This window comes from Pan paniscus, chromosome 20 (assembly GCF_029289425.2).
Source record: "Pan paniscus chromosome 20, NHGRI_mPanPan1-v2.0_pri, whole genome shotgun sequence".
Taxonomy (NCBI): Eukaryota; Metazoa; Chordata; class Mammalia; order Primates; family Hominidae; genus Pan; species Pan paniscus.
The window spans coordinates 52,164,625-52,234,296 of NC_073269.2; the positions used below are offsets into that span (position 1 = coordinate 52,164,625).

General features: G+C 47.5%; 3 protein-coding genes, 2 long non-coding RNA genes and 1 other non-coding gene across 11 annotated transcripts in view; 4 read left to right on the forward strand and 2 right to left on the reverse strand.

The window, feature by feature from the left end:
- The first annotated feature begins 1,105 nt into the window (after nt 1–1,105).
- CCDC61 (coiled-coil domain containing 61) lies at nt 1,106–24,305 on the forward strand. Of its 6 annotated transcripts, none has more exons than XM_034945588.1 (14): nt 1,106–1,155; nt 8,667–8,825; nt 9,078–9,160; nt 12,219–12,376; nt 13,796–13,957; nt 20,710–20,920; nt 21,007–21,089; nt 21,713–21,888; nt 21,983–22,058; nt 22,359–22,498; nt 22,680–22,758; nt 22,936–22,993; nt 23,767–23,839; nt 23,979–24,305. In XM_034945588.1, the coding sequence occupies exons 2-14, from the start codon at nt 8,678–8,680 to the stop codon at nt 24,074–24,076; spliced, it is 1,545 nt and encodes a 514-aa protein (XP_034801479.1). In that variant the 5' UTR covers nt 1,106–1,155; nt 8,667–8,677; the 3' UTR covers nt 24,077–24,305. The 6 variants fall into 6 exon arrangements, with proteins under 6 accessions (XP_034801479.1, XP_034801481.1, XP_034801480.1 ...); XM_034945590.3 differs by having other exon boundaries at nt 1,126–1,155; nt 8,642–8,825; XM_034945589.3 differs by lacking the exon at nt 1,106–1,155 and adding an exon at nt 1,480–2,052.
- Nucleotides 24,306–24,649: 344 nt separating this feature from the next.
- On the forward strand, nt 24,650–24,711 carry MIR769 (microRNA mir-769). The gene has a single exon (NR_163112.1). It is a non-coding gene; the product is annotated as a microRNA mir-769 (primary transcript).
- A 215-nt stretch (nt 24,712–24,926) lies between these two features.
- On the reverse strand, nt 24,927–28,761 carry PGLYRP1 (peptidoglycan recognition protein 1). The gene is made up of 3 exons (XM_003817500.6): nt 28,443–28,761; nt 25,215–25,336; nt 24,927–25,108 (listed from the first exon to the last, which is right to left on the reverse strand). The coding sequence occupies exons 1-3, from the start codon at nt 28,727–28,729 to the stop codon at nt 24,927–24,929; spliced, it is 591 nt and encodes a 196-aa protein (XP_003817548.1). The 5' UTR covers nt 28,730–28,761.
- On the forward strand, nt 28,702–35,816 carry LOC134729633 (uncharacterized). Its single transcript, XR_010110899.1, has 3 exons — nt 28,702–33,766; nt 33,870–33,981; nt 35,073–35,816. It is a non-coding gene; the product is annotated as an uncharacterized LOC134729633 (long non-coding RNA).
- A 7,554-nt stretch (nt 35,817–43,370) lies between these two features.
- On the reverse strand, nt 43,371–45,499 carry IGFL4 (IGF like family member 4). The gene is made up of 5 exons (XM_063599699.1): nt 45,471–45,499; nt 45,188–45,246; nt 44,654–44,884; nt 44,293–44,552; nt 43,371–44,072 (listed from the first exon to the last, which is right to left on the reverse strand). The coding sequence occupies exons 1-5, from the start codon at nt 45,497–45,499 to the stop codon at nt 44,028–44,030; spliced, it is 624 nt and encodes a 207-aa protein (XP_063455769.1). The 3' UTR covers nt 43,371–44,027.
- An 18,926-nt stretch (nt 45,500–64,425) lies between these two features.
- Nucleotides 64,426–69,672, forward strand: part of LOC134729634 (uncharacterized) — a 20,035-nt gene continuing 14,788 nt past the window's right edge. The window contains exon 1 of the long non-coding RNA XR_010110900.1: nt 64,426–69,672. This exon is cut by the window's right edge and continues 10,530 nt beyond it. This is a non-coding gene — a long non-coding RNA (uncharacterized LOC134729634).

Genomic DNA, 69,672 nt, shown 5'->3' on the forward strand with positions numbered 1-69,672 from the left:
TCGGCCTCCCAAAGTGCTGGGATTACAGGTGTGAGCCACCGCGCCTGGCCAGAAGTTTTTCTAGATTTCCAAAAGACTTCAATAACATCACCAATACTGATTTGTGAAGCTGAAACTTGTTCTAAATTATAATGAATTTTTTAAAAGTTCCATCAACCACGCTACAGGAAAGATAACTTACTTTTCTCTTTGTAGACAAGGATATTGTGAAACATGCAGCTGAAAAAGTAGGAAACATCACAGAGGTGTGTCAGGCAGAAAATTAATAAAAACATTACGTTATCCTTTGGGATTTTGCAATGTTTGTGGTATTTGGCTCTTTTAAATATGTAATTTGTTATTATTTCATATTCTAAGTAAACTTTCATGTCATACAGTGTTTTTTGTTTTCTTTAAACTTTATTTTCCTTTCTTAAAGAGGTCCCTCCTCCCCCATCCCCGCGCTCAATTCCTTTAGCTGGATCCTTCCAGTTCATGACTGATCGGTTTAAAATATGGGTCGTTCAAAAGCCGTGTGAACCCGGGCTAGTGGCTATACCTCTCTGAGACTGTTTTCTTAGTGGTAAAATGGAAATCATAATAACTTTGCAGGGCTGTTATAAAGTTTAAATAAGCCAAGTCCTGCAAAATGCTTAGTGCAGGTTTGGAATGCACCAAGCGATGACAAATCTCAACCTGTCTTTATGCTGAGACCACTCCCCAGTTTCCGGAGCCGCGGCCACTATCTCCCCATGCGCATGCACACCCGGCTCTCCCTTCCAGGCCCTCCCCACCACGTGGGCGCGGCCTACCCTCCCGCAGGGGGTAATAGGTGGAGTCAAGGGGCTACTTCCGGGATTCTTTCCCTTCCACTCTGGGGAACAACCTTTTTGTATGACTGGCAGCATTATTAGCCAGTAGTGATTAGAGAAGAGCCCGACGTTAGGTGCCTCCCCCAACCCATTTGGGACAGCCTCTTCCGAGTTAGCCAATTGGAAGTTTTGGAGGGCGGGTTCTCCTCTGGGGGAGGGACAGAGTGATGGGCGTCTCTTTTGGCTAATGGAAACTCGGCTGCTGGTAAGCTGTGACCAATCAGAAGCGAGAACGCCGGATCCTGGGGCGGGGCTGGAGCTTCGTCAGTTGAACCGCTCGCGAGGAGGGTTGCTAGTGGAGAAGGTGAGAGGCCGCGGGAGTGGCGGTTGCGCGGGCCGTGGTGGAGGTCTTAGGTGGAGGGGAAGGGGCTTCTCTCGGGGGAGAGTGGGCTGCGGTGGGCAGCTGACCTGGCCTGGTAGGAATCGGGAGGGAGGGTGCCCTTTAACAAGGGTAGGCGCTTGATTGAGGGGTTGTGAGGCTGAGCGCAGCATGTGAGTTGGGGGTGATCTGTATATCGCAGGAGGGTCTTCAATGGGGAAAGTTGTAAAGCAGGAGACAGCAGATGGTAAAATATAGAGATGTCCTTGGAATGCAGCGTGGCGATTTAGTAGGAGGTTTTAAGGCAGAGGGTTATTACAGCGCACTATGCTTTACAAGCTTTGATTTGGGTGAAAGTCGTGGGAAGAAGCAATATTGAGGAAGGGAGGGAAGGAGACCTCCAGGGATGAGCATGTGCTTTAAAGAGATGTGAAGCCCTATTATGCCTGTGGCGTTTGCTATGTGCTGTGCACCTGCCAAGTGTTTTAGGTGAATTAACTCTTAAACTTACTCTACTGATGGTTAAGAATGTGGGCTCTGGCGTCGGGTTGAATCCCGAATTTGAATCCTGGCTCTGCCACTGATCATTACTGTGGCTTTGGGCGAGTTGTTTAACCCTTCTGTGCCTCAGCTTCATCATCAGTAGAATGACATCATCTCTGTCTATACCATTGGCTAGCTTCACCCTCTTTATCTAATGAGAACTCCCACGTGTGTATTTCCAGCCTGGATCTCTGCCCTGAACTCCAGACTCATATCGTGGCCGACTCTTCTCTCTTTGGAAGTTCATCTGACATTCAGACATAAACTTGTCCCAAACCAATCTTGCGATTTCTTCCTTTCAACCTCCAAACCCAGTTGATGGGACATTCATCCTGCCAGGTACTAAGATCAAGAAGCTTGGAGTGTTCTTTTTTTTTTTTTTTTTTTGAGACAGAGTTTCGCTCTTGTAGCCCAGGCTGGGGTGCAATGGCGCGATCTCGGCTCACTGAAACCTCTGCTTCCCAGATTCAAGGGAATTACAGGCGCCCGCCACCACACCCAGCTAATTGTTTGTATTTTTAGTAGAGAAGGGGTTTCACTATGTTGGCCAGGTTGGTCTTGAACTCGTGACCTCAGGTGATCCACCCGCCTCAGCCTCCCAAAGTGTTGGGATTACAGGCTTGAGCCACCGTGCCCGGCTAGCTTGGAGTCTTCTTCACTTCTCCCTTTTGTCTTACTTATATATGGTCTAGCAGATCGCATTAGCTCTGTCTTCAAAACACATCCAGAATCCAACCACGCCTCACCAGCTCCTTTGCTACCACTCTGGCCTCAGTTTGTCTCCTGCTCTTACCTGGTTTGTTGCAGTGGCCTTCCAGGTGGGCTCTCTGCCTCTCACTGTTAGGGGGATACTAGTAGAACAGAAGTCAGGTCAGGTTGCTCCTCCTTTTAAACCCTCTCCTGGCTCCCACGTTACACTGCAAAAGTCTTCACCATATCCACGAGGCCCCAACCTATTGGGTTCCTCCTCCTCCCTCCCCTCAACTCCCATCACTTCTCTCAGTCCCCTGGCTCACTCTGCTGCAGCCACCCTGGCCTCCTCGCTGTCCTTTGAACATAGCGAACACATTGCCATCTCAGGGCCTTAGTACTCGCTGTCCCTGAACGCACTGCCACCTCAGGGCCTTTGTACTCGCTGTCCTGTCCTTCTGGATCAGGTCTTTTCAGGTGTCTGTGTGGCTTCTTCCACACCTCTTTCAGGTCTCCACTCAGATGTCAGTTTCACAACCAGGCACTTGCTAAAATACTACTCAAGCTAAAATAACTCCTGTCACTGTGTGGCCCCTCACTTGGCTTTATTTTTCTTCATAACACCACTACCTGATATAGATTATTATTATTTTTTTTTTTGAGATGGACTCTTGCGGGTCACCCAGGCTGGAGTGTAGTGGCGCGATCTCGGCTCACGGTAGCCTCCACCTCCTGAGTTCAAGTGATTCTCCTGCCTCAGCCTCCCAACTAGCTGGGATTACAGGTGTATGCCAGCATGCCCAGCTAATTTTTACATTTTTAGTAGAGACGGGGTTTTGCCGTGTTGGCCAGGGTGGTCTCAAACTCCTGACCTCAAGTGATCCACCCACCTCAGCCTCCCAAAGTGCTGGGATTACAGGCGTGAGCCACTGCGCTGGGCCTATTATTATTTTTTGAGATAGAGTCTTGCTCTGTCACCCAGGCTGGAGTGCAGTGGCATCATTTCTGCTCACTACAACCTACGCCTCCCAAGTTCAAGTGATTCTCCTGTTTCAGCCTCCCAAGTAGCTGGAACTACAGGCATATGCCACCACGCCTGGCTAATATTTGTAATTTTAGTAGAGATGGGGTTTCACCATCTTGGCCAGGCTGGTTTCGAACTCCTGACCTCAAGTGATCTGCCCACCTCAGCCTCCCAAAGTGCTGGGATTACAGGCGTGAGTCACTGTGCCCGGTCCTCACATCAATTATTGTTGGTTTATATCCACTGGGCTTCTTGGACCTCCCCACTAGAGTGTTTGACTCCATGTGAATATGGAACCCAGCACCTAGAAGAGCACATGGTGTTTAAAAAGTGTTGCTTCTCCTATACTGTCCTCATCACCCTTTGGGGTCTCCCTGTGGTATGGGGCAGGGTTGCTGAACTAGGAGGGTCATGTGTGGGGTGGTAGGGTCAGAGGTGGGGGAATAAACTGGGCAGATTGTGGCGCCCAAGGGCAGAAGGAACCTTTAGTGTCTGAAGGAACTTGGAGGAAATGCAGATTTCTGGGCCCACCCCCAGAGTTTCTGCTTGTGTATAGTTGGGACCCGACCTAGGAAGCTGCATTTTCATAAGCACTTGTGGTAAGGATTATGTTCCTTGGCCATCACTGTGAGAAACACTGTTAGGCTGGTTCAGAGTTCGCTGGGGCCACTGTGGTGATTGAGACAGCTCCTGACCCAGCCTGGGAGTCAGGGAGGGCTTCCTGCAGGAGAGGGGATTGGAGCTGAGACCTGGAGGATGACAGGGAATGAGCCGAGGGGAGAAAACCTTGGCTGTATCCCCAGTGTCTAGAACCCCATTCCCTGGCATCTCCCGTTAAATTCACAAGCAGTCCCTGAAGATACAAGATTGATTAAAATGGCTCTGCCCTCACGGGCTCCTGGTCTGTCAAATAATCAACAGATCACACAGATGGTAACAGGGAGTGCCAGCCACTGTTTGAAGCACCTTATATACATTAAATAATTTAGTTCAACAACAACCCTATAAGGTAGGAGCTCTTATTATCCCGCTTTACTGATGGGGGAAGGCCCAGAGAGGGCAAGTACTTTGCCCAAGGACACACCAAGGAGAAAGGCAGCTGGAATCTGAACCCAGAAGTACCCAGCCTGCAGCATGTGCCATGCTTAAGGTGTGAGGCCGCATTTGGGTTAGTTCTGGGAGGAAACAGGAGGTGGTCAGGGAAGGTCAGCTGGGTAAGGGGAAGGAAGACGAATGTTTCTGTCTTTCATGGTGGGATCCTAGAAAAGCCTCAGTTTCATCCTCTGTATAATGGGGATGGTTATAATACCCACCAGAGAGCAGAATTTAGGGTGAGTCATTCATTGGGTTAATAAGTGCGCATGTTCCTTATCTAAGGCAAAAGTTTGCCTTTGAGAGACAGTGGGAGAGGGAGTCGATGCCCCAGGGGGAACTGGGGTGCCGCAGTGTGCACTGTAGAGATTTCATTGCTTGGTTTCCCAGAGGGCTTCTCTGTCTCTACAGTCTGTGGGGACAATGTGGAAGGCTTTGGTCTGTATTCTGGGGCAGTGAAGTGGGGGTTCTATCCAGCCTCAATTCACCCACGTGGTGGGGAGGTGAGGTCAGAATGGGATCGGGAAGGGGGTCATCCAGGCCAGGCCACGCGTGTGAATGTGGGGCGGAGGGCTGCTGCAGGAGAGAGCCCAGCTAGGGTATGGCTGGGCTGGAATATGTGTTGGCGGTGGTGGGGAGCTGCAGAGTGTGGGGAAACAGCCATCAGGTGCGGGCTGCCAAGGGCAGTGATTTGCCCGTGTCTGGTATGGGAGGTAGTGATGTAGATTTGTCTTTGGTGAGCCCAGCGTGGAGAGTTTTCAGCTCCGGCCCTGGGGTAAGAGCTGTGAAATCTGTGAGCTATCTGGGGAGAGCCATTTGGAAGGTGGAGCCAGGGGTGGTGACGTAACGCTGGAAAGGAAAGGGGTCATCCTAGTGAATGATGAGAGGGAGAGAGCTGGGGGCTGAAACACTGGGTGTAAGTGTGCCAGCGCCATGATGTCATGAGGCCCGAGAACTGGGTCAGGTGTGTGGGCCAGGACGGGGCCTGGAGGGCAGCCGCACAGTGCTCGCAGGGATGGGGTGGTGACGTCATGGGTTGGTGAGGGCGGGGCCTCGAAGGCACCGCTGGGATGCGTGAGGTCAGGAAGGAGGCAGAGGCTGAGAAGAGGAACTGGGAGAGGCTCAGGACTGGAATGAAGTCAGCCACCAGGATGAGCCACTGGTCATTCCGAAGCAAGGATGGAGGATGCAGGTAGAGGGACAGGGTCAGCGGCGGGAGGGGAGAGGGGGCTCAGGGTCCGGGGAATCCTAGAAGTGGCGGTGGTGGTGGGGTCAGTGGGGAGGAGGGGTTGTTCAGAGAGGGCTCTCTAAAGGGAAGAGAGGTGGAAAATATGTGTGCGGGTGGAGTGGGGGTTGGGGGTGGGGTTACAAGCAATTTGGGAGGGAACAGAATCCAGGTGAAATATGGGAGTGATGGAATACAGGCTGAAAGTGGGATGTGTGGAGCAGAACCTTGAGCAAATATGCGGGAAGAATGCAGGTGGAAAAACGGGGTGCATTGAAGTTGAATATGCGGGAGCCCTAGGAGACCGTGGGTGGCTGGTGTAGGGAGGAGAGTGCGGCTGCCTCCCTGCCCCCAAATCTGGGAGAGCAGGATGGAATGAAGGGGCTTTGGACGGGAGAGAGGGGGCTGGTTTCCGGGGAATGTAGCATGAGGGTTGGGCTGGAATATGTGGAGTGGGAGGTTCTGCAGAGAGGAGGGGAAGGGGAGTCCAGAATTCCGTGGCCATCTGGGGGACAAGTGACGGGCAGCTGGGGTCAGGGAGGCCGTGTGGAGCTGGCACGGGTGTGGGATTTATTCCATCAGCAGTTACTGAGCACTTAGGACATGCCTAGAGGAGGGGAAGGGGCCGGGCAGCGGGTGAAGTTTGTGGAGGTGAGAGAGGTGTAAGTGTGCAAGGGGAATTGAGTTTAGGCAGAGTATTCGGTGGCTCAGTGTCTGGGATCAGGGCGGGGTGGGGACTAAGGACAAGGCAATGGGATGCCGAAAGGGGCCGCTCTTCGCGGGGTGGGTATGGGGGGTTTCTGCCGAGCAGTGGGGAAAGGGGAGTTGGCGGCGGGGATGCGGTGTGGCGGGCCCCCTTCCTCTGTGCGGTCTCCTCCCGGGAGTTGGGGACCACGAGTGGGGGCGGTGATGCTGTGCGGCTCCTCAGGTGTTCAGTTCCGTGGGTGCCTCCTACGCCTTGGTAACCCCGACGGTGTCGCCGCTGATAGGTTCTGGGAGCCGGAGGGGGTGGGGTTGATGGGCGGGGTTTAGAACACCCAGTGGGGCGGGGCCAGTGCTGCCACGCACTGCATTGGGGTCAGGGGATGTGGGATATGCGGCAATTTGTTTGCAGCGAGATCGAGATTATTATTATTTATTTATTTGTTTTTTCTGAGACAAAATCTTGCTCTGTTACCCAGGCTGGAGTGCAATGGCATGATCTTGGCTCACAGCAACCTCTGCCTCCCGGGTTCAAGCCATTCTCCTGTCTCAGCCTCCCGAGTAGCTGGGATTACAGGCACCTGCCACCACGCCCAGCTAATTTTTGTATTTTTAGTAGAGACGAGGTTTCACCATGTTGGCGAGGCCGGTCTCGAGCTGACCTCAAATGATCCACCCTCCTCGGCCTCCCAAAGTGCCGGGATTACAGGCGTGAGCCAACGCACACGGCCGAGATCGAGATTATTAACCTGGACTTATGAACCATCAGAGAATGAAAGCACAATTGCCAGAGTGTGAATTTTCCAGGGGAAGGGGGTCCCCGAATTCATCAGCCCTTCCAAAGCACTCTTCTCCCAAATGAAGTTAAGAGCTGTGATCTAGAGAGAGGTGTCTGTCAGGATGTCTAGGGCCTATGCCATTGCCCTTGGGCCTCTGAGAAAAGAGATCTGTGGATGGGCCTGGGGGGTGGTAATTTGGGAGCCCCTGAAATGAACTTGCAAAAGGTTGTGGGACTATTCATTTATCTGCAGAAGGCTCAGAAATTTCATTAGATTCTCAAAGGCTCAAGGACTCTAAAAAGGTTAAAAATCCCTTACCTGGAGTTTCAAGGATCATCTTTTTTGCCTCACAATATTGTATTTTCTGATACTAGATTTTATTTTATTTTTTGAGATGGAGTCTCCCCCTGTCGCCAGGCTGGAGTGCAGTGGCACCATCTCGGCTCACTGCAACCTCTGCCTCCTGGCTTCAAGTGATTCTCCTGCCTCAGCCTCCAGAGTAGCTGGGATTACAGGCACGGGGCACCACACCTGGCTAATTTTTTTGTATTTTTAGTAGAGATGGGGTTTCACCATTGTTGGCCAGGCTGGTCTGGAACTCCTGACCTCATGATCCACCTGCCTCGCCTCCCAAAGTGCTGGGATTACAGGCATGAGCCACCGCACCTGGCCTGCTCTGACCCCCTTTTAAAAGCTCGGCTCATCCTACTCCAATACCCCCGTCCCTCTTTCCAGCTTGACTTTTCTCCACAAATGTTTGCTGAATGAATGAATGAATAATAATAAATACATAATGAGTATAAGACTTAATAAATTAATACTAATATTAATCATGATTCTTTTTTTGGCCATCATGTATTTCTTTTCTTTCTTTTTTTTTTTTTTAACTGAGTCAGGGTCTCACTCTGTCACCCAGACTGGAGTGCAGTGGCAAGATCACAGCTCACTGCAAGCTCTGCCTCCAGCCTCCCGAGTAGCTGGGACCACAGGCATGCACCACCACACCTGGCAATTTTTTTGTATTTTTAGTAGAGGTGGGGTTTCACCACATTGCCCAGGCTGGTCTTGAACTCTTGAGCTCAAGCGATCCTCCTGCCTCAGCCTCCCAAAGTGCTGGGATAACAGTTGTCAGCCACTGCGCCCGGCTTGGCAATCATGAGTTTCTAGTATCCAGCACATATTGGACACAGCAGCCTCCAGGTCACAGTACCAAGTACTTTTATACATATTGCCCAATGTAATCCTCACAACAAGTCCACGAGGTTGGTGCCATTATTATACCCATTTTCCAGGTGAGGAAACTAAGGCACAGAGAGGTGAATTCGCTTTCCCAGGATGCCACAGCTGGTAAATGATGGAGCCAGGATATGAGGCCTGGCCTTCCAACTCATGAGCCTGGGCTCTGAGCTTCTCTAGGTTTCTCTCTCATCTCCTTCTCCAGCAACCTTGGCCATGGACCAGCCGGCTGGCCTGCAGGTGGACTACGTCTTCCGGGGTGTGGAGCATGCCGTGCGGGTGATGGTTTCTGGGCAGGTGCTGGAGCTGGAGGTGGAGGACCGGATGACGGCTGACCAGTGGCGGGGCGAGTTCGATGCTGGCTGTGAGTGTGCCTGCCTGGGGTGGGCTCACCTTTCCTCTCCTGGGATCAGCTTCTCCCAGAATATCAGGCCACCCTGAATCCTGCCCACCTGCCTCTTCTTTGTCACCAGAAACTCTCCAGTGTGGGGAGGGGTGTAGGTCTTGTTGCTCAAGCCAGAGACACTGGAGTCGGGTAGAATTGCAGAGCTTAGGTGCATTGCCCTGGGGCTGGGCAAGCGGTCAGACCTCAGGAGAGACTTTTCTCCCCACCCAGTCATTGAAGATTTGACTCACAAGACAGGGAACTTCAAACAGTTCAACATCTTCTGTCATATGCTGGAGTCAGCCCTCACTCAGGTAGGGCCCGGGTTGGCGGGTCGGGGTGGGAGGGGGGTTCTGTCTTCCAGGTGCCAGGGGGGTTGATGCCCATCTGATGTATGTAAGACCCTCTACCTTCTCTTTCATTGTGGGAAGAGGGCGATCATTTTCTTCTTTTGCCAAGTGTAAATGCTTCATTTTGAACTTAATGATAGTTATTCTCATGTAGAAAATTTAGGTCACAGAGAAATATAAAGAAGAAAGTAAAAATCACTCCAGCCCTAATACTCGCTTCTGTTAATATTTTGGTGAAAATCACTCCAGTCCTTTCTCCATGTCTCTGTTTGTTTCCAAATACGTGTGTGTGTGTGTGTGTGTGTGTGTGTGTGTGTATGTGTGTGTATGCATTTGCAGATCTGTAATAATATATAGTTTATATAATTTCCAAGGTATTCTGCAACCTGCTTTTTTTGGTTTGTTTGTTTATTTTTTTTTTGAGATGGAGTCTCGCTCTGTTGCCCAGGCTGGAGTGCAGTGGCGCCATCTCAGCTCACTGCAACCTCCGCCTCCCAGGTTCAAGTGATTCTCCTGCCTCAGCCTCCTGAGTAGCTGGGATTACAGGCGCACGCCACCATGCCCGGCTAATTTTTTGTATTTTTAGTAGAGACGGGGTTTCATCATGTTGACTAGGCTGGTGTGGAGCTCCGGACATCAGGTGATCCACCCGCCTCTGCCTCCCAGAGTGCTGGGATTACAGGCGTGAACCACTGCACCCAGCCTGCAACTTGCTTTTAAAGGATTCAGCAATATCTCATAAAAATGTAGTCACATCAGTGAATATAGCCATTCATTCATTTCATTTGCTGAGCATTGACAGTGTGTCAGTCATTGTGGGGGACACGGGGGATACAGCAGTGAACAACAGACAAAACCCCTGTCCTCATGAGGCTGACATTTTGGAGAGACAGACAAATGAAAAAATACATAATGTCAGGTATTTAAAAGTTTTTGTTTGTTTGTTTGAGATGGAATCTCACTCTGTCTCCCAGGCTGGAGTGCAGTGGCGTGATCTCAACTCACTGCAATCTCTGCCTCCTGGGTTCAAGCAATTCTCCTGCCTCAGCCTCCCGAGTAGCTGGGACTACAGGCGTGTGCCGCCACACCCGGCTAATTTTTGTATTTTTAGTAGAGATGGGGTTTCACTGTATTGGCCAGGCTAGTCTTGAATACCTGATCTCAAGTAATCCTCCTGCCTTGGCTTCCCAAAGTGTTGCAATTACAAGCGTGAGCCACCGTGCCCAGCCTAAAAGTAATAATCAGCGGGAAGAAGCAGGTTAGAACTTAGAGTGACAGGGATGGGTGGTATGTAGATATCTTTTTTTTTTTTTTTTTTTTTTTTGAGACAAGAGTTTTGCTCAGTTGCCCAGGCTTAGTGGCACAGTCTCAGCTCACTGCAACCTCCGCGTCTCAGGTTCAAGTGATTCTCATGCCTCAGCCTCCCAAGTAGCTGGGACTACAGGCCTGCCCACCATGCCCAGCTAATTTTTGTATTTATTTATTTATTTTTTTTGAGACACTATCTGTGTAGCCCAGGCTGGAGTGCAGTGGCATGATATTGGCTCACTGCAACCTCTGCCTCCCGATTTCAAGCAATTCTCCTATTTCAGCCTCCTGAGTAGCTGGAATTACAGGCATGCGCCATCATGCCCGGCTAATTTTGTATTTTTAGTAGAGACGGGGTTTTGCCATCTTGGCCAGGCTGGTCTTGAATTCCTGGCCTCAAGTGATCCACCTGCCTCGGCCTCCCAAAGTGCTGGGATTACAGGTGTGAGCCACCGCGCCTGGCCTGGACAAGCGATAGTTTCTTAAAGGTTAGTTGCAATGTGGAATCTGCATCCTCCTCAGTGAACTTTTTGTATTGTTACATTAAATTCCACTGACTTATCTTGCATTTTGTATGGATATTTTTTTACCTGTGGATGATCTTGTAACATCATGCATTGGTCATTTGGAAAATATTGGTTCACTAAGTTGTGCAGATTTTCCAAATGTTGACACATTTCCTTATATAATATCCAGAAGTCACATTTGTTAATATCCTCACCGATTTCCCCAGGAAAGTCTGTGAACACCGAGAAGCTATCAGACACCCAGTGGAAGATACAAGTTTTCCAAAATTCTAATTTCAAGTGCAAAGCTTGAATTTTGTTATTGGCAAGACATCCTGTTAGCTGTTTTTCTTGAAGTGACAGGCTCACTTTGTTCGTTTTTGAGAAAATGTCTGCCAGATAGCCCGAGTCTAAATAACCATAGTTTTGTCTGTCAGTCGTTTTTTTTTTTTCAAGTAAAAATAGTGTTCCATGAAAAGTGGCTAATTTAGCTCAAAACTCAGATACAGAAGTGCTTTTTCCCGAGACCATCGTCATACTTTGGCGTGCACAGAAGTACTTGATGTGTACTTCCCATTTTCTTGCTCAACATAATAAAGAGATGTGTGCTCTAGGGGCTGAATTCAATAAAATTAATAATTTTTACTGCTTCGTCAAGAACATTCCGATGTTTCATTTCCTGTGTTTTATGGTTGATTTGCTTATTTACTTGTTTGTTTATTTCTCTTCCCCAGCCCCCCACTGAGACTGGGGAGATACAATAACCTCCAGTACCATTCGGTGCCAGGGGCTTGATTTCTCCTAAGGCACCAGCAGTTTTTCCCACCATTGCTTTTGTACCATTCGCGCACATGTCAACACAGTGAAAAAGACAAATGACGTCTTTGTATTATTATGAAAGTAGCTTTGACCTCAGTGGCGATCCCTGAAAGGGTCTCGGGGACCCCCCAGGGATCTGGAGACAGCACTCGGAGAGTCACAGGTCTAAGCTGTTCTCTCTGGTTGAGCACTTAGGTTCTTTCTGGTTTCTTCCTTCGATGAAGTCCTTGTGTCTGCCCTAGGACAGGGCCATGTTGATCGCCAGCCTTCGCGTAGGAAAGCCTAGCCCGCCTAGAGAACGGGAAGGGCTGTGGCCCAGGTGTGTGCTAGGTGCCCTCCGTGTGGCAGTGGCGGGTGCTGTGGCAGCTCCTCCTCTCCTCTCCTGACAGAGTAGTGAGTCAGTCACCCTGGACCTGCTGACCTACACAGACCTGGAGTCCCTGAGGAACCACAAGATGGGGGGCCGCCCAGGCTCCTTGGCCCCCAGGTCGGCCCAGCTCAACTCCAAGCGCTACCTGATCCTCATCTACTCCGTGGAGTTTGACAGGTGGGGAGAAGGGTCTGGCTCCAGGGCCAGGCTGGTGGGCGGGGTGGGAGAGGATGTGGGTAGGCCTTAGGAACCCCTGGCACCCAGGCAAGGTGACATTGGTTAAGCCTTGCCTTGGGAATCTTCCCTGTTGGGGTTTGTATCATTTAGTATTGTGTTTGGCTACAAGTAGCAGAATAACCATCACCAGTGCCCTAAACAAACAATACATCAAACAAATAATACGTCACGTAACAAGATGTCTAGGTAGGTGTCTGCCACCTGTTTAACAGTTCCACTAGGGACTCAAGCTCTTTCTTTTTTATTTTTTTCCCTTTACTGTCGTTAATGTGTTGGCTTTTTTTTTTTGAGATGGAGTCTCACTGTCTCATCCAGGCTGGAGTGCAGTGGTGTGATCTTGGCTCACCACAACCTCTCCCTCCCAGGTTCAAGCAATTCTTGTGCCTCAGCCTCCAGAGTAGCTGGGACTACAGGCACCCACGACCACGCCTGGCTAATTTTTGTATTTTTAGTACAGACGGGGTTTTGTCATGTTGCCCAGGCTGGTCTTGAACTCCTGGCCTCAAGTGATCCTCCTGCCTCAGCCTCAAAAGTGCTGGGATTACAGGCATGAGCCACCACGCCCGGCTTGGCCTTTTGACTTCATCTTTATCTCTTCATGGCCACAAAATAGCTGCTGGATCCTCCAGACATTGCATCTATATCAAGGCAGGAAGAAGAGGGACAGGGCTGAGTTTGTTAATTGCCTTTGCTGTTTTTATCGGGGAAAAAAAAGTGTTCCCAGAAGACTCCCAACAGATTTCCTGTAATATGTGGCCAGAGGTGGTCACATGCAAGGGATGCTGGGAAAATGAATATCTGGCTTTCTAGCCTTTATAGGGGGAGGCAGCAAGAGAGTTGGGAATGGCAGTTGTGTAGCTAGGTGACCGTGTCTGTCCCATGTGTTAGTAGCCACTGGATTTCTCAGTGGGAAGTTACCAATCCTCTGTGAATAGCATCTCATGGGGCCGTTAATCACAATGGCTCACCTTTCCCCAGCCAAGCCAGGGTCACCCAGGCCAGGCCAACCAGAATCCCCCGCTGTGGCATCTGAATTAGGATTGTGTTTGGCTGCAAGTAACATGATACCAGCATTCCCTTCATCAGCAGTGTGTGACAAGGAAGTTCCCCCAGACTACACCAGGGCTGCCAATCCCAGTGGTCTCCAAATTGTTATATAAGAGGCTTTCACAGGTGGTGACTGGAACAAGGGGTCCGGGGACAGGGAGTGTGTGCTTGAGGGTGTGCTCATAAGCCTCTAGGACAGTGCAGTTTTTGGAATCGTGTGTTTTCGTACTCTGTGGCTCTCAGAGGCTGGTGTTTACCCTCAGGTGCATTCTTGGCCTCTGAGATGCCACAGTTTTAATCCTCCCTCCTCAGGATTCACTACCCGCTGCCCCTCCCGTACCAGGGCAAGCCAGACCCCGTGGTTCTGCAGGGCATCATCCGGTCACTGAAGGAGGAACTGGGCCGCCTGCAAGGGCTGGATGGCCAGAACACTCGGGACACCCGGGAGAATGAGATCTGGCACCTGCGGGAGCAGTGAGTCTTGGAGGGGTGGGCAGCTGGGGTGGGTGGGGGCCCTCCCATCATGCACTGCGGGGCCCATGCTCGGTCCTGTGGGGAGGATGACTGTCCTTTGCCCACCACGTATTTATTCTTTTTTTTTTGAGACAGAGTCTCACTCTGTTGCCCAGGCTGGAGTGTAGTGGCGCGATCTTGGCTCACTGCAGCTTCCTCCTCCCGGGTTCAAGCGATTCTCCTGTCTCAGCCTCCCAAGTACCTGGGATTACAGGCACGCGCCACCATGTCCCCCTAATTTTTGTATTTTTAGTAGAGAAGGGGTTTTGCCATGTTGGCCAGGCTGATCTCAAACTCCTGGCCTCAAGTGATCTGCCCGCGTTGGCCTCCCAAAGTGCTGGGATTACAGGCATGAGCCACTGCGCCCGGCCTCTGAGCCCCTCTTCTGTACCTTTGTGCTGGGTGGTGCTGGGGACATAGTGGTGACCAAGACTATCTTGGCACTGCCCTCCTGGGACTCTGAGTCCAGGGAGGGAAGCAGATGTGTTTGCAGACAGTGAAGGCTCTGGGTGGGGTACCTGACCCTGCCTGGTATGGGAGGGGTGTTCTTGGCAAAGGGAGAAGCATGTGCAAAGGTTGGGGGGAGGTCGAGCTCTATGTAGGTGAATCCACCTTCATGGGGTGCACCTTTTGTGCTAGCCCCTCCCTGCCACTCACGTAGTGCCCAGCCCTGGGGGAGATGGGTGCTAGGTATATAAGCGCCTGGGTATATCATTACAGATGGAGATGAGTGGGGCAGGAAAGGGAGCCTGTGCTGTGGGAGGCTGTCACAGGACTCCACTGGGGTGTGGGGTGGGTCAGGCCCAGGGGCTGGGGAAGTGTTGTAGGCAGAGGGAACAGCCTGGGCAAAGTCCTTGTGTTAGGTGGGAATACGGTGAGAACAAGGGAATGAATGAAGTGAAAGAAGCAAAGGCCTTTGGCGTATATATTCATGCCTGCCTTGTGCTTGGTTCTGTTGGGGAGACGAATCTGGGGCTTGATCGCTACCGGGAAGAGGCCTGGCTCATTGGGGAGGACTAATAATATTTTTAGTAATAATATTACCAGTAACTAATGTTTATTGAACATTTAACTGTATGCCAGGGCTGCTCTGTGCTTTATGATTAAATTCATTTTATCCTCACAGCCACCCTACAAGGTAGGCACTGCTATTATCACCGTTTGACAGAGGCACAGAGAAGTTAGGGAACTTGGCGCAGGTCACACAGTGGGTAATATGGCTAGGCTGGACCTTAGATCCAGGCAGCCAGCGCCGAGGCTCTGTTGTTTCCCCAGCTGTTTGCACTGTTGGTGGCTGCAAGCCCAGGACAGAGCGCTAAGTCCTGACCCGGAGGACCAGTCCTTATGGGAGCTCACGGGGCTGGGGAACCCCGCCGGTCTTCGGAGGAGCTCGCCTGTGTACGGCTGGGCCGAGGAAGGCCGCAGTGGGGAGGCCAAAATTTATCCTCAGGATCTGCTCTCAGGCTGTGTGTGTGTGTGTGTGTGTGTGTGTGTGTGTGTGTGCGCGCGCGCGCGCGCGCGCTTGCTCTGTCTCAGGCTGTGTGTGTGTGTGTTTCTAGGTTTGTGTTTCTGGGTGCGTGTTTCCCAAGATGGCCACAAGGTGGCGCCCTCCGCCCTTTGGAACCAACCACAGGAGCCTTGAGATCCCACAGCTGCTCAGTGGCTTCTTATCTTCCTCTTCCCAGCCAGGAATTAGGGAGTTTGGGAAGGTTCTGAGATTTATTCATTCATTGAGCCAACATTTATGGAGTTCATACTGTGCCAGGCACACTGCCTGACGCTAGTTAATGTTTATTATGCTAGACATGGTCTAAGCACTGTGGATAGATAGATTCTTACAGCCTAACAGGCGGGCATTCTTATTATCGTCCCTCTTCACAGATGAGAAAAGATGGCCTGAGGCTCAGAGATGTGAAGTGAAACTGCCCAGGGCCACCCAGCTTGTTAACAAGTGGAATAGAGTTGAATGCAGGGCACCCGGCCATGCAGCCTGGGGTCCTGTGCAGTGAACCAGACAGGTGGAGGCTCTGCCCCCAGAAAGGTGGGATCCACATGGGAAACGGACACTCCTCTACATGCCAGGTCTGCCGGGGTTGGTGCTAGGAAGCAAAGGTATAGAGGGCTGGGAGAGCGGAGAACGTCAGGGGCAGGTAGGCTTCCCGGATGAGTGGAGTCGTTCTTGCCAGGAGAAGAAGGAGAGAAGGTTCTGGGAGGTGAGAACTGCATCTGGCTGGAGCCTGTGGGAGAGGGAGGCAGGAGGAGAGGAGGGGAGAAGTCAGATGGGCAGGGGCTGAATAGAAAGGAAAGCTCTTTGTTAGAGAGTGTGGGGAACCACGGATTTTAAGAAGGATTTATTAGGAAAAATTCCAGCACCACAAAAGTAAACAGTAGTATAATTTGCACGTACTTGTCCCCCAGCTTCAACAGTTACCCACGTTTGCCCATCTTGTTTGATGTACTGCCACCCCCTGCCCTGTAGCAAATCCCAGTCTTCGTGTCTCCTCTGTAAAAGCATCAGTGTGTATCTTTAACATATAAGGATATAAGTGCTGCCATCACATCCAACAAAATTCACAAAAATTCCATGATGTCATCTGAAACCCACTGCGTATGCGTTCACACTTACACTTCTCTGATCACCTCTCAAGTGTCTTTTTTGCAAGTGGTTTGAATTCGTCCTGTATCTAAATACGGCTGCACATTGCAGTTTGTCGAGGTCTTTCTTTTCTTTTTTTTTTTCAGTCTTGCTCTGTTGCCCAGGCTGGAGTGTGGTGGTACGATCTTGGCTCGCTGTGTCCTTGACCTCCTGGGCTCAAGCGATTCTCCCACCTCAGCTTCCTGAGTAGCTGGGACTACAGGCACATGCCATCATGCCCAGCTAATTTTCATATTTTTTTATAGAGACAGGGTTTGCCTGTGTTGCCCAGGCTGGTCTTGAACTTCTGAATTCAAGCCATCCACCTGCCTTGGCCCCCCAAAGTGCTGAGATTACAGGCACGAGCCACTGAGCTTGGCTGATGTATTTCTTAAATCTCTTTTAATTTATATCCCCCTCTCCACTTTTCATGCTACTTATTTGTGGAAGAAATCAGGTTATTTGTCCTGTAGAGTTTTGCAGTCTAGATTTTGCTGAATTTTTCCCTAGCAAGCATACTCAGATGGAAAAATGAAAAATAGATTTTGCTGATTATATCGCCATGGTGTGTTTAATGTCCTTCTCTGTCCCCTGTACTTGCAGTGAAGTGGTGGCTAACCCTATATAGGTTTAATCACATGTGGGGTAGGTTTTGGCAAGATGCCTCCTTTGGTGGTGTTGAGACTGATGATTTCAGCTGTTGAGAGCTGGCTCCCTCTTTTATAAAGTTCTCCTCGGCCTTTCAACCAATACAGTGGTTCACTCTGGATATGCACTCAAATTGCCCGGGAGTTTTGAAAAATCTCAGTGCCCTGGCTGCCCTGTACATTCACCATTTCTTTTTCTTTTTTTGAGACCGAGTCTCGCACTGTCACCCAGGCTGGAGTGCAATGGCGTGATCTCTGCTCACTGCAACCTCTGCCTCCTGGGTTCAAGCGATTCTCCTGCCTCAGCCTCCTGAGCAGCTGGGATTACAGGTGTGTGCCACCACACCCGGCTGATTTTTGCATTTTTAGTAGAGACGGGGTTTCACCGTGTTGGCCAGGCTGATCTCGAACTCTCGACCTGTCTCAAGTGATCCACCTGTCTCAGACTCCCAGAGTGTTGGAATTACAGGTGTAAGCCACCGTGCCTGGCCTATTTTTCTTTTTTTAAAAATTTTGTGAGCAGTGAGGAGTTCCAGGGCAGGCTCTGACTCCTCCAGACACACCACTTACACCTGAATCTCTGGGATGGGACCCGTCCCTCCTGCCCAAGAGTCCCACTGCTTCCACTACTTAACTTTCTTGTTGTGAAAAATAATATACTCCAAAGAGTATAAAATATAAATGTACGGTTTCACAAATTATCATAAAGCCAGCGTACATGTAACAACTACCCAGGTTAAGAAATTGAGGCCGGGCTCAGTGGCTCATGCCTGTAATCCCAGCACTTTGGGAGGCCGAGGCGGGTGGAACACCTGAGGTCAGGAGTTCAAGACCAGCCTGGCCAACATGATGAAACCCTGTCTCTACTAAAAATACAAAAATTTAGCTGGGCAGGGTGGCGCATGCCTGTAGCCCCAGCTACTCGGGAGGCTGAGACAGGAGAATCACTTGAACCCAGGAGGCAGAGGTTGCAGTGAGCCGAGATCACGCCACTGCATTCCAGCCTGGGTGACAGAGGGAGACTCTATGTGGAAAAAAAAAAAAAGGAGAAAAAAATCAAAAGTAGTCATTTCCCCATAGCCTCCGTATGTCTTTTTCCGGGAGAGACCCTCCTGCCCCAACCATGCTCCCAAATGCACCAGATCTCACTCACTTGATTTGCTTATGGTTTTGCCAGCTGAACTATGCATCCCTAAACAATATAGTTTAGTTGTATCTCTTTTTGCACTTAATTTAATTTTTTTTTTTTTTAAGAGACAGAGTCTTGCCCTGTCACCCAGGCTAGAGTGCAGTAGTGCAGTCATGGCTCACTGTCAACTCAGACTCCTGGGTTCAAACAACCTTCCTGCCTCAGCCTTCCCAGTAGCTGGGACTACAGGCACATGGCACCATGCCAAGCTTTTTTTTTTTTTTTGAGACAAAGTCTTGTTCTGTCCCCCAAGCTGGAGTGCAGTGGTGCAATGTCAGCTCACTGCAATCTCTGCCTTCTGCCTCCTGGGCTCAAGCGATTCTCCTGCCTCAGCCTCCTGAGTAGCTGGGATTACAGGTGCCCCCCACCAGACCTGGCTAATTTTTTTTTTGAATTTTTAGTAGAGAGGGGGTTTCACCATATTGGCCAGGCTGGTCTTGAACTCATGACCTCAGGTGATCTGCCTGCCTTGGCCTCCCAAAGTGCTGGGATGACAGGCATGAGCCACTGTACCTGGCTGCAAGCTAATTTTTGTAGAGATGGGGATTTACCTTGTTGCCCAGGCATGTCTCAAACTCTTGGGCTCAAGGTATCTGTCCGCCTTGGCCTCCCAAAGTGCTGGGATTACAAGTGTGAGCCACCACACTTGACCTACTTATATGTCTTTTCTTGTGATGAAAATCGTAGTTTCTAGGGATAATAACATATTTATTTGCTTTATCTTAAACAATACCAGTGTAATTACTAATAATTGAATTTTGAATGAAGTTTAACATTTCCAGGGCCGGGTGCGGTGGCTCACACCTGTAATCCCAGCACATTGGGAGGCTGAGGCGGGCAGATCATGAGGTCAGGAGTTTGAGACCATCTTGGCCAACATGGTGAAACCCCGTCTCTACTAAACATACAAAAATTAGCCAGGGGTGGTGGTGGGCGCCTGTAATCCTAGCTACTTGGGGGCTGAGGCAGGAGAATCGCTTCAACCCGGGAGGCAGAGGTTGCAGTGAGCCAAGATCGTGCCACTGCACTCCAGCCTGGGTGACAGAGCAAGACTCCGTCTCAGAAAAAAAAAAAAAGATTTCTTTGTAGTTCTTTTTGGCCTTAGGCTATATCCCGCTTGCTCAAATGACGTGTTTTAGTCACCTCCTATAATTCTCCAATGTGCCACCAACTTTGATATAGAGTTAGGTCTGTTTGGGCCAGTTTCTTTTAAAATTTTTGTGATGGCATTTGTTAAAATTTAATTAATTAATTTGTATAAAATATTTTTATAGTTCCAAAACTGAAAAAGAGGGTACATTCAGAGAGGTCCAATTTCTTACATTTTTAAAAAAATTATTTTTACTTCTGGTTTTCTTATTTTTTTGAGATGTGATCCACCTGCCTCGGCCTCCCAAACTGCTGAGATTACAGGCATGAGCCACTTTGTCCAGCCAGAGAAGTCCAATTTCTGTTCATTTTCCCCTTCCCCATAAATAATCCTTTTTTTCCCCATAGATTTTGGTTTATTCTGTAATTTTGAAAATATAAACATATAATTTATAATTCTCATTTCTTTTATGAAAAGGGACATTCTGAACATACTGTCTGCACCGCACTGTGTCACAGCAGTCACTCGGTGACAGGACACAGAGATACTCTACTTTCCTCTTTATAGTTTTGTGGGACTCAATTGAGTAGATGTATTAGAAATTCAATTAGTTCTCTTTTAACATACATTTTGGTTATTTCCACTCTTTTGCTATTACAGATTGTGCTGCAATGAATAGCCTTGTGTATACATTTTCTCAAGGAAGGGTTTTGAGCATGGTAGTTACCTGATCAAATTTGTATTGTAGAGGATTTCGTGACTGGGAGACTGGCCTGGCGAGGTGGGAGGAGGAGGGAGGCAGTGCTAGGCTTTCAGGGTGTGTACAGATTGATGAAATCGTTTAGAATTGGAACTCACATGGCTGTGTTCCCACTCCTTCACCCGCACCAGGGGGAGGAGTGTGTGTGTGTGTCCTGTGCGTGGTGGGGTCATGTCCTCTTCGTGAGGTGGATGGGGGTGATGTGACCACATCCCTCCTCACACGTCGCAGGGGATATGATAGGACCCTGCCCCTCCCCATGGGGTCAGTTGAGACTGATGAGCCGTGTACCCCCTTCCGGGGAGGTGAAATGATGAGGCGTCCCACCCCCATGGAGTAGTGGGAATGGGGCCATGCCTCTCTCTCCAGCGCTCTCTCCCCGTCTTCCCCAGGGTGTCGCGCCTGGCGTCCGAGAAGCGGGAGCTGGAGGCGCAGCTGGGCCGATCGCGCGAGGAGGCGCTGGCCGGGCGCGCGGCGCGCCAGGAGGCCGAGGCGCTGCGCGGGCTGGTGCGCGGGCTGGAGCTGGAGCTGCGGCAGGAGCGCGGCCTCGGGCACAGGGTGGCCGGCCGTCGCGGCCAGGACTGCCGCCGTCTGGCCAAGGAGGTGAGCAGCGGGGGCCCGGGGCGGCCAGCGAGGCGCGGACCTCGGCCTCAGCCTGGACCTCCGCGCCCCTCTCCCCTACCCGGCAGCTCGAGGAGGCGAAGGCATCGGAGCGGAGCCTGCGCGCCCGGCTGAAGACGCTGACCAGCGAGCTGGCATTGTACAAGAGGGGGTGAGAGCGAGGCCTGCCAGGCGCCTGGGCGGATGGGCGGGCCCTGAGGGTGTGGAGCCTGATGAGGCGGAGCCTAAGGGAGGCGGGGCGGGGCCAGGTAGGGTGGAGGGGGCGGGGCTGAAGGGGAGGCGGGGCTTAGCGGACCCCGTCTGGAGTCCAGACAGGATTTGGGTGCAGTGTTTAGGAGGTGGACCCGGGCTGTGCGGAGATGCGCAGGCTTGGGGCGGCGTTCAGGAGGGACTGGGAAAGGGATCGTGCCCTAGGGTCTCCTGGTGCGAAAGGGTGCGGCGCAGCAGGTGGGATCAGGGTGAGGTCCGCTGGCATTTATGGGGTGGGTGGTGGAAAATTGGAAAGAGTTTCCGGGGAGTTGTGGAAGACTCCGGAAAGAAGGGTCTGTTGAAGCGGGTGTGTTGAAAGGATGTAGGGGAATGACAGAGGGGTGTTTTAGGGGTTTGGGTGAGGTCTGGGGGGGAAGATATCGAGAGGGTCGTGGGCCCAGGAGTGCACGTCTAGGAGTTGATGGGGTAGGCCTGAGGGTTCGGAGAAGGTGCGGTCGGGGAGGAGTCTCGCGATTGAGTTTGTCGGGGCGGGCGGGAAGCTGACAGCTGCCCCTGTGGTCTCAGGAGGCGGACTCCGCCGGTGCAGCCGCCCCCGACGCGGGAGGACCGGGCCTCATCGTCCCGGGAGCGCTCCACGTCGCGAGGCCGCGGCGCCGCGCGCTCCTCATCCCGGGAGAGCGGCCGCGGGAGCCGGGGTCGGGGTCGGGGCCGCCCTGCGCGCCCCTCGCCCTCGCCCACAGGTCTGTGCCCCTGCCCTGCGGTAGGGAGGGGACGCACTGGCGCTGCCAAGGCCCGTCTCCGGACCTAGCCGCCTCCTCTCCCACGCCGTCCTAGGTGGTCGCGCGCTCCGCTTCGACCCCACGGCCTTTGTGAAAGCCAAGGAAAGGAAGCAGAGAGAGATCCAGATGAAGTCAGTGCCCCTTCCTCCCTCACCTGCCCCTGTCCCTGGCCCGTGCCCGCTCCCGGGCGCTCATCTCTCCACGCCACCATCAGTCTCCATCCCCTGCCACCTGCTCGCTTCTCGCCGGATACCCCGCCTGCTGTGCCTTCCGTCCGTCCTACCTCCTCGTCTGTGTTTCTGCATGCTTTCCGCTCGTAGGCCTGTCACCTCAGGCTTTCGCTGGCGTGGCTGTGACCTTTAGGGGCGCAGTGACCCCCTTGCCTGCAGGAGTTGGGCGTACAGACCGGCGTCTCCTTTCTTTTTTCCCAGGCAGCAGCAGCGGAACCGCTTAGGCAGTGGGGGAAGCGGGGACGGTCCGTCCGTCTCCTGGTCTCGCCAGACCCGGCCCCCTGCTGCCTTGACTGGCCGAGGGGACGCCCCTAACCGCTCCCGAAACCGCAGCTCCTCAGGTAACTGGCCTGGAGCTCGGGGCTGCCGGGCTAGGCGGAACTGGGCGGGGCTGGGCGGGCTGGGAGGCACGGGGCTGGGCGGGCTGGGAGGCACTGGGCAGGGCCGGCGGGCTGGGAGGGCCTGGGAAGCACTGGGCGGGGCCAGCGAGGGCCAGCGCTCACGCCCTCCGTCTCCCTCTAGTGGACAGTTTCCGCAGCCGCTGCTCGTCTGCCAGCTCCTGCAGCGATTTGGAGGATTTCTCTGAGTCGCTCTCCAGAGGGTAAAACTTGAACTTGGGAAAAGGATCACCTCCAAAGGGTTTCTGGGGAGACTAGAAACAGTCTTTTGCAGGGAAATTGGGTGATGGAGGCTGGGGGCCTTGAAACCACAAAGGTCGGGGAGGTGGGAAGTACCAGAGCCTCCCCACCACTGGTCCTTGGTTACTCCTTTTTCTCAGGGGTCACCGCCGCCGTGGGAAGCCTCCCAGCCCAACGCCCTGGAGTGGGTCCAATATGGTGAGTAGAAGGGGCAACATAAACCACTGGAACACAGCTGCCCCCATTTCCTGTGATTCCTTCCTGGGGATCAGGTGCAGAGGCGACTCTGAATGCCTTTGGCAATAGGGCTTTTTTAAGAGTGCGCCTCGCTCTTTCAGGCTGGGGTGCAGCGGGGCAATTGTAGCTCACGGCAGCTTTCAACTCCTGGACTCAAGAGACCCTCCCACCTCGGCCGATGGAGTAGCTGGGACTAGGCTTTTTTGGGGGGGCAGGGTGGGGTTGAGACAGGATAAGGGGGTGGTATTGTCTCTTTATGTTGCCCAGGCTGGTCTGGAACTCCTGGCCTCAAGCCATCCTCAGCCTCCTACAGCGCTGGAGTTACAGGCTGGGCCAGCGCACCTGGCCTGGGAACAGCACGTTTTGAGAGCATTAGATTGGAGAAGGAATAATGAGGGGCACGTGATGCTCTTTAGGGCTTTGGCTTCTGACTGTCAGGTCTTAAAACCTGTCTCCTCCTCTTCCCAGCTGTATGGTTCAAGGCAGTTCTTTAGCCTCTCTGTACCTTAGTTTTTGTTTATCAGTTAACCAGGGTTGGTAATGGCATCACCTCACATGTGAGGTGAGGGCTCTGTGAGGACATTAGGAGGTTATTTTGCATATAATGAATGGCCAGTAGGTGTCAGGCCTTATTTTTCCCCAAGGTCCTTAGGCTCAGGATTTCCAGTGGGATTTAGGGGGACAGGAATAGAGGGACGGTGGGTGACCCCCTTTCCTACCTTCCCCATCACCAGAAGTCTGCCCCCGTGGAACGCAGCCACCATCAGAAATCTCTGGCCAACTCCGGGGGCTGGGTCCCCATCAAAGGTGAGCCTGGGACTCCACATCCCCTCTCCCAGCCCCCGGACCCGTTGGAATGGTAGTGGGGGCAGTGGTATATTGGGCCCAGGAACTCCCTGGGGCTTCAGGCCCCTCACAGCCCCCATACCCACACCTGCTCTCACAGAGTACAGCTCGGACCACCAGGTGGCTGACATGGCCGAAATAGACGCACGCCTGAAGGCCTTGCAGGAGTACATGAACCGACTGGACATGCGGTCATAACGTGGAGAAGGGGTACTGCCCCTCCATCCCCCACCCACTTGCTGGGTACGGTGTGGGGGGTGGGGCCAGGGTGGCCTCCAGCCCTGCCCAGTCCCTGCCCTGGCCCCATCCCTCCTGCTGCCCCTGGGGTCTCAGGTGTGTGAGGCCCTGACCCTGCCCTCTCCCCAGGCAGTGCATGCTGGGAGGGAGGATGTGTGCATTTTGTAAATAAACGTATTTGCCCTGGGGACCCCTCAGCTTATGACTAAAGGGTGAGGGTGGAGTGGGGAGAAATGTGGAGGAAGAGAAATTGGGGGGTATAATTGGGACCTGTGTGTCTGTGCCTCGGAGGCAGATTGGGACTCAGGCCTAGGAAAAGCTTGTACACTCTCTAAACAGTGCAAGGGCAGACCTGGGAGGAGTAGTGAGCAGCCCGTCCCTAAAGGAGTCCAAGCAAAGTTTCTGCGCAGGATGCCTTTGGCTGTGTGGTGGGAAGGAGGTGTCTTGCAGCGTGGTTCACTGCCCAGGAGGACCCCCAGGACCCACTGTTGGTGACATCCAGGCCGCCTTGGTGCTGATTCCTGGGCTCTGACCTGAGACCTCTGGGTTCTGAGCTGTGATGTTGCTCTCGAGCTGGGATCTCCGGGGTCTTGGTTCAGGGCCGGGGCCTCTGGGTTCCAAGCACCAGTGAGGAGAGTGCTGGGAGGGGAAGGGGTGGGAGGGCTTTGGTCTTGTGGGAGGGAGAGAAGGAGGGGAGGTGTGTGGTGGGACCTGCTGAGGAACACATTTTGAGCTACATCTTTATTGGAGAAGGAGGCAGTGGGGTTTTTGGCCATGGGAGGAGAGGAATGGGGTGCGGATCAGCAGGGCCTCAGGGGGAGCGGTAGTGTGGCCAATTCTGGATGAGGTTGTAGAGCTGGTTGCCTGGAGAGAGTGTACGCTGCACATCCCGGTGTCCTTTGAGCACATAGTTGGACCTCAGGGCTCCCTGAGCCACACCGCAGGCCAGTAGACCCTGGGCTGCCCGGATGGCCTGGGGTGTGGGCACCCGATCTGGAGGAGGCAGAGGTAGGAGTCAGGCAGGGGCTTCCCCGAAGGGCAAGTGATAGTGTAGGGCCCCGTGTCAGCCCCCATCCCGACTGGCTGGACAGTCACTCACCCATGTAGTTGCCCATGAAGCTGATGCCAATGGACATGGGGTTCCATAAATGACCTGAGTGGGCACCCGTGAAGTTCCAGCCACGGCCCTCGTATACAAGCCCGTCTTCTCCAATCAGGAAGCTGCATGGGGAGGTGGGGGGGCTTGATGAGTGAGGGAGGGTTTCCCGAGGAGGACTCCTCTTCCTTCCTCCACTCACCCTGCCTCCGTTACTGCCGTGGTGCACACAACTTCCCCAGCATCCTTCTCACCCATTAATTTCCCACGATAGTAACAATGACTGTGGTCATTTATTGGGCCCCTGCCATGTGCCAAGCACAGCTCTGCATACACCTTTTTCCATCCTCACAGCAACCCTGTGAGTCACTACCACCCCCGTTTTATATAGACAAAATCAGAGCGGTAGACTCACCTGCCTCGGGGTCACACAGCCTGTCTGGGGCACAGCTGGGGTTTTTAACCAGGCCTCCATGGTCCCCACCCATGTGATCTTGTGCCTTGCTCTCTCCTGCCTCCCTAGAGGATTTGTGGAAGTCCTGTTTTACTGAATCCTTGCAGGACAGCCCTCTGAGGCAGAGACTTTTTTTTTTTTTTTTTTTTTGAGACGGAGTTTCACTCTTGTTGCTCAGGCTGGAGTGCAGTGGCGTGATCTCAGCTCACCACAACCTCTGCCTCCTGGGTTCAAGTGATTCTTGTGCCTCAGCCTCCTGAGTACCTGGGATTACAAGCATGTGCCATCACACCCGGCTAATTTTTGTATTATTAGTAGAGATGGGGTTTCACCATGTTGGCCAGGCTGGTCTCGAACTCCCGACCTCAGGTGATCTGCCCGCCTTTGGCCTCCCAAAGTGCTGGGATTACAGGCATGAGTCACCGTGCCCAGCCAAGGCAGGGACTCTTATCATCCTCATCTTAAGCAGATCGAGCAGAGACTCAGAAAGCGACATAATTTGTACAAGCTACTCAGAGCCCCCTGCCTCTCAGAACTCTGCCCTTGCCCCAGCTTGCTTCCTGCTCTCGGGGTCCACTGGGGGACAGGATCAGAGACTCAAAGTTGGGGTCGTAACCAGATACCAACCCTGGAGCCCCAGCACCTGCCTCTTTGAGGTTTCCAAACCTGGCAGCAGATCCTTAAGGCTGATTCATTCAGCACATCTGATTGAGAGTGTCTGACTTGGCAAATGGGAATGAACTAGATCAGTGCCTTGGAGCTGCAGTATGTGCCAACTCAGCCCCCGCGCTCACAGTGTCATTAATGACGCACAGAATGTCGGAACTTCCGAATCTCGAGTCCCGAATCTGCTGCTTAGGAAGCCAGCTCCCAGAATCTGGCCCCAGTGATGCTGGCTGCTGGGACTGGCTGGTTATGGCCCTGCTGGTGATGCTGGCTGCTGGGACTGGCTGGTTATGGCCCTGCCATATTCCCGGAGCCTGGCATGATGGTGCTGGGGTCGGGGGTGGTTGGTTCTCCCTGGTCATTTGTTGCATGAATGCATCTCATTGAAACCTCAGCCACCGTCGCCAAGCGGGTACAGTCAGAAGCCCAGTTTACAGGTGAAGAAACGAGGCTCAGAGAGAGAAGGTGACGTGACATGGAAAGGGGATTCAGAACGTTAGAACCAGATTCGGAATCCTAAAAGCTGAGGGCCAGACAGTGGCTGCTTCTGTATGTGGTGATGTGGACCCGAGGCTCGGGCCTTCGTGACCTCATGGGAACACTTAGGATCAGAGCGCCTGAGTCTTGGAAACAAAACGTTGAAGTTGGAGTCTTTGATAAAATCTTGAACTGGAAGGGCTGGGAATACCTTTGGACACTTCTAGACTTCTCTGGGTGGGTTTTGTGTGTGTGTGTGTGTGTGTGTGTGTGTGTGTGTGTGTGTGTGTGAGACACAGCCTTAGGAGGTCCTGTGAACATGTGTCCCCTGGGTGGGGTCTATTGAAGTGGTCTCTGGGGACCTGCGTGTTCCTCCAATAAGCTCTGCAGGAGATTCTGATGCTTACCTGGGTCTGAGAGCCTGCAGGATTGAAAGTTCCCTCCCTGTGGAAACCGTCAGGCTGGACTGCAGCCCATTCTAAGGAGGAGGTAGCTGGTAGGCGTGGCCCCGGACCTGCTTCAGCCTGCTTCAGCCGGCACCCCTTACAGTCTGTTCTCCCCACCGCAGCCAGAGGGAGTCTCTTGTACCTACACTAGCCCTGGTCCCTGCTTTGCGGGGGGAAGCCTCCCATGGCTCCCATCTCGGAGTAAAAGCTACAGTCCTCACTGTGGTCCACAAAGCCCTGCCTGGTCCGGCCCTTTCCTCATTTCATTCCGCTTGCCCGGCTGTGTTCAGCCACCCTGTCCTTCCCACGGGACCCGCCCACTCAACCCCGTTGGCTTTGCCCCCAGCACCCCCTGCCACCTGCAGGCCTCTGTCTGCTCCCCCATCCCACAGCCAAGGCAGCCACTCTCAGGGAGGCCTTCCCTTGCCCCACCCTTCCAAGGAGCCTGTGTGGGTCTGGTCCCAGCCTGAGGTCACCCTCCCTCACCTCTTTCCTTTTATCCATCGCCTCTATCACCGTCTGAATTCACCTGTGGCCTTGGCTTGTTTCTCCCTGCTGGTCTTTCAACCCCAGGAGGCTAGAGTGGCACCGTTCTCCATGCCACATCTGGCGAACTGCCTGGCACATAGTAGGTGCCTAATGGTAATAGCCCGTGGCTTTGCGGGCCCCCGTGTGCCAGGCAGTTCCTAGGTGCTTTGCCTGTATTGGCTCATCTAAGGAGCAGATGGGCCGCGATTCCATTGACTTTGCCGAGGAGGAAGCTGAACCGGGAGGACCCGCCCCAGGCCTCAGCCAGCAATAAGATGAGCTGACCCTGGAACCCAGCTCCGCACTGAGTCAGCCTGGTTTTCCGCCTCCTAACAAAGGCACCAGGCATCAGGAAGGGGCGCCTTCATAAGGCGTCGCGGACACCTTGGTGTGTGTTAGGCAAAGCCTGCCCCTTCTTCCCGCGAGCGGGGCTTGGATTTCAGCCCATCCCCCCTTCTCACGCATCTTTGTGCTGTGAGCACCTGCCCCGGCCCACGTGGTGACCCGAGGAAGAAATGAGCTTGTGAGGTTCAGTAAGCTGCTCAGGGTGTCAGCCAGGTGGCCTCAGCACCGGGCCTAGAACTGGTCCCGCTGGCGGGCACTTGCACACCTTTGCCTCTGGGATCCGCAGTCCAGCCCGTGCCTCCCCGCCACACTCACTTGTAGCCCACGTCACACCAGCCCAGTGTCTTCATGTGGTAGTGCTGCACATTCCGGGCCTGCTGCTGGCACGAGGCGGGGGTGTTGCAGCTGCTGCCCGCCGTGTGCGATACCACCACATAGCGTAAGGGCAGGCTCAGGCGCTGGGCGCACTCTGATGCCAGGGCCTTCCACTCGTTCCGGGGCACTATGGGGCTGCAGCAGGCCGGGTCTTCTGTCTCCTGAGCCGCTCCGAGTCGAAGGAGGCCGAGGAGAGCCCAGGCAAGCAGCGCGCAGCGGCGGGACATAGTGGCAGGGCGGCAGGGGCCGGGAGACCGCTAGGAGCGCCCGGTGGAGGGGCCGCCTTTATCTGCTGGGGGATTCCGGGAGTGGCCCGGAAAGTCTTGCTTCACACCCTGCTGGGACTTCCTGCTGGCCCAGCAGACCCCAGACTCAGCTTCCTTCTCTGGCTGGGCCAGGGCGGGATGCACTGTGGTTGGGGTCTGGGTCACGCCCACGGCAATGACAGGCCCCCTCGCTCAGCAGGGAGGGACGCACAGGCCCCTGGGCGCTTCGCCCCGCCGTTTCTGGAAGACCCGGGGCCGGGATCCCGGTCCTGCTTGTCTCTCCTCTCAGTGGAACATTGAACAACTCAACAGGAACTTACATCGCAGAGGCCCGGGGCATTGGCACATCTTCTCCCCGCAAGGACTGAGGTAAAAAAGCTACCCATTTTAAAAACACTTCCTTCCCCCAGGTCCAAGCCTGATGCCATTTACGCTTGCAGCAAACTCAAGAGGTGGGTATCTGGAAGTCCATTTCACAGTGGAGTAAACTGAGGTTGGGAGCAGGGAAGTCACGGGCTGAGACACCGGAGGCACTGGAGCCCCGCGTCTAGAGCCAGGCTGCCTGCGTGTGAATCCTGGATATGCAGTGTGTGAGAGCCTGCAAGTGGTTTTTAAAAATGTGTATTTAAAATTTTTTTTAAAATTTTCTATTTTATAAATAGTATTTTCCTTTTTTTTTTTTTGAGATGGAGTTTTGCTCTTGTCACCCAGGCTGGAGTGCAATGGTGCGATCTTGGGCCACTGCAACCTCCGCCTCCTGGCTTCAAGCGATTCTCCTGCCTCAGCCTCCTGAGTAGCTGGGATTACAAGTTCACACCACCACGCCCAGCTAATTTTTATATTTTTGGTAGAGATGGGGTTTTGCCATGTTGGCCTGGCTGGTGTCGAACTCCTGACCTCAGGTGAGCCACCTGCCAGTGTTCCAGAGTGCTGGGATTACTATAGGCATGAGCCACCGTGCCTGACCTGTGTGGTGTGTTTTCATCTTCTGTGTTCTGCATTCTCACATACATTGTACTCATGCTGTTACTGAATTGTGCACCAGGCATCTGTAGCACTTTTCAGAAATTATCATATACTCAACGACAAGCTTGCCAGATCCATGTTATTATTAACCCCTCTTACAGTTGACGGAACTGAGGCCCGGGGGGATGATCACATACAGGAGGTGGTGAAGCCAGGGTTTGGCTACAGGCTTTCTGCCTGCAGAGTTATAAACCGTATTCTCCTCCCTACAAACTTATATAAGGACATTAAAAAAAAATCAAAACCATGTGCATCAATTTACCTTTTGTCACCTAATATTTCATGGGCATCTCGCCAGGGCAGTACATCTAATTCTAATTTATTCTTTGTAATAGTTGCACAATATGCTATAGTATCAGTTCAGCATTGTGGATCTTTTAGTTTTTGAAGGTGTTCCAGTATTTTCCCCACACTACGCAAAATATTTTCAGACATAGATCCCTATGCACTGGTGCATTTATAAGTAAATTATAAACACAGAGTTATTAGGTCAATGAGTATACATATTTAATTAATGTTACCAGATCATTTTCCCCAAAAAGCCATTAATAATTCATATTTTTCACCAGTAATGTTTTGGAGCCTCCTCACCCCGACCCCAGAAGTGGGTGTTATCACTTCTTTTTTTTTTTTTTTTTTTTTTGAGTCAGAGTCTCGCTCTGTCACTCAGGCTGGAATGCAGTGGCACGATCTTGTCTCACTGTAAACCTCCACCTCCTGGGTTCAAGCCATTCTCCTGCCTCAGCCTCCCAGGTAGCTGGGATTACAGGCATGTGCCACCACACCCGGCTAATTTTTGTATTTGTAGTAGAGATGGGGTTTCGCCATGTTGGCCAAGCTGATCTCAAACTCCTGAGCTCAGGTGATCCACCCACCTCAGCCTCCCAAAGTGCTGGGATTACAGGCATGAGCCACCTTGCCTGGCCAGTGTTATCACTTCCTAAATTTATAAGTATAAAGTGACAGCTCCTTTGGCATTTTTATACCCACTCAGGAGACTGGGTATTTTTCTGTATTTGCTGTCTATATCTGGGCTTGCTCTTTTGTCAATTACCTATTCATATCCATTGCCCATTAAAAAAAATTGGGTTGTTTGCCTTTTTGTTATTATTTGCAAAATGAACAAAAGAATTCCATAATTGGGATTTTTGACTTCTTGGGTGTGTACATTTTGTGTATTTCAGTTTTTTTAGAAGCATTAAAGAATAATGTAATATAAAAAGTGTGTAAACACATTTTTTATAGAGTTGATAGACTTAATAGAGTAGTGAGCTTATGAATTTTCATGAAGTGAATCCACCTGTGTATCCAGTGCCTGGATTAAGAAGTAGAGCTACACTTAAAATTTTAATAGGAATTGGTAAATACAATACCAAAAAGATTTTAGTATTTATTTTTCCCACAATGTGATCAGTTTTTAAATGTTTTACTAATCCAAAGAACAAGATCTCATTATTGCTTTATTTGCATTTCCTTGAACATTAGAGAGGTGATTATCTTTTTACATATTTACGGCTATCAGCATCCATCTTCAAACTGTGTGTTCATCTCTTCTGATCATTTTCTTGTTGAGTTGTATATGGGGGATCTTAACCCTATGTCTTACCAAATGTGCTATAAACCTTTTCCTGTAATCTGTTAAAAAATATCTAGGTTTTTCTTTTATGGTTTCTGTGTTTCCTGTCTTGCCTTAAGAGGGACTTTTCACACTAAGATTGTAAAACTTTTTCTATTTAAAAAAGATTATTTTGTGTTTTACTTTTAGATCTTTATCTCGGCTAAAATGTATACTTGCATGTGGTGTGAGGTAGGGGTCTGATCTTGTTTCCAGATGCCTAGCCGTTTGCCCAGGTTCTGTTTATTATATAGGTAGACCTGGTTTTAAATTTCCATTCTGCCCCTTATTAGCTACATGATCTTGGGAAATTGGATAGCAATTGACACAGTCGACCACTTCCTCCTTCTCAAAATACTTATTTCCCTTAGCTTTTGTGATGTAAGACTGCCTTGATTTTCCTTCTGCTTCTCTGGCTGGTCTTTTTTTCTCTCTCTCTCTTTTTCAGAGTAATTCTTCCCTCCTGGACCCTCAAACCATATATTTTGTGCTGAGTGATCTTATCCACATAATGGCTTCAGCCACAGTCAAAATGCAGAGGATTCCTGTATTTCAATGTCTACTCTGGAGCTCTCAGTTGAGTTCTGGATCTGTGTATCCACCTGGCCACTTGATGCCTCCACTTGGATGTCCCACAGGCATCTCCAATGCAAAATGACTCATGACCTTCTCCTCCCCATCAGCACTCTCACAGGAGTTCCTGTCTAAGGAAATGGTATCACCATCTTCCCATTACAAAAGCCATACATTTGAGCACCATCCTTGACTAATTCCTGTTCCTTCCTCTGTTGTACCCAGTACCCAAAAGAATGCCCAGCACATGGTAGGTGCTCACTAAATAGCTACTTGATTGAATGGATATGCAACCCACCACCAAGGAATGCCACTGTGATGAATTAGAACTCTTCTATCTAATTCCATTCTCTGCACCCTGGTCCAGACACCACCTCCTTTCACCTGGATTTTGCCCTGCCTCTTCAGTGACCTCCCAGGATGCACTCTGGCCTCTGTGAAGCCAAAGCTCTGCTCAGATCTTTTCTAAAGTCACCCTCAAAAATGAGTCACATTTTTCAGTGGCATCTCGTGATTCCTATAATGAGGCCCAAGCTCCTCCCCATGGCCAACAGCATGGGCTGCCTACAGTATGGGCTGCCCCCATCCCAGCCTCACCTTGCTTACTCCCAAAAGCCTCTTTCTGACTCCTGCAGCCACTGTGTCCTTCTTGCTGCCCTTGAACATGCTTTGACTACCCTGTTCCCTTGGGGACTTCAGACACACCGGGTATAAGTTTTAAATAGAGGAACCTGGAACGAATTCAGGAACTTTGTACCTTAGCTTTAAGACAACAAAACACCAAGCCAGCCTTTTGTAAAAAGACAGGACTATTTACATATCACATTCCTTTTTTTAATTTTTATTTTCTTTTTTCCCTTTCTTTTGCCTGTTCTTTCGTTTGAGGCACAGATCCCTTAAAGACACTAAGAATATAAACATTAGCCAGCTGGAGTGAAGCCTTCCATTGTGAGAGTTTTATTTAGTCTGTATCTTTAAAAAAATGTATTTACTTATTTATTTTTTGAGACAGTTTCACTCTGTTGCCCAGGCTGGAGTGCAGTGGCACAATCTTGGCTCACCGCAACCTCCGCCTCTTGGGTTCAAGCAATTCTTTTGCCTCAGCTTCCCGAGTAGCTGGGATGACAGGTGCCCACCACCATGCTCAGTTAGTTTTTGTATTTTTTTTTTTTTTTTTTAGTAGAGATGGGGGGGGGGTTTCACTATGTTGGCCAGGCTGGTCTCGAACTCCTGACCTCAGGTGATCTGCCTGCCTCGGCCTCCCAAAATGCTGGGATTACAGGTGTGAGCCATATTTACTTACTTATTTTTACATACAGGTGTGAGCCATATTTACTTATTTTTACATACAGGTGTGAGCCATATTATTTTTACATACAGGTGTGAGCCATATTTACTTACTTATTTTTACATACAGGTGTGAGCCATATTTACTTATTTTTACATACAGGTGTGAGCCATATTTATTTTTACATACAGGTGTGAGCCATATTTACTTATTTTTACATACAATACAAACACTTTAAATAAAGTTGAAGATTATTTCCATGGACCAGGTGGTCAAGCCGAACACCCAGGATCCAGCTGTCAAGTTCAGGGTAGCCCCTGAGCTTCTCACTCTGACTCCAACAGGGTGAGCTTGCTATCCTTGTGGCACAGGGCCTTTTGCATTGTGGATGATGGAGCGGCTCGTATAGTCCCTAAGTTTTGTGCGTAGCTGTGTACCCTGTCCCTGTGAGCTGGTTCTGCCCGGCACCTCGGTGACCTCGAGGAAAGAAGCTGAGGTAAGACCTGGCCTGCCTGGCTCCTCGACTTCCTTCCTCAGCCCTCAAATTCTGGCTCCCACCTCACTCTCTAAATTTATTTTTATTTTAAATTTCATTTTAGAGACAGAGTCTTGCTTTGTCACCCAGGCTGGAGGACAGTGGCACCATCATAGCTCACTGCGGACTCGAATTCCTGGGCTCAAGGGATCCTCCTGCCTCGGCCTCCAAAAATGGTGAGATTATGGACATGAGACACTGCACTGGGCCTATTGTGTATCTTGTTGGCCTAAAATTGAAACATGCCTTGTGAGTGTTTACTGCAACTTCAGTGAGTGATTATTATGTTGCCTTTAATCCTGAGAGACTGTATTACTTGTGCACTTTTTTTTTGGATAGGGGGAAATTAGATTTATTCCCTATATGTTTTAGAAAATTGAAGTTTTAAATATCAGACTCACTAGCTGCCCTGATTTAATCTGTTACACCTTTAAGTCAGTTAAAAAACTCCTCCTTGGCCAGGCATGGTGGCTCACACCTGTAATCCCAGCACTTTGGAAGGCCGAGGTGGGCAAATCACTTGAGATCAGCCTGGCCAACATGATGAAACCCTGTCTCCACTAAAAATACAAAAATTAGCCAGGCGTGGTGGCGGGCGCCTGTAATCCCAGCTACTTGGGAGGCTGAGGCAGGAGAATCGCTTGAGCCCGGGAGGCAGAGGTTGTAGTGAGCTGAGATTGCGCTACTGCACTCCAGCCTGGGCAACAGAGCCAGACCCTGTCTAAAACAAAACAAAACAACAACAACAACAAAACCCCCAGGACTTCCTGTACCCACATTCTAGTGGGGAAGACAGGAAGCAAATTAACAAACATCTAATAACTATTTTTAAAAGCCAGATATACGATATTTCACGTGGATGACCCGATTGGCCTGCTGCGGGTCAGGGAAACAGGCTCCCAGGTCGCATCCTCAGCTTGTTATTGGCGCTGGAGAAAAGATGCTACGCGGTTCCCTCCTTCAGCCACCAGAGGGCGCGCCCTCCCCGTTTGTCCTCTTTCGCGCACTTTTTCTCCCGCACCTGTCAGTCACAGGGCAGCCCTTTAGCGGAACAGGGATCCTGTTCTGTGATTTTCCTGAGGGCCTGCCTCTCCCAGGGAGTAGCGGGCTCCTACGAACAGTAATAGCAACCATAATGTAGAGACCAAGAGCAGAGTTACTGAGTTTTATGCTGATGTCCAAAGTCATAGGGCATTTCATTTTTCTTCTTTTTTCCTTTCCTTTAAAAAAATGGGCTGGGCATGGTGGCTCACGCCTACAATCCCAGCTCTTTGGAAGGCCGAGGCGGGTGGATCACCCGAGGTCAGGAGTTCGAGACCAGCATGGCCAACATGATGAAACCCTGTCTCTACTAAAAGTACAAAAAATTAGCTGGCTGTGGTGGTGGGCGCCCGTAATCCCAGCTACTCGGGAGGCTGAGGCAGGAGAATCACTTGAACCCGGGAGTTGGAGGTTGCGATGAGCCGAGATTGAACCATTGCACTCCAGCCTGGGCAACAAGAGCAAAACTGTGCCTCAAAAAAAAAAAAAAAAAGTGATTGGGTCGTGAGAGTTCTGTTTTCATAAATGAATTAATACATTCATGAATTAATGAGTTAATAGGTGAATGGGTTATCATGGTAGTAGGACTGGTGGCTTTATAAGAAGAGGAAGAGAGACTTTAGCTAGCATCCTCAGCCCCCTCGCCATGGGATGCCCCATGCTGCCTCAACACCCTGTAGAGTCCCCACTAGCCAGAAGGCTGTCATCAGAAGGACCCCACAGCTTCAGCCTCAGAACTGTAAGAAATAAATTTTGTTTCTTTATAAATTACCCAGTTTCAGGTATTCTGTTATAAGCAACAAAAAATGGACTAAGACAGGAATATTACTGGGTTAAGAAATAAAAGAAAAAAAGAACTACTATGGATACATGCAATAATCTGGATAAATCTCAAGGGCATTATGCTAAGTGAAAAAAAGTCAATCTCAAAAGATTTCATACTGTACAATTCCAATTATATAACTTTTTTTTTTTTAGACGGAGTCTTGCTGTGTCACCCAGGCTGGAGTGCAGTGGTACAATCTTGGCTCACTCTCACTGCAACCTCTGCCTCCCAGATTCAAGCAATTCTCCTTTGCCTTAGCCTCCCAAGTAGCTGGGATTACAGGAGTGCACTACCACGCCTGGCTAATTTTTGTATTTTTAGTAGAGATGGGGTTTCACCATGTTGGCCAACCTGGTCTTGAACTCCTGACCTCAGGTGATCCACCCGCCTTGGCCTCCCAAAGTGCTGTGATTACATGTATGAGCCACAGCGCCCAGCCTATATAACATTCTTACAATAAGAACACAACAGAGATGGAGAACAGATTGGTATTTGCAAAGGGACAGATACAGTGTGTTTGTGTATGTGCATGTATATGTGTGTGTGCCTGCCACTATAGTGGTAACACAAGGGGATTCCTTTGTGGGTCTCCATCTTGATTGTGGTGGTAGGTATACAAATATTTACATGGATCAGATTGCATAGAAACACACATGCACATGCGTGCACACACACACAGGAATGCATGTAAAACTGGTGAATACTGAATAAGGTCCTCTGTAATCTAGTTAACAGTAATGTACCCATGTCACTTTCCTGGTTTTGATATTATACTATGGTTATATAAGATGTTCCCACTGTGGGAATACTGGATGAATGTTACGTGGGACTGTATGTACCATGCAATTTCCTGTGAGTCTGTAAGAGTTCAACACAAAAAGTAATTACAAAAGAAGAAAAGAAAAGGCGCTGGTGATGACAAGGTTGTTGGCAAAAGGGCTTGTGCGGTGCCTGCATAAACTGGCCGTAAAAAATATGGGACAATAAGTTGTGGAAAGCCACAGGAGGCCTCTGATGAGGAAAGCCTTCTAATTGCCATCACGTTCCCATGGCCAGAGCGTGACCTGCTCTCTTATTTACAAGCGCTGTGCTCAAGGAGAAAGACACTCCTTTGAAGCATTGGAATGTGGCCAGATATGCCGGCTCCTAGTTACGCCCACTCCCCACAGCTGCTCTCCAGTGAGTTAAATAATAAATCAGTAGTTAAGTTTATGCTGTTTCAGCACAAAGACAATTTACCTAAACCGCCATTGCTATAGATTAGGTGTATGACACACCGCCCCCCTTTCACCGTTTCACCCCTGAATGTCTGCTTCTCAGATCTAAGTGATTGTACTCAATAGTGTGGAGACCAGAGTTTGGCACCTTTTGCAGCCTCCAAAAGTGCAGTTGGCCCCCTGGCACCCCACCCTTTATGCACTCTTAACCTGTCTCTTCTCATTCCTTCGTCGCCACCGGACTTTCGGTACCCTACGGGTGGTGTTGAGGCTGGTCCCCAACACAAGGTGACAGCAGCCATCCCACTCCATTAGCAACTGTGGTGATAAGCACTGGTTTAAAATGGGCTGAATTGAAAGCTGTTACTCTTGCCTTAGTCCAGGGATTGGCAAACTTTTTCTATAAGCCCCAGGTAGTAAATATTTTAGGCTTTATGGACCACATATAATCTCTGTTGCATATTCGTTTCTCTCTCTGTGTGTCTGTGTGTCTATGTGTGCTTTAAAATGTTTTATAAATGTAAAAACCATTATTAACTCATTGGCTGTTTAAAATAGGCCACGTATAGTGTGTGTGTGTGTGCGCACATAGGTGGGATTTGGTCTGTGGGTTATAGTTTACCAACCCCTGCTTTATACAATATTTCTAAAGGCTGGACATGTTACGTCTTCTGACTCTGGAGTTGTTGACAATGTCTTAGCCACCTGTTCTGCCACTTGGAAGACTATAGACCAGCAGACTAAAGATATCTCTTTATAAGGCTGTGAACTCTGGAAATTCAATCACAGCTGCTAATGGAAACTTCTAAGTCCATTAGCAGCTGTGATTCATTATTCATGTAGATGCTCATAGTAATGATGGCAGCAGTGGGCCGTCTGGAGCTGCCACTGCCATCACGTGGGCTGCAGTGGGGGGCAGGTGGCACAGTTGGGGCTGCACACTCCACTAGACGGTTGGAGCTGGGGACAAGTGGGAGCCCTGCCCCTTCCAAGTTGGTGGGGCAGGAGCTCCCCGGGTGCAGCTGCAGCCACCCAAGTCATGGCTATGGACCCAGGCCTTCCACTCCATGGAGCAGGCAGAAACCCCACCCTCCCAGATGCAGCTGCGGCTGCCCAAGTTGTGGCTTCCCTGTGCTCTTGGAGGTGCTGGGAGCAGGCAGGAGCCCCACCTTCCTGGGCACAGCTGTAGCTGCCCAAGTCATGGCTGCAGACCTGGGGCTCCCACTGCATGGAGGAGGCCAGAGCCCCACCCCCCCAGGCATAGCTGCAGCTGCCCAAGCCATGGCTGCAGACCCAGGCATCTCTGCACTCTTAGGGGCCTGGGAAGGCACTCCCTGCTCTCACAGGCTTAGAAGTGCCTCCTCCTGCTGCCTGGCTTCTCCCTGCTGTCAGCACCCACTGCAATCTTAGAGCAAAGTTGGGGCCGAGCCTAGGCACTGTCACAGCCTGGCTGGGTGTGCACATACCTGGGGCAGTGCTGACACACCAGCCCCCTGCCACAGCCCCCTCCAGACTTTGGGCACCGATGAGCATAGGAGGAAAGTTGAGGGGGTGCTGAGGGCAGCTTGGTACTGGCCTGCAGGTGCCCTTTGGCATAAGCAGCCTGGGCACCATGGATGGCAGCAGGAGGCAGACAGCCTCCTGGGCAGAAGGGGGCAGGTCCTGGTGAGGCCCCACCTTGAGGTCAGGGAGGGCCTGAAGGCTGGGGGCTGGGCTGCCAGTCCCGGGACCAGAGGATGAACCTGTGGTGCCTTTTTGGGGCCTATTCATGGCCATCTGTGGAGCAATCAGCATGCACTTCCTCCCCTCTGTGGCCCATAAAAGCCCCAGGCTCAACCAGCATAGGGCAGATGATGGGACAACCAGCTGCAGAGCAGAGCTATACTTTCTGCTGAGAGCTGGAGCAGACACTTGTTGGGATGATCTGCATGCAGAAAGGAGCTGCCTGCTGCAGGAGACTGAGCTGGTCTATTGCTCAGTAAAGCTCCTCTTCATCTTGCTCACCCTTCGCTTGTCTATGTACCTCATTCTTCCTGGTCGCAGGACAAGAACTTGGGACCCACTAAATGGCGGGGCTAAAAGAGCTGTAACACAAACAGGGCTGAAACATGCCCCTTGCTCACCACGCTGCAGGCAAAGAGAAGGAGACAAGAGCTGTGGCCCTTCAGGGAGCCCAGACTTGGGAGCTCCCTGAGCCAGGGCTATGACTCCCTCTTGGGGCCCTGCAGCTCCTGGTGTCTCCAAGCATCTGGATGCTACCACACTCCCCAGCTCCAGCCAGGGAAGCTGAAGTGAGGCACCGGGTCCGGCTGCAGCCTCGCAGAGAGCCGGCACCATGCTGGCACCGGGAGCTGCCCGCCCCGTGGCAGCAACTGGCACGTCTGACTGCGCAGTGGCTGGACCCCATGCTTGCTCACACACCCCTCGCAGTCTCCCTTGGAGGCATGGGATCAAGGCCAGTAGTATAAGCTGAGTGCAGCCTGCCAGGCCAAGTGGGCACAACGAGCCCAGAGGGTCCAAGCAAAACTCGGGCAAAGGTGCCACCAGCCATGGGTTTCTGGCCAGAAAAGCAGCACTCCAAAGATCCTGTAACAGTAAGGACCCATTCTCTGATGAGACTGACTGGAATCAAGCTACTGATCAAATTTGCACAACCTTCACTGCTGTCATTGCCATCCGGATCCATCATTGTAACACGCTGACCTTATGGCCATGCGAGGAGAGCAACCCTAGCATCTGGGGAGAGAATGCCACATGCTCACGAGGCACGGGGAAGGAAGAACAGTGCTGTGTTCGCCCCCCAGATTCAGCACTGCAGCCCGAATCAAGCAACAGCTGCTGCTGGGTTTGCCACCCCCTACCTACATGCTATGAAAACAGAGAAACTCATGTTTTTCTTTTACTTTTCCTTTCTTTTTTTTTTTTTTTTTTTTTTTTGAGATGGAGTCTCACTCTGTCATCCACACTGGAGTGCAATGGCGCAATCTCGGCTCACTGCAACCTCCACCTTCCAGATTTAAGCGATTCTCCTGTCTCAGCCAACAGACTAGCTGGGATTACAGGCGCCTGCCACCACACCTGGCTAATTTTTGTATTTTTAGTAGAGACGGGGTTTCACCATGTTGGTCAGGCTGGTCTGGAACTCCTGACCTTGTGATCCACCCGCCTCAGCCAAAGTGCTGGGATCACAGGTGTGAGACACTGTGCCCGGCTGAAATATGTTTTTCTGACATGGCTGGTCCTGAACCACTCTGTTCTGCCTTATACCATCAATAGCACCTTCCAAACATGGATCTTCCTCATATGTGCACAAACACATAGACTGATAGACATCTTGCTTTAATCGGACATAGAAATTTATGGCTGGGCACGGTGGCTCACACCTGTAATCCCAGCACTTTGGGAAGCTGATGTGGGTGGATCACTTGAGCCTGGGAGCTCAAGAACAGCCTGGGCAACATGGTAAAACCATGCATCTTCTTTACAAAAAAATATATATATATATATAAATTAGTGGGGCATGGTAGTGCATGCCTGTAGTCCCAGCTACTTGGGAGGCTGAGGTGGGAGAATTGCTTGGGCCCAGGAGGTGTGTTGAGATGAGCCAGCATCGCATCACTGCATTCTAGCCTGGGTGATAGAGCAAGACCCTGTCTCCAAAAAAAAAAAAAAAAAAAAAAAAAGCTGGACATGTTGTATTTTAGGTTATGAGACTCTGGAAATAATTTAAATCTTGTTTTAGTTGGCTCTGTTTGACACCACTATAGCAGGGAAAGGAAGTTGAGGTGCTGTCTCCACTGCCAGGTCGGGGTAGAAGTCCGGGTTCTTGACAGCCTTCATTGATACCTGGTGGGGAGAGGGTGAAGAGTGCCTTGATACTGATGGGTTTTGAAATTCAGGTTCCCCTTGTCGTCCCCACTGATACTGTGACTCTATTCTTGGCACTCTCTAACCTTAACCTGGTGGGATAATTAGGATTCCTTACAGCCCACAAAGAGACTGAAAAAAACAAAGGTAGAATATCCAAGGATGCTGGGACAACTATAAAACCAGTAACAGGCTGGGCATGATGGCTCATGTCTGTAATCCCAGCATTTTGGGAGGCCGAGGAGGGTGGATCACTTGAGGTCAGGAGTTTGAGACAGGCCGGCCAACATGGTGAAAGCCCGTCTCTACTGAAAATACAAAAGTTAGCTGAGCGTGGTGGCACCTGCCTGCAGTTCCAGATACTCAGGAGGCTGAGGCAGGAGAATTGCTTGAACCTGGGAGGCAGAGGTTGCAGTGAGCCGAGATTGCACCACTGCACTCCAGCCTGGGCGACAGAGCAAGACTCCGTCTCAAAAAACAAAAACAAACAAAACCTGTAACATACACTTAATGGTAATATTGATGACAGCAGTGGGCTGTCTGGTGTGACCGCTGCCATCACGCTGGCCACTGCAGGGAGGGTGCAGGAAGGAGGTGGACAGCACCTCCACAGCTGCAGTCTTGGGGGCCGGCACCATGGGATTGGGCTGGGTCGCCTGTAGCGGGGGAGCAGCGCAGTGGGAGAGCAGTGCCTTCAGGCACATCACAAAGCATTTTCACAGATAGCTTGTTTCTAGTTTTTATGGCGGGATAAAGGGGCCTGATGCAGATCTGGGGCCATGATTTGGGGGCCCGGGCTGGGAAGTGGGAGTGGTGCTCTCTTCAGGGTCCCAGCCACTGGCGAAGCCACTGTGCCGACCTTGCTGAGGGTGCTAGGTTCCTGGGGCTCAGGAGGAGGATCTGCACTGCGCCGCTGGGGTCTCCTCCCTGGTGTCCACCTGGGCATTGGAGTGATTGCCAAACCTGTCACTCCAAATGGCCTGGCCCAGGGCCCATGATCCACTCTGTCCCAGGCCACCCCTGAGTGCTGGGGTAATGAGGCAGCTTGTGGCAATGTCGCCCCTACCCCAGATGCCAGCCCAGGCCCAGCGAGGATCAGGAGTCCCCTCCCCAGGCTGTGAGGGGGCACAGCCAGGGCTACATGGTCCACAGGGCAGCCAGGAGCCCTGCCCAAGTTGTGGCTGCAGATCTGAGCCTCTCTGTGCTCTTGGGGGGCCAGGAGCAGGCAGGAGCCCTGCCTTCCCGGGTGCCGCTGCACCTGCCCAAAGCGTGGCTGCAGACCCAGGCCTCCTGCTCCATGGAGCAGGCAGGAGCCTCCTCCTGCCCCGGCAGCTGCAGCTGCCCAAATCAGCAGCTGCAGCCTCAGGCATTCCTGCACTCTTGGGAGCCTGAGAAGTGCCCCCCTGCCTTTGCAGGCTTGGAAGTGCCTGCTTCCGCTGCCTGGCTTCTCCCTGTTGTTGTCGCCTACCATAATCTTGGAGCAAAGCTAGGGCTGAGCCCAGGGGGCCATGAACAGCAGCAGGAGGCAAACAGATTCCTGGGTGGAAAAGGCCACGTCCCTGGTAAGGCCTCACCTTCAGGCCTGGGAGGGCCTCATGGCTGGGGGCTGGGCTGCTAGACTTACAGGCCAGGAGCGGGGACTTGTGGTTCCTTTTCTGGGTGCCCGTGGTCACCCATGGACCAATTGGTATGCACTTCCTCCCTTCTGAGGTCCATAAAAATGATGGGCTCAGCCAGAGGAGGGCAGAGGATGGAGAGATGACTGAATGACCAGCTGAGAAGAGGAGCCACCCTCTCTGCTGAGAGCTGGGAAGATGACAGGATGAACAGCTGCCGATAGGAGCTCTCCTCTCCAGGGCCTCCTCTCTGCTGAGGGCTGAACACTTGACAGGATGACCTGCCTACAGAGAGGAGCTACCCACTGTGGGTCTCTTCTGAGCTATTCTATCACTTAACAAAGCTCCTCTTTGTCTTGCTCACCCTCCGTTTGTCTGTGTACCTTTCTTCCTGGATGCAGGATAAGAACTCAGGCAAAAGTGCCAGCAGCCACAGAGGTTTCCAGCCAGAAAGAGCAACACCCCAAAGATTCCATAACAATACCAGAAGGAAAAAAAAAAAAAGAAATGAATGGAAGAAATGTTTGAAACAATAATGACTGAGAATTTCCCCAAATTAATGTCAGACACCAAACCACAAATCCAGGAAGCTCAGAGAACACCAAGCAAGATAAATGCCAACAAAGCAAGACCTCATCTCCTGAAAGGTGCTCACTTTCTGGGAGACACAGATCCCCTCCTGGAAGAGGCCCATGACCACACGGCAGGAGTTCCTTTCCGAGACTGCCAAGCACCTGTAGCAGTGCAGACCCTGAGCTCTCTTCATGCACAGCAGGGCCACCAGCAGGACCAGGGCAAAGGTCTTCATGGCATAGGAACTGCTCATTCTTCCTCTCTTGCCAGTCATTTAGTTTCAATAAACTAAAATTTGTTCTTAGTTTTGTAGCTTAAAAAAAACTACAAATAAGCCAGTGCAATTTCCACAAACATGTTGTCTTGTACATTTTCTGATGCTATAACAGAAGTGGATTGGATAATTTAAAAAGAACAGAGATTTATTTCTTATGGTTCTGGAGGCTGGGAAGTCCAAGGTCCAGGGGTCCGCATCTGGCAAGGGTCTTCTTGCTGTGTCACCCCATGGCAGAATGCAGAAAGACAAGAGAGCCCAGGCACACGAGAGGGGAAAGGGGTCTGAACTCATCCTTTATAAGGATGTCACTCTGGTGATAAGGAACCCACTCCTGCAATAACAACATTAATCCATGTATGAGGGCAGAGGCCTCATGACATAATCACTTTTTAAGGGTCTCACCTCCCAACACTGTTGGATTGGAAATTAAGTTTCTACTACATGAACTTTTGGGGATACATTCAAACCATAGCACATGTGTTTTCTGCTTTCAGTTTATGGGAAGTTTAATAAGTAATATTTATAGTTAAAAACATCAAACAGTGAAACCCCGTTTCTACTAAAAATACAAAAATTAGCCAGGTGTGGTGATGCATGCCTGTAATCCCAGCTACTCAGGAGGCTGAGGCAGGAGAATTGCTTGAACCCGGAGGCAGAGGTTGCAGTGAGCTGAGATCACGCCACTGCACTCCAGCCTGGGGGACAGAGTGAAACTCTGTCACAACAACAACAACAAAATCAATGCAGTATAATTACCAAGTATTAGATTCTAGAGTGATCTGTGACTCTGCTACCCCAGAACAGTCTAGATGAGGTCAGATCTTGACACAGGGCTTTTTGCGTGGTATTCCTGCAGAAGGAGAGAAGCGGGAGAGGGGAATAAGAGGGAGGGTGGTAGCAGCAGCGGCGGGGAAGGAACAGAGACATGGAGAAAGACAGAGTTGCATGGTTACTGAGAGATGGGAAGGTATGGAACCCAGCAGAGACTGCACATCTGGGTGGGACATGGACAACCAAACTCCATTCCCTACTCCCCCCTCCCACAGCCTGGACTGGAATCAGATCCTTACCTGGGCACAGATCCTGGTGATAGGGGAGGACTTGCAATCTGGCTTCATGCCTGGGATCTTGAACCTCACAACTGTCTGGTTCTGAGAGCCCAAAGACTCCAGGCAGCAGTGCTGGAAGCAGGGCCAGAAGGTGCAGCTGGAGCCGCAGAGCCGGGTCTGGTTCAAGTCTAGGATGACACTGTCATCACAGCACTGCTCCAAGGGGTTGTAGGTCCACTCCCCGCACCTGGGCGCTGGCTGGCATAGCCACAGTCTAGGATCTGGAAGAGTCGGGGCTGGATGGGCTGCAAGGACCAGCCTAGGACCACCTCCCCACCAACCTTAATGCTGTTCTCTCCTCCCTCACTGCATCTGTTCTCACCTGTGACTCCTTCTGAGTTTGAACCTAGAAGTTCAAAAATGAAGATGGCAGCTGAGAAGCAGAAGGAGAGCGAGAATGATTCTGAGGTCACTGGGTCTTGACCACGGGGCACAGGATGATGTCTCTGAGCTTCTCTGGTTGCTGTTAACAGCTCAGAGTGGATTTTGGGACTGGCTGTGGGTGCAGGTCCTGGGGACTGGGCTTGGCAGGTGAGGAAAGGTAGGGAGGGCTCTGGGAAAAGTTAAGCTTCTGGAATTTGCAGTTCAGGAGACAGATTACAATGCAGTCACAGATGACATAGCAGTGATTATGAGGTGGGACACCAATAATTAAATAGGGAAGAGAGAATTAACTTTGAAGTTCAGAAATAATTAGGGATGTGATATCATTAGGGATTAGCTTAGCCTAGGGCTGGGGTCTCCTTACCAAAAATTCTGGGCACCATGGGTTAGGCTTCAGAGCAGCGGACGAGAGAGCAGCAGTGGAAATGGGTCAGTGACTTTACATAGGGGCTTATATAGGATATGAACTTACCGACATTTAGGGAGGTGTGCAGAAGGAGTGGTTTCTTGGGAAGAGTCAGGCAAAAAGAACTGCAGGGAACATAAAGAATTCATCAAAAGCTTAATGAGATGCTTCTGGACCTGTTCCAAGTGGTTGCTACCTCCTCAGACCCTTCAGATCCTCAGGGTAAAGGCTACCCAGGAACCTATCTAAGCTTTGACTCTGCTGAGTGTCTTTCTTTGAACACCGCCCAAGGGAAAACCACTTGGAAGATATTCCTTAACTCTTGCTTATCTAAGATCAAATTACTCACCAAACACCGGCTGTCTCTAGGCTCCCCATATTCCTCCACCCTGAAGTTTCAAGGAGTCCCTCTACTCCCCGTCTCAGTTCACCTGCAGACCTGCACTGTCTATAATTTTTCAGAGTCATGTAGGAGAATTTGTGAGGTTGCAGCATAATCTAGAAGAACAGCAGGGGCTGCAAAACTGTGCCAGGGAGAACAACAACAACAAAAATAGGCGGTGGTAGGATGGATCCCTGGGATTCATAGAACAGACAGGAAAGCAGCACCTTTTTTTTTTTTTTTTGGTTTGTGGAGTGCCTTGTCCAAGAAAATGCTCCTGTGTGTCTCACTGTGTGATGGGATTACATGTGGGGTATTATTAGAGCATGCCCCTCCATTTTCTACTGGTTTCTTCCATGTGTCACAGTGAGAAGGGTGGGAGGGTGAAAGAAGGATAAGGCACAGGTATTAGAGCTTTGTAAAAGTGCATTGTTAGTATAGAGTCTCTAGAGTCTCTTCCTCCTCCCTCCTCTCTCTCTCTCTCTTTTTTTTTTTTTTTTTTTTTTTTGAGACACCGTATCTCTCTGTCTCCCAGGCTGGAGGGCAGTGGTGCTATCTTGGCTCACTGTAACCTTTGCCCCCCAGGTTGAAGCCATCCTCCCACCTCAGCCTCTTGAGTAGCTGGGACCACAGGCAGGCACCTCCTGGCCTGGCTAGTTTTTTTGTATTTTTCATAGAGTCAGGGTCCTACAGTGTTCTGGTCTTGGAATCCTGAGCTCAAGCAATCCACCTGCCCCAGCCTCCCAAAGTGCTGGGATTACAACTGTGAACCATCGTTTCTGGCCTCTCCTCTCTTAACTGGATGTCCAATTCTTCGGTATTGATTTCATGCAGTAAACTAGCTCTCCTCGCCTATTTCTGCAGTTGGGTATTTGCATAGATATGTCTGTTGTCTACTTATCAATATGCCTTCTCCTTTCCCACACATCCAAACAGAAATCCCACCTGTAAAGACACATTCTCTCACCTACACAGAACAGCTGCTGAGGAAACAGACCTATAAGAACTACATTCCTGTTTATCAAGTTAAGTAGTGTGAATACCGCATTATAACTCCGAGCCAGCAACCAAGAAATTGATGACCACTTGAAAGGGAAAGCTGCAATGAAGAGTACAAGTGACTAAGGAGGGAAATCCCAAAGCTGATTACTAGAATTGATCTCTGTATAATTGGACTATCTATGTAGAAAATCCCACAGAACCCACTGTCAAGCAAGAGGTGAGTCTGATAGATTCTGCTAGTGACAAAAACAAGCTCTTTTTAGATTCAGACATTTTATTACTTACACAGACAGGGAAAGAAAGAGCCACAGGTGCCAGCACCATGTCCCTTATACAGGATGACACTGAAACAAAAGGGCCAGATGACTGAACAAGAATAATAGGATGCCTGTTGCTGAGTAGAGAATCCAGCTTGCGGCTCCATGATATAGGGAGGTAGAAAGCCTCATCCCTCCCTAGAAGCCAGAGGCAGTGAGAAGCTGTGTCATGGCGGCCTCCCTTATCCATAGGGAAGTGAGTGACAAGTGATGCTGTAGCAGCTTCCCACAAGCCTCCCATGACCTCACGTTCTGGGAAGACCAGAGAGTGTTCTGCCATGACATACATCAGCTACAGTTAATTTCACCAACGTGGCCCACGTGGAGATGTTTGAGGTCACCGGGGCAGTAGGGCAGAGCCATTACCGTAAACCTACCCCAAAAGCTCCGGGAACTAATAAGTAAATTTAGATGGTTGTAGAATAAAAAGTCAACACACAAAAATCAATTGTATTTCTCGCTCCTGGAATAAGTGGAAACAAAAATTTAGAGGGGAACAATGCCATTTATAATGCCCCCCTACTCAAATTGAATACTTAGGTATACTGTAAATCTAGGAGAACATGTAGAGGATATATATGCTTAAAACTATAAACTAGTGATTAAAGTAATCAAGGAAAACCTAAATATAGAGTGGTATATCATGTCATAGTTTAGAATATGGGGCTTTTTAGCTAAGATGTCAATTCTCTCCAAATTGTCTACAGATATAACACAATTCCAATGAAAACCCAAGCAGGATTTGTCTCAGATAGAAGCAAAATAATTCTAGAATTTATCTGGAAAGGCAGTGGAAACAAGAATGGCCCAAACAATTTTGGTTGATGAAAAATGTTAGAGGACTCACACTACCCAATTTCACAATTACTCAAGCTACACTAATGAAGACAGTATACTATTGGCAAGTGGAGAGATGCATAGATCAATGGAGCAGAACAGATTTCAGAAATAAACCCAAACAAATATGGCAAATTGACTTTTGACAAAGATGCAAAAGCAATTCAATGTGGGAAAAGATAGTCATTTCAACAAATGGTGTGGGACAATGGGTATGCATATGAAAAAAAAATCTTCTACCAAAGCTTACACTTCCTACAAAATTTAACTCCAAAATGATCTAGATATAAAAAGTTAAACTATACATTTTCTAGAAGAAACATTAAAAAAAATCCTTATGACTTAGGGAAAAGATACAAAAAACATTGTCCATTTAAAAAATGGATAGATCAGGAGGGGGGCAAGATGGCTGACTAGAAGCAGCTGTGGTCCACCACACTCACAGAGAGGAATGAAAGGAGTATGTGAATTCAGCATCTTCAACTGAAATATACAGGTTGTCACTCTCAACCCATGGAGAACGAAGAAATGCAGGGTAGGGTGATAGTCCACCCAGGAGCAGTGTGGAGGTATGGGGACCCCTGCCCCCAGCCAAGTGAAGCAGTGAGTGATTGTGCAACCCTGCCTGGGAAACCATGCTTCTCCCATGGATATTTGCAACCTTAGGATCAAGAGATCCCCACATAAGCCCACGCCCAGGGATTTGGGTCCAATACACAGAGCTGTGTGGAGTCTTGGCAGAGCGGCCACAGGGGCACTCACAGAGACCCAGGAGTTTTACATACTCTGGCCCTGGGATCTGCAGCAAGAGAGGACATCCCTCCACACATATTTCTATGAAGGGGGCTGAATCCAGAGAACCAAGCAGTGTCATTCTGTGGACCCCACTTCCACAGCACCTCACAAGTTAAGACCCAATGGCTTGGAATTCCAGCCAGCCAACAGCAACAGGCCGGAGTCTGCCTGGGTCAGGACCAAGTTCCTGGGGTGGGGGTGTCGTGGGGGCAGTCACCATCTCTGTGGTTCAGTAGACTCAGCCATTCTAGCCTGCTGGCTTTGGAGAATACAAATGGTCCAGATGAGGAAGGGTTCCCCACAACACAGCACATCTGCCTTGCCAGATTGTAGCTAGACTGCTTCTTTAAGTGGTTCCCTGATCCCATTCCTCCTGACTGGGTGAGACCTCCTAACAAGGGTCTCCAGCCACCTCCTACAGGGACGTTTGGGTCAACAACTGGTCAGAGGAAGGAGCAGGCTGCCATCTTTGCTGTTTTGCAGCCTTCACTGGTGACACCTTCAGGTACGGGAAAAACGGAGGCAACCAGGGTCTTGAACAAACCCCCAGCACACCACAGCAGCCCTGTGGAATAGTGGCCTGACTGTTAAAAGAAAAACAAACAGAAAACACCAACAACGTCAGCAAAAAAGACCCCACAGAAACCTCATTCAAAGGTCAGCAACTTCAAAAATCAAAGGTAAACCCACACAGATGAGAAAGAATCAATGCAAAAATGCTGAAAACTCAAAAAGCCAGAATGCTTCTTCTCCTCCAAATGACCACAGTACCTCTCCAGCAAGGGCACAGAACTGGGCTGAGACCAAGATGGCTGAATTAACAGAAGTAGTTTTAAGAAGGTGGGTAATAGGCCAGGCGCAGTGGCTCATACCTTTAATCCCAGCACTTTGGGAGGCCGAGGCAGGTGGATCACGAGGTCAGGAGTTAGAGACCAGCCTGACCAACATGGTGAAACCCCCTCTCTACTAAAAATACAAAAGTTAGCTGGGCATGGTGGCACATGCCTATAATCCCAGATACTGAGGAGGCTGAGGCAGGAGAATCGCTTGAACCCGGGAGGCAGAGGTTACAGTGAGCTGAGATCGCGCCACTGCACTCCAGTCTGGGTGACAAGAGTGAAACTCTGTCTCAAAAAAAAAAAAAAAAAAAAAAGATGGGTAATAATGAACTTCACTGAGCTAAAGGAGGATGTTGTATCCCATTGCAAATAAGCTAAGAATCATGATAAATTATACAGGAGCTGACAGAATAGCTGGTTTAGAGAGGAACATAACTGACCCAATGGAACTGGAAAACACAAGAACTTCACAATGCAATCATAAGTATCGGTTACAGAATAGTTCAAGCAGAGGAAAGAATTTCAGAGCTTAAAGACCGTCCTTCTGAAATTATACAGGCAGACAAGAATAGAGAAAAAAAAGAACAGAAAGAACTGAACAAAACCTCTGAGAAATATGTGATTATGTAAAGAGACAGAATCTATGACTGATTGGGGTACCTGAAAGAGACAGGGAAATTGGAACCAAGTTGGAAAACATACTCCAGGATATCATCCAGGAGAACTTCCCCAAACTTGCAAGACAGGCCAACATTCAAATTCAGTAAATACAGAGAACCCCAGTGAGATACTCCATAAGAAGATTTACCCCAAGACATATAATCAGCAGATTCTTCATTGTCGAAATGAAAGAAAAAATGTTAAGGGCAGCCAGAGAGAAAGGCCAGGTAACCTGCAAAGAAAAGCCCATCAGACTACCAGCGGACCTCTCAGTGGAAATCCTACAAGCCAGAAGAGATTGGGGGCCAATATTCAACATTCTTAAAAGAATCTCCAACCCAGAATTTCATCTCCAGCCAAACTAAGCTTCATAAGTGGAGAAATAAGGTCCTTTTCAGACAAGCAAATGCTGTGGGAATTCGTCACCGCCAAGCCTGCCTTGCAAGAGCTCCTGAAGGAAGCAATAAATATGGAAAGGGAAAACCTTTACCAGCCACTACAAAAACACACTGAAATACACAGACAAGTAACACTATGAAGCAACCAACAAAACAAGTCTGTAAAATAACCAGCTAGCATCATGATGACAGGAACAAATTCACACATAACAATACTAACCTTAAATGTAAGTGGGCTAAATTCCTGAATTAAAAGACACAGAATGGCAAGTTGGATAAAGAGCCAAGACCCATTGATATACTGTCTTTGAGAGACCCATCTCACATGTGGGACACACATAGGCTCAAAATAAAGGGATGGAGGAGAAATTTATCAAGGAAATGGAAAACAGAAAAAAGCATGGGTTGCAACCCTAGTTTCTGACCAAACAGACTTTAAACCAACAAAAATCCAGAAAGACAAAGAAGGGTGTTACATAATGGTAAAGGGATCAATTGGACAAGAAGAGCTAAGTATCCTAAATATATATGCATCCAATACAGGAGAACCCAGATTCATAAAGCAAGTTCTTACAGATCTACAAGAGACTTAAGACTCCCACACAACAATAGTGGAATACTTTAACACCCACTGTCAATATTAGATCATCGAGACAGAAAATTAACAAAGATATTCAGGACCTGAACTCAGCTCTGGATCAAGTGGACCTGATAGATATCTACAGAACTCTCTACCCCAAACAACAGAATATACATTCTTCTCATTGCCACATGGCACTCACTCTAAAATTGATCACAAAATCAGAAGTAAAACACTCCTCGCAAAAGCAAAAGAACTGAAGTCATAACACAGTCTCTCAGACCACAGCACAACAAATTAGAAATCAAGATTTAAAAATTCACTCAAAACACACAACTACATGGAAACTGAACAATCTGCTCCTGAATAACTCTTGGGTAAATAATGAAATCAAGGCAGAAAGCAAGAAATTCTTGAAACTAATGAGAACTAAGAGACAATGTACCAGATTCTCTGGGACACAGCTCAAGTGGTGTTAAGAGGGAAATTTATAGCAATAAATAACCCACATCAGAAAGCTAGAAAGATCTCAAGTTAACAACCTAACATCTCAACTAAAAGAACTAGAGAACCAAGAGCAAACCAACCCCAAAGCTAGCAGAAAACAAGAAATAACCAAGATAAGTTATTGGTTAACAGAAATAAGCAATAACTGAAGGAGATAGAAACACAAAAAGCCCTTCAAAAAATTAATGAATCCAGGAGCTGTTTTTTTGAAAAAATTTATAAAATAGATAGACTGCTAGCCAGACTAATGAAGAAGAAAAGAGAGAATAATCAAATAAACATAATCAGAAATGACAAGGGAGATATTACCACTGACCCCACAGAAATATAAACAAACATCACAGAATACTATAAACACCTTTATGCACATAAACTAGAAAATCTAGAAGAAATGGATACATCCCTAGACACATACACCCTCCCAAGACTGAACCAAGAAGAAACTGAATCCCTGAATAGACCAATTATGATTTCCGAAATTGGGGAGTAATAAATAGCCTACCAACCAAAAAAAGCCCAAAGTTGGAAGGATTCACAGCTGAATTCTACCAGAAGTACAAAGATCTGGTACAATTTCTACGGAAACTATTCCAAAAAATTGAAAGTGAGGGATTCCTCCCTAATTCATCCTATGAGCCCAGCATCATCCTGATACCAAAACCTGGCAGAGATACAACAAAATAAGAAAACTTCAGGCCAATATCCTTGATGAACATCAATGCGAAAAACCTCAGTAAAATACTGGCAAACCAAATCCAGCAGCACAGCAAAAAGCTTATCCACCATGACCACATTGGCTTCATCCCTGGGATGCAAGGTTGGTTCAACATACGCAAAGCAATAAATGTGATTCATCGTATAAACAGAACTAAAAACAAAACACACATGATTATCTCAATAGATGCAGAAAAGGCCTTTGATAAAATTTAAACATCCCTTTATGTTAAAAACTCTCAATAAACTAAGTATTGAAGGACCGTACCTCAAAATAATAGAAGCCATATATGACAAACTCACAGCCAATATCATACTGAATGGGTAAAAGCTTGAAGCATTCCCCTTGAAAACTGGCACAAGACAAAAATGCCCTCTCTCACCACTCCTATTCAACATAGTATTGGAAGTTCTGGCCAGGGCAATTAGGCTAGAGAGAGAAATAAAGCGTATTCAAATAGGAAGAGAGGAAGTCAAATTATCTTGTTTGCAGATACATAATCCTATATCTAGAAAAACCTCATCATCTCAGCCCAAAAGCTTCTTAAGGTGATAAGCAACTTCAGCAGTCTCAGGATACCAAATCAATGAGCAAAAATTGCTAGCATTCCTATACACCAACAACAGGCAAGCAGAGAGCCAAATCACGAATGAACTCTCATTCACAATTGCTACAAAAAGAATGAAATACCTAAGAATACAGCTAACAAGGAAAGTGAAGGACCTCTTCAAGGAGAACTACAAATCACTGCTCAAAAAAAATCAGATAGGACACAAATAAATGGAAAAACACTCTATGCTCATGGATATGAAGAATGAATACTGTGAAAATGGCCATACTGCTCAAAGTAACTTATAGATTCAATGCTATTCCCATTAAACTACTATCGACATTCTTCACATAATTAGAAAAAACTATTTTAAAATTCATATGGAACCAAAAAAGAGCCCAAATAGCCAAGACAATCTTAAGCAAAAAAGAACAAAGCCGGAGGCATCACATTACCTCACTTCAAACTATACTACAAGGCTACAGTAACCAAAACAGCATGGTACTGGTACAAGAACAGACACATAGGTTGATCAATGCCTCCTGGTCTCTGATGGCCATGGCTGGGAATCTCTCTGTACAAAAAGATGACAGATAGGAGGCAGGACTAACTTGCAGCTCCCACTTGGAGGGACAGAGAAGCATGTGGAGACCCACATCATGAAATTTTTCTCCAAGAACAACCACAGGAACATACCAGGAAAGCTGAGAGAATCCAGAGACCCTTTAAAGGAGGTGGATTGCTGCTGCAGATTATGTGGGACAATCAAGAAACTGTGAGTTTGCTTGCTTTCTCAGCTGGGAGGCTTGTAGCCTGGGGCAAGTTCTCAGTCCTGCTCACTGGCTGCCTGGAAATAAACTTGGTGCTGTTAGGGGGGCATAGTGGGAGTGAGACTGGCCTTTTGGGTTGTGGGCTGCATGGGAGCTGGGTGAGGTCTGTGATTGCTGGTTTTCCCTCACTTCCCTGGTGACCTATGTGATGCAGCAGAGATAGCCATAATTCCCCTGGGAACATAACTCCATTGTCCTGGGAACCACACCCCCATCCCCTATAGCAGCCACAGCAAGTCCCTGCCAAGGAGATTCTGAGCTCAGACATGCCTAATGCTGCCCCCACCTGATTTTCTCTATCGGCCCTGGGAGCAGAAGACAAAGGACACAGTCTCTTGGGAGCTCTATAGCCCTGCCCATCACCTGAGAAACCTGAATACTCATTCAAAGGTGACCCTAGGGCAAGTTTGTATCCTCCCCACACAACCACAGCTGACGCGCTCTTAAAAGCGCCACCTCCTGGCTGGAGGCCAACCAACACAAACCAGTGCACTTAACACACATACAGCCAAGGACCGTCCACTTCACTCCCCTGCTACCTCCACCAGGGTAGGTGCTGGTATCCACGGTTGAGAGACCTAAAGACGGATCACATCATGGGACTCTTCGCAGACACTCCCCAGTACCAGCCTGGAGTCCTGTAGCTCCACTGAGTGGCTGGATCCAGAAGAGAAATAACAATCACTGCAGTTCAGCTCTCAGGAAGCCCCATCCCTAGGGGAAAGGGGAGAGGACCACATCAAGCAAGCACCCCTCTGGGACAAAATAACCTGAACATCAGCCCTTGAGCCTCAGATCTTCCCTCTGACATAGTCTGCCCAAATGAGAAAGGAACAGAAAAATAATTCTGGTAAATATGATAAAACAAGCTTCTTTAACACCCCCAAAAGATCACACTAGCTCACCAGCAATGGATCCAAACCAAGATGAAATCTCTGAATTGCCAGAAAAAGAATTCAGAAGATCGATTATGAAGCCAACCAAGGAGGCACCAGAGAAAGGTGAAGTCCAACTTAAAGAAATAAAAAAAGATACAGGATATGAATGGAAAAATCTCCAGTGAAATAGATATCATAAATAAAAAACGATCACAGCTTCTTGAAATCCAGGACAAACTTAGAGAAATGCAAAATGCACTGGAAAGTCTCAGCGATAGAATCAAACAAGTAGAAGAAAGAACCTCAGAGCTTGAAGACAAGGCTTTCAAATTAACCCAATCCAACAGAGACAAAGAAAAAAGAATTTTAAAAAATGAACAAAGTCTCCTAGAAGTTTGGGATTATATTAAACGTCCCAACCTAAGAATAGTTGGTGGTCCGGAGGAAGAAGAGAAATCTAAAAGTTTTGAAAACATATTTGAGGGAATAATTGAGAAAAAATTCCCTGGCCTTGCTAGAGATTTAGACGTTCAAATACAAGAAGCTCAACGGACACCTGGGAAACTCATCACAAAAAGATCATCACCTAGGCACATAGTCACCAGGTTATCTAAAGAAAAGATGAAGGAAAGAATCTTAAGTCCTGTGAGGCAAAAGCATCGGTAACCTATAAAGGAAAACCTGTCAGATTAATAGCAGATTTCTCAGCAGAAACCCTACAAATTAGAAGGGATTGAGGTCCTATCTTTAGTCTCCTTAAACAACACAATTATCAGCCAAGAATTTTTCATTCAGTGAAGCTAAGCCTCACAAATGAAGGAAAGATACAGTCTTTTTCAGGCAAACAAATGCTGAGAAAATTCACTACTACCAAGCCAGCACTACAAGAACTGCTAAAAGGAGGTCTAAATCTTGAAACAAATCCTCAAAATACACCAAAATAGAATCTCCTTAAAGCATAAAGCTTACAGGACCTATAAAACAATAACACAATGAGCTGGGCACAGCGGCTCACACCTGTAATCCCAGCACTTTGGGAGGCCAAGGCGGGTGGATCACCTGAGGTCAGGAGTTTGAGACCAGCTTGGCCAACGTGGTGAAACCCTGTCTCTACTAAAATACAAAAATCAGCTGGGCGTGGTGGCAGGCACCTGTAAATCCCAGCTACTCAGGAGGCTGAGACAGGAGAATCACTTGCACCCAGGAGGCAGAGGTTGCAGTGAGCCGAGATCGTGCTGCTGCACTCCAACCTGGGTGATGGAGTGAGACTTTGTCTCAAAAAACAAAACGAAACAAAACAAAACCAAAAAATAATAACAGATGATGAACATGTAGTATTGAGATGTGAGAATAGTACCTCACATCTCAATACTAATGTTAAATGTCAGTGGCCTAAATGCTCCGCTTAAAAGACACAGAATGGCAGAATGCATAAGAGCTCACCAACCAAGTGCGTGGCTGTCTTTAAGTGACTCACCTGACACACAAGGACTCACATAAACTTAAGGTAAATGGGTGGAAAAAGATATCCCATGCAAATGGACACCAAAAGGGAGCAGGAGTAGCTATTCTTATATTAGACAAAACAAACTTCAAAGCCACAGCAGTTAAAAAAGACAAAAAGGGATATTATATAATGATAAAAGAACTAGTCTAACAAAAAAATCACAGTTCTAAATATACATGCACCTAACACTGGAGCTCCCAAATTTATAAAACAATTAGTACTAGATGTAAATACTGAGATAGACAGCAACACAATAATAGTGCAGGACTTCAATAATCCATTGATAGCACTAGACAGGTCATCAAGGCAGAAAGTCAACAAAGAAACAATGGACTTAAGCTATACCCTAGAACAAATGGACTTAACAGATATTTACACAACATTCTATGCAACGACTGCAGGGTATACATTCTATTCAGCACAGGGAACGTTCAGAATTAGCTTAGACCATAAGATAGGCCACAAAACAGGTATAATAGATCTCAATAAATTTAAAAAAATCAAAATCATATCAAATACTCTCTCAGACCACAGTGGAATAAAATTGGAAATCAACTCCAAAAGGAACCTTCAAAACCATGCAAATACATGGAAATTAAATAACCTGCTCCTGAGTGATCATTGGGACAACAATTAAAGATAGAAATTAAAAAATTCTTTGACCTGAATGATAATTGTGACACAACCTGTCAAAACCTCTGGGATACAACAAAAGCAGTGTAGCATTAAATACCTACATCAAAAAAGTCTGAGCCTGGCCAACATGGTGAAACCCCATCTCTACTAAAAATACAAAAATTAGCTGGGTGTGGTGGCATGTGCCTGTAATCCCAGCTACTCGGGAGACTGAGGCAGGAGAATCACTTGAACCCAGGAGGCGGAGTTGCAGAGAGCCGAGATTGCGCCATTGCACTCCAGCCTGGGCGACAACAGTGAAACTCCGTCAAAAAAAAAAGTATATTAATCCCAACCTAAAAAGGCAGAAATATCAATTGCTTTGCAGACATGAAAACTATTAACACATACTTAAAATGTACATTACATGTTTTATTCCCTAGAATTCTACAGGTATTTATATGTTATCTCTTGTTTTTTTTTTTTTTTTTTTGAAATGCTTGCTACTCTGTATCAGCAAACATCCCAGGGCTCGAAGTAGTGGGAATTGAAAAGCTTTGGGAGAAGTCGGACAAGAAAAAAAAAAAAAAAAAGCAGGAGGAACCCTCGGTGGAAAGTATGCATAGACAGTAAACATGCCAACGGAGGCCCATCTGTTTCTGTACGCTTTATGCAACATGTCTGTATAATTGGGGATAGGCAAGTTGTATAATTGGGGTTGGCTAATAATAACAATTATTTGAAGTGGGGAATATTAGTCACTTACACTGCAATATAGCCAGGGTATTTGTGTTACTTCACTTGGTTCTGATTTAAATGATCTGTTTTGTTTTGTTTTGTTTGAGACGTTGTCTCACTGTGTCACCCAGGCTGAAGTGCAGTGGCGTGATCTCAGCTCACTGCAACCTCCACCTCCCAGGTTCGAGTGATTCTCCTGCCTCATTCTCCTGAGTAGCTGGGATTACAGGCACTCACCACCACGCCTGGCTAACTTTTGTATTTTTAGTAGAGCCAGGGTTTTACCATGTTGGCCAGGGTGGTCTGGAACTCCTGGCCTCGAGTGATCCCATCTACCTCAGCCCCACAAAGTGCTGGGATTATATACCATATTTTCTTTATTCATTCGTCTGCTGTTGGACACCTAGGTTGATTCCATATCTTGGTTATTGTGAATAGTACTGCAATAAACATGGAGGTGCAGATGTCTCTTAGATATACTGATTTCCTTTTTTGTGTGTGATAAATGCCCAGTAGTAGGATTGCTGGATGATATAGTGGTTGTTTTTATAGTTTTTAAAGAACCTCCATACTGTTCTACATAGTGGTGGTATTAATTTACATTCTAATCAACAATGTATAAGAGTTCCCTTTTCTCTGCATCCTTGCCAGCATTATTTTTTATCTTTTTGATAATCGCTAACCTAACTCAGGTGAGATGATACCTCATTATGGTTTTAATTTGCATTTCCCTGATGATTAGTGATGTTGAGTAGTTTTTTCATATATCTGTTGCCCACTTTTATGTCTTCTTTTGAGAAATGTCTGTTCAGATCATTTGCCCATTTTAAAATCACTTTGTTTTTGCTATTGAGATGTTTGAGTTTCTTGTATATTCTGGATATTAATCCCTAGTCAGATGAATAGTTTTCAAATATTCTTCCATTCTATAAGTCATGTTTTCACTCTGTTGATTGTTTTCTTTGTTGTGCAGAGCTTTTTATTTTGATATAATCCCATTTATTTATTTTTGCTTTCATTGCCTGTGCTTTTGAGGTTTTATTCATAAGATATTTTCTCAGACCAATATACTGAAGCATTTTCCCTGTTTTCTACTATAAGTTTTGTAGTTTCAGGTTTTACATGTAAATCTTTGAATCATTTTGAGTTTATTTTTGTATAGGGTGATCCATGGGAGTCTAGTTTCATTGTTCTACATATGGATATTCAGTCTCCCCAGCAGTATGTATTAAAGAGACTGTCCTTTCCCCAATGAGTGTTCTTGGCACCTTTGTCAAAATCAGTTGGCTATAGATACTTGGATTAATTTTCAGGTTTTCTGTTCTGTTCCATTGATCTCTGTGTCTGTTTTTATGCCAGTGCCATGCTATTTTGGTTACGACAGCTTTGTAGTATATTTTGAGGTCTGGTAGTGTGATGCTTCCAGCTTTGTTGTTTTTACTCAAGATTGCTTTGGCTTTTTGAGGTCTTTTGTGGTGTACTTTCATATCTCTACTTTCTCAATAATACCTCAAAAGCCATTTTTTTCATATGATGCCCACACCAAAGAATAAAGACATAAATACCTCAAGGACCTAATACCTAAAAAATTGAGCCTCTGTAATCTCAAAGAGAAAGTAAGAACCTGAGGGTTCCAAGGGAAGATGAATGTGAGGAAAACAGTGAGTAGCCTAGAGATAAAGGAATAGAAGATCTATAGTCTTCAAAGTTGGAAGATAAAGGAAGATGGCCTTCTGTCTTCAAGAACAAAATTTGAAATGGAGGGAATCAGCCCTGGAGCTATTGCTGATGTGTTTGCCAAATCAATACATCCCCTTATCATCCTTCAGTATGGGTATTTATAGGGCCACCTGAAGAGAGACTATAGCCAACTTGGACATCTTTGGTGTCTTGGTGACTAAGGAGGGAAACCCAGTTTCTCTCAAAAGGGAAATGAAGAGAACTGCTGTATATGTCCCCTGTGAACCATGGGAGCAGTAAGTAAAAACTTGGTAAAGGTCATCAAATTAGTTCTGCCAGGCTCTCACCTGTGACTGTGAAGGCACCTCATGTAAAGTAACATGCCTTCCTTGGAATGGCATTTGATAACAGCAGATTTGTTCTCAGTAATATGTTTTCTTTTCATTTCATTTCTTTTCTGTTCTTTTCCAGATAGGGTCTCACTGTGTTGCCCAGGCCGGCCTCTAACTTCAGGAGTTCAACAGTTTCTCCTGCTTCAGCTTCCCGGGTAGCCAGGACAGGTGTGTGCCACCAGGCTAATCTTCAGTTACGTGTTTTCTTTGATCTATCATTGCATGTTTTGCTAGCCTCCCATGGCTGGATTGAATCTTGAATACCTCCCATGATCTTATCACACCCATCTTAACTAGAATATTTCCATTCAACATTGTGGCCACAAATTTTCCAATCTTTTGAAATGAGGTCAAAGCTCTTCATTTGAATTTGCTTATTAGTGTTTACCTATATTGAAAAAAACTACATCATTAATTGCATCCTTATAAGTGGAAAGAGAGCTTTAGAGATACTTGGAAAGATCAGAATGTAGAATCATAGATATTTACACTTTGTTCTCAGTATTTTACAGCTGAATGGTAAAAATTTAATTTGACAGCAAAAAGTTTTGTGAGAGCTCAGTTTAGTTTTTTTTTTTTTTGACGAAGTCTTACTCATTCTGTTGCCCAGGCTGGAGTGCAGTGGCATGATCTTGGCTCACTGCAGGCTACACCTGCTGGGTTTAAGTGATTCTCCCACCTCAGCCTCCCGAGTAGCTAGGATTACAGGTGCCCGCCACCACGCCCGGCTAATTTTTGTATTTTTAGTAGAGACAGGGTTTCACCATGTTGGCCAGGCTGATCTCAAACTCCTGACCTCAAGTGATTGGCCTGCCTCAGCCTTCCAAAGCGCTGGCATTACAGGCGTGAGCCACCATACCCAGCCCAATTTAGTTTTTATATAAAGGTGGCATAAATGGTAACACCATCTTTCAACCTTGAACTTTCCAAACGCAATCAATAGGACTTGCAGAAGTAACAGGGAATATTAACTAAACTAAGGCTGTGCTACACCATGTGGTTTAACTTTAGATTAATTGAAATTAAATAACATGAAAAATTCAGTTCCTCAGCTGCACTGTTCACATCTCATGTGCTCAATTGCCATATTGTCTAGTGGTTACAACATTAGACATCTCAGATACAGAACATTCTGATCATTGCAGAAAGTTCCATTGGACAGCTAATTAGAGTCCCTTATATGAAGTTCACCTCAGGAGGCTCATACTGGAATTAAGAGGCATTTCAATTATTCTCCAATTCCATCTTGTACTGCATCAATGTGCCTTGGCAAGGATCTCCTCCACTCGCTCCCTATGTATCCAGGGATCCCCTGGAGTTTTAGTGTCTGCTGTGACATTCTGGTGATGCCTCCTGATGAATTGGAAAAATACTGACATGGGTGAGGTCTGGTGGTCAAGAATTGTTGGATGCTTGCCAGCCCATGAATACACAATTGATACAGAGAGAGACGAGGAGGAGTCAGGAATCAAAGGCAATGAAATATTTCCACTTAGGGCTGCAAGCCCGTCCAGGCAAGTCCTCCCTTTGAGCTGGAATTCTTTTTACATCTACACAGCCACAGAAGACAGAAATGGAGCCCATTACGTCATTTCTCAACTTGCTATTCCTCCAGCATATTCCTTGCATAAGACTCCCTGTAGGATCTCACCGAAGGAGGACACAAATTCCTGAAACCTTTGACCTGACCCTCTTCTCTCCCCATACACCCCAGTCACTCACTTTTGGTCATGTGCACACTCTTTGTCTTAGGCTTCAGAGTCCCAAAGGCTGTTATTTTCTTCCTTTCTGGACAATAAGGTAGAAAAATTTGAATATATGTGAAGATCTCCAAGGATTTGATCCAAATGACCAAAAGTACATCTGAATATGAGAACTTTGACTTTTCTTTCAACTTATGTAGTAATAAGTATCCATTAAAAATGTTAAAGAATCAGTCTCAACATATTAAAAACCTTGAGACTTAAATATAGAAAATAAGAAATACTTCTTCTATTATTTTCTTATGTTTTTTTCTTGTGGGGCAGGGAGGTAGTGGACTCTTAAGCTTAGGAGTCTAGAGAGGGCAAGAGAGGCTCATTTTTAGAGTAAAAATATTAACCACATTTTTCCTCAGGGCTGAGGAAAGAATACACCAAAATATAGCTGTGGTTTATAACTGGATTTGAGTTGGCTGTGAAGGGGAATTTGAAACTTTTTGTATCCAGAAACATCAATGGATATGATTTTAGTTCCCCATAAATCAGCCGTGCTAACATTCATGTATAATAATAATAATTATTTTTTAAAGTGAAAGCAAGTTTATTAAGAAAGTGAAGGAATAAAAGAATGGCTACTCCATAGGCAGAGCAGCCCCAAGGGCTGCTGGTTGCCCATTTTTATGGTTATTTCTTGATTATAAGATAAACAAGGTATACTAGTCTGCTCTCATGCTGCCAATAAAGACACACTCAAGACTGGGTAATTGATAGAGGAAAGAGGTTTAATTGACTCACAGTTTCACCTGGTTGAGGAGGCCTCACAATCATGGCGGAAGGCAAGGAGGAGCAAAGCCACATCTTACATAGTGGCAGGCAAAGAGAGAGCTTGTGCAAGGGAACTCTCATTTATAAAACCATCAGAACTCTTGAGATTTATTCACTACCATGAGAACAGCATGGGAAAGACCTGTCCCCATGATTTAATTACCTCCCACTGCATCCCTCCCATGACAGGCGGGAATTATGGGAGCTACAATTCAAGATGAGATTTGGGTAGGGACACAGCCAAACCATATCATTCTGCCCCCAACCCCTCCCAAATTTCATGTTCTCACATTTTAAAACCAATCATACCTTCCCCACAGTCCCCCAAATTCTTAACTCATTTCAGCATTAACTTAAAAGTCCATAGTCCAAAGTCTCATTTAAGACAAGGTGAGTTCCTTCCACCTAGGAGCCTGTAAAATCAAAAGCAACTTAGTTACTTCCCAGATACAATGGGGGTACAGGTATCGGGTAAATACACCCATTCCAAATGTGACAGACTGGCCAATATGGAGGGGCTACAGGCCCCATGCAAGTTAGAAATCCAGCAGGGCAGCCAAATCTTAAAGCTCTGAAATTATCTCCGTGGACACCATTTCTCACATCCAAGTTATGCTGCAAGAGGTGGGTTCCCATGGTCTTGGGCAGCTCTGCCTCTGTGTCTTTGTGGCTGCTTTCACTCCTGGTGTTGAGTGTCTATGGCTCTTCCAGGTGCACAGTGTAAGCTGTTGGTGGATCTACCATTCTGGGGTCTGGAGGACGCTGGCCCTCTCCTCACAGCCCCACTAGGCGGTGCCTCAGTGGGGACTCTGTGTGGGGTTTCAAGCCCACATTTCCCTTCTTCATTGCCCTAGCAAAGGTTCTCCATGAGGGCGCTGTTCCTGAAGCAAACTTCTGACTGGACATCCAGGCATTTCTCTACATCCTCTGAAATCTAGGCGGAGGTTCCCAAACCTCAATTCTTGACCTCTGTGCACCCGCAGGCTCAACACCATGTGGATGCTGCCTAGGCTTGGAGCTTGCACCCTTTCAAGCCATGGCCCCAGCTGTACCTTGGCCCCTTTTATCCATGGCTAGAGCAACTGGGATGCAGGATATCAAGTCCCTAGGCTACACACAGCCAAATCATATCACAAGGGGTGGATTATTCATGAATTTTCCAGGAAGAGTGGGCAATTCCCAGAACTGGGGGTTCCTCCCCTTTTTAGACTATATAGGGTAATTTTCTGATGTTGCTATGGAATTTGTAAACTGTTTTGGTGTGGGTGGGAGTGTCTTTTAGCATGCTAATGCACTGTAATTAGCATATAATGAGCAGTGAGGACAATTAGAAGTCACTTTTGTTGCTATCTTGGTTTTGGCTGGCTTTTCTTACTACAACCTGTTTTATTGGCAAGGTCTTTATAAGCTGTATCTTGTTCTGACCTCCTACCTCATCCGGTGAGTTAGAATGCCTTAACCATCTGGGAATGCAACCCAGCAGTTCTCAGCCTTGTTTTACCCAGACCCTATTCAAGGTGGAGTTGTTCTGATTCAAATGTCTCTGACATTTCCCCCCTCCCTTTTACAAGGCAACTCTTAATCCTAAGGGTTGTGGAAGGATGAAGATCCATATTCTGTAACTTCTTCAGGCTGAATAGGGGCAATGATATTCCTGCCTAACTGTTAGGGTCTCTTGTATTCAGGGTAGAGAGGAGCTCAGAAAGCATAGTTATGGTGAGGGTCACTTGTAACTCCAAGTTCTGACAAAAGGTAGTATCTGTCTTTCTTGTTTATTCTGAACTGCAACCAGAGATCACTAGTTGGCTCACAGGAATAAGCAGTCAGTCTAAATTGCAGAAGAAAACCCTCAAAAACAACTGATGAGATTAGAATCTAATAACAGGTGTACCATAGTTCTTGAAACATAATTTTTCTCTCTCCAGTCTCCCATTTTTTACTAAAGACAAATCATGGCAAAACCAATTTGCTTTATTATACTTGGCCTAATTATTTGTATAAAGTGCAGCAATAATAATTATTTTTCACAGAGGCTTTTAAAATTGACTTTGATGGAACTGTGTTTCATAAAATGAATCTCAGATAAGACTTTTTAAAAGCTGAGCCCAGCCGTGAGTTTGCACCCTCAAATACCTGAGTTGGGTAAATTCCTCTCCTCTTGAGGTCCCAAGATAACCTGGGGCTCCTGGGCCAATCAGAAAGTGACATTCTTTACTTACCACAGGTCGGGAACCCTGTACAAGGACTGTGTAGACAAGGCATGAGGCCAGGTTTCCCAAGGGGCTTTTATTGGCTTTATAAGTCAAATTTGATTCCTTAAAGGAAAACATACCATTCCAATCAAAGCTTTGGTAAAATCACCAGTTTCTCCAATTGTGTCTGCTTGCAAAAGAAAACAGATCCTTATTGTACTTATGCAAATAACTATATTGCTATAAGTTAAGAATACTCACAAATAGTTTCCAAATTTTGGAGAAATCAGGCAGAGAGAAACAAATATGCTCCAAATTTTGTTCACAGGAGTTAAGCTGTCAATAGCTCAAGAGAAAAGTTTCCTTGACTCTGAAAAACAAAACAAAGGATCCGCAACATTTTAAGCAAAAAGCCGAAAAAGATTACTTCAGTCCTCTATTAGTTCAGTCCATACAGATAACTTCTGTTCTGTTTGATATTCATGAACATTTCAGCTCTCCATGAGAGTCCTGAAAGTTTTTTCCTGTATTCTAATGTCACAATCTCCAAAGTTATCAGAAAACCTGCATTTAAGAATATCTGCTAGAGTCCTATAGCTGATTACAAACCACCTTTTGAAGAGGATTAAAACAAGAAAGCAATGATCTGTGGATGACATAAAGTCTTAGGACAGCCATAGTCAAAGATACGATTGACAAAGATATTTGGTTACCTTGTGGCACACAATAATTTAACGTAACAATTATAATTATTACTGATAAGGTACACTAAGTTATATTAGAATAATAAGAGTTTCTCATGATTTGGGAACACATACCAATACATATTTACACAAATACAGCCCAAAGAAAGCCAAACATCATTTCATATTTGACAGTGTTTCTTGTATGATTTTTGTATCAAATAAGCCAAATGCCACCTTTGCATTAGTGTACTATTAATGTTAAACCTAATTCTTAATAAAATTTTATAGACAAATCTATTTAACCTTAATCAGTTTGACCATAAGGTAAGATTCTCGTAAACTTTTTATTAACCCTTAACAGATTTTCTTTAAAGAGCAGATCAGTGCTCTAAGATAAACCTTTTGTACTTTTATTCCAATGTTCAATTCATGGAAAAAACTGAGTAATACCCCTTTAACTTTAGCCAACATGTTCATACACAGAATTTCTTTCACAAGATCAATTTTTCACAAACCTTTCATAACTTGCTTAAACCTTCAGCTTTATTCTATCTTAAAACTTAAAACAATCCTTCAACCCTTTAATCTAGGCAAAAACAATCCACATTCCCATGCCTTCTTATAATCTTTTACCAAAAACACATTTCACTTTTTTTATACACCTTGCATGTAAAACTTTTTTTCCTGAAGATTACATAAGTCACATGAACTAAAAGGCATTATAGTTTTTGTTTTTCTGAGAAAATATTTGATTTAAGCTATTATTTTTAAACCAATTAATTAAAGCTCTTTTATATAAACATTACACACAACACATGTAAATACACAGACAGACAGAAGAAGATCCAGTAGTTGTAAGATTGTTCATTTGCCAGTTTGTTAATTGGATTACTGGCAGGGTGGAGCCTTTGGAGGAACAGGGCCAGGAAAGCATGCAGTTTCTACAGCCTAACAAGCAGGCACAGCTGGAAGGCAAAAACAGATCCCCAAAAATTAAGGGCCTCATTTTTACACCAGGTCCTGGATCCCCAAAAGAAATGCTATAGAACAAGACAATACAATAATTTTACCATGCATTTAATTGCTAGGCAACCCAAAGTCAATCAGCCCATTCTGTGATTAACCCATCCCCCATAGGAGTCTTATGTCTGGGTGGGGGGAAAGGGCATTTCCATACTTTTTAGGTGGTCAAGAGCATGCTTTTCTGTTCCAAGAAAAAGCAAAGAGCCATATATTCCCAAACCACTGCCATTAGTTATTTACCAAAGTATATTTCCTATCTAGTTATTACACACCAAAGTTCTCTCATAATGCAAAGTAATTTCTGATATTCCCCCAAATCAAAACCATCACATAACACAGTGCGAAACAGAACAGAGTCTTCGATTTTGAGAGGAATCTATCCACTTTTAATTCCTAGGGTTTCATGAGGAAAACAGGTTTTTCCCAAAACGTGGTCTGTAGCACTTCCTGTTTTTCCCAAGGAGTTCCATGATGCTAGAACTTGAAAAAGCTGACTTTTAACCATAGTGCTCTTAAAAAATCCTTTAAAATTTCTTATTACCCAACTTTAGCCAGGCCAAACTGCCAATATTTCTGGCTTTTGAACTTTACCAAAGGAAAACCTTCCAAATGCTCAGAGAAAGGAAAATTCAAGATGGTTGGTGGAGGGGAAAAGAATCAACAAATGGTAAAGGTCACACAGATATAAACCAGAAAGTGCTGATTCCCTAAGCCAGGATTGAACCCAGGCCACCATTGGAGAATGGCACAGCCTTACCTACTGAGCTACAGCACTGAGCAGTTTCTGCTGCTTTTCCCAGAAGGAGCCTAGAGCAGCCAATTTTGAGCTTGCACAGGCTTTTAAGTGCTCAAGATAGTTTTTAGAGTTAACTGTGATATGAACCCCTAAATTCATGTTCCCTGGAAGGTAGAGCCAGGAGAAAGTACTGCCACATCATTACAAGGTTAAGCTCCCAAGGACATCTTTCAACATGTGGTCTCTGGGCAAGATGAAGGAGCAGACAGTTGTCCTGAGTAACAGAAAAGAGAGAAAAGAGAAAGGAGAGAAAGGGAGAAAAGCATTGCCTGTGGCAGGGTAGGGAAGGCAAAGAACTCAGGGAGGCCAGAGAAAGACTCACCCATTGCAGCCACACTGAATCAAAAGTTTAGGCCGCCCCTTCTTGGTTGCGAAGGAATCTTTTCCAGCAGTCCCATCAGCTCTCAAGTTTCCCCCTTTGGGGAGAAGAAAAGTTCCCCATGTCCTATTGTCCCATGATCCTGTACATGCCTAATCCTGTCACCCACAGCCATCAGCAAAGACTGCAAGGCAGATTAATCCAAAGAGAATAGCACTTAACATCCTGTAGTGCCAAACCTGTTCTTAGCACATAGAGAGGGACTTTACTAAGAGGGGCCTCCATCCTCTTAAGTCTTAGGAAGGATTCTTATCTGCCTAAGATGGGCCTTGAACCCAAGTTCGGTCAAGCGTCCTTGCCTTTAATTAAGAACGACCTTTACTCATGTATGATTATTTTTATTGTGGTAGAAAGAGCTTGGAGTTAGTAGTTCAGCAAAGTGAATATAAACCCTGAATTGGCACGGAGTGATGGGGCACTTACTCTATTATTTAAATTCATTGCAATCATTACAGATGCCCTCCAGAGCTATCACCAAAGCCTCCCTTTTCTCTATTCAAAAGAACATTTAGAACACACATGCACGCACACACACACACACACACACATACACGATCCCTCTGTCCTCTTTTATGTCATCACTAACTCAGTTCAAAGAGCACTTCCTCAGAAGCATTCACTCACTCACTCCCCAGATTTTGTCAAGGTTCCCTTTTATCAACTCCCATTTGAAACCTTTACTTTCCCTACATGCACTTTAAAAGAGATGGTATTTCAATAATTATCCTTTTAATGTCCATTTCATGTCCTGCACTATAATAGAAATGTCTTGCCATACACTCTGCATCTAGCACAGAGCCCTGTACAGAGGAGATGCTCCATATTTATTGACTTCAACATCAATAGCCAAATTGAGGCACTAAGTGGAAGTAAACCAAATTCAATTAAATAAGATGGGTCAGGAAAGACCCATACTTGGGAATAAATCTAATAAAAGTGTACAAGATCTTAACACAGTTACAAAACATTGCTGCAATAAATTCAAGAATTTTGAAATAAACAGAGCTATTCCATGCTCATGGATTGGATTTCTTAATATCTTTAATAAGTAATTCTCCTTAAATGAGGTATAGATTTGGTGCAATCAAAATCAAAATCCGTAGGCAGGCATAGTGGCACGTGCTTGTAATCCCAGCTACTTGGGAGGCTGAGACAGGAGAATCGCTTGAACCCGGGAGGCGGAAGTTGCAGTGAGCCAAGATAGCACCACTGTACTCCAGCCTGGGTGACAGAACGAGACTCCACCTGAAAAAAAAAAAAATTCCAACAGCTTTTTTCTTCCTGGAAGTTTACATGCTGATTCTTGTTACAGGACCTAGAAAAGCCAAAATATTTATTCTTATTTTTAATTTTAATATTTGTGGGTACATAGTAGGTGTATATATTTATGGGATACATGAGATGTTTTAATACAAGCATGCAATGCATAATAATCATGTAAGTGGGGTTTCCATCTCCTCAAGCATTTATCCTTTGTGTTACAAATAATCCAATTACACTCTTGGTTATTTAAAAATGTAGAATTAAATTATTATTGACTATAGTCACTCTGCTGTGCTATCAAATACTAGATATTATTCATTTATTATATTTTTGTATCCATTAACCATCCCTCCTACCCTCAATACACTTTCCCATTAACCACGCCCCCTACCCATACCCTTTCCAGCCTCCAGTAACCATCCTTCTAATCTCTATCTCCATGAGTTCAATTGTTTTGATTTTTAGATCCCACAAATAAGTGAGAACAGGTGATGTTTGTCTTTCTGTGTCTGGCTTATTTCACTTGGTATGACCGCCAGTTCTATCCATGTTGTTGCAAATGACAGGATCTCTTTCCTTTTTATGACTAAATAGTACTCCATTGTGTGTAAGTACCCCATAGATACTTAGGTTGTTTCCAAATTTTGGCTATTATGAACAGTGCTACAACAAATATGGAAGTGCAGGTATCTCTTCAATATATTAACTTCCTTTCTTTTGGGTATATATCCAGCAGTAGGATCATATGGTAACTCTATTTTTAGTTTTTTGAGGAATCTTCAAACAGTTTTCCACAGAGGTTGTATTAATTTACATTCCTACCAACAGTGTATGAGGGTTCCCTTTTCTGCGCATCCCTGCCAGCACTTGTTATTGCCTGTCTTAAGGATATAAACCATTTTAACTGGGGTGAGATGATATCTCATTGCAGTTTTGATTAGCATTTCTCTGAAGATCAGTGATATTGAACACCTTTTCATATGCCTGTTTGCCATTTGTATGTCTTCTTTTGATATATGTCTATTCAGATCTTTCACCGATTCTTTTGATCAGATTATTATATTTTTTTCCTATAGAGTTGTTTGAGCTCCTTAGGTATTGTGGTTACTAATTTTTCTTTTCTTTTCTTTTTTTACTAATTTTTCATCATATGGGTAGTTTGCAAATATTTTTCTTATTCTGTGTGTTGTCTCTTCACTTCATTGGTTGTTTCCTTTGCTGTGCAGAAGCTTTTCTTTTCTTTTCTTTTCTTTTTTTTTGAGAGGGAGTCTCGCTCTGTCGCCCAGGCTGGAGTGCAGTGGCGCGATCTCGGCTCACTGCAAGCTCCGCCTCCCGGGTTCACGCCATTCTCCTGCCTCAGCCTCCCGAGTAGCTGGGACTACAGGCCCCGCCACCACGCCCAGCTGATTTTTTCTATTTTTAGTAGAGACAGGGTTTCACTGTGTTAGCCAGGATGGTCTCGATC

What these genes read in the sequence shown, in the direction of transcription:
- CCDC61 (XM_034945586.3), top strand. An exon ending in GGGCGAGTTCGATGCTGGCT is followed by an intron (nt 8,826 to 9,077) that starts GTGAGTGTGCCT and finishes CTCCCCACCCAG; the next exon opens with TCATTGAAGATTTGACTCAC. An exon ending in CCGAAACCGCAGCTCCTCAG is followed by an intron (nt 22,499 to 22,679) that starts GTAACTGGCCTG and finishes GTCTCCCTCTAG; the next exon opens with TGGACAGTTTCCGCAGCCGC.
- PGLYRP1 (XM_003817500.6), bottom strand. Translation starts at nt 28,729, where the DNA reads ATGTCCCGCCGCTGCGCGCTGCTTGCCTGGGCTCTCCTCGGCCTCCTT. An exon ending in TGGTGTGACGTGGGCTACAA is followed by an intron (nt 25,337 to 28,442) that starts GTGAGTGTGGCG and finishes CTCCCCATGCAG; the next exon opens with CTTCCTGATTGGAGAAGACG. An exon ending in CTTCATGGGCAACTACATGG is followed by an intron (nt 25,109 to 25,214) that starts GTGAGTGACTGT and finishes TGCCTCCTCCAG; the next exon opens with ATCGGGTGCCCACACCCCAG.
- IGFL4 (XM_063599699.1), bottom strand. Translation starts at nt 45,499, where the DNA reads ATGGGGAGCCTAGAGACAGCCGGTGTTTG. An exon ending in CTAGAGACAGCCGGTGTTTG is followed by an intron (nt 45,247 to 45,470) that starts GTGAGTAATTTG and finishes TGTTCCCTGCAG; the next exon opens with TTCTTTTTGCCTGACTCTTC. An exon ending in GCACACCTCCCTAAATGTCG is followed by an intron (nt 44,885 to 45,187) that starts GTAAGTTCATAT and finishes AACTTTTCCCAG; the next exon opens with AGCCCTCCCTACCTTTCCTC.